This window comes from Malania oleifera, chromosome 8 (assembly GCF_029873635.1).
Source record: "Malania oleifera isolate guangnan ecotype guangnan chromosome 8, ASM2987363v1, whole genome shotgun sequence".
NCBI classification, from domain to species: Eukaryota; Viridiplantae; Streptophyta; class Magnoliopsida; order Santalales; family Ximeniaceae; genus Malania; species Malania oleifera.
In genome coordinates, this window is record NC_080424.1 from 36110396 (window position 1) to 36182484 (window position 72089).

General features: G+C 37.0%; 1 pseudogene; it reads left to right on the forward strand.

Annotated features, from left to right (window-relative positions):
• Positions 1 to 6091: 6091 nt before the first annotated feature.
• On the forward strand, positions 6092 to 34962 carry LOC131162643 (uncharacterized; annotated as a pseudogene).
• The last annotated feature ends 37127 nt before the right edge of the window (positions 34963 to 72089 follow it).

Sequence of the window (72089 nt, forward strand, 5' to 3'; positions counted from 1 at the left end):
CCTTGACATCCATCCAAGAGTAACCTCCTTGCCTATAATGCCGATAGAACCTGTGGCGTCAAACGCGCACACGATCCTACAAACTCATACTCCTACTCCCCAGGAGGTCTAAACACTACCACCTTTCTACGACAGTCAATCACAACATAACTGGAGAATAACCAATCCATCCCCAATATGACATCAAACCCCAACATATCATATACCATAAGATTTGTCGGTAGCAACTTCCCCTAAATTACCATTACAAAGTCTTCTAACATCCTCCTACAAAATGATACACTCCCAGATGGTGTAGCTACAGAAAGTCTTTCTTTCATGATTTGGGTCTCCACCCCACACAATTTCACAAAATTAACAGACATAAAGGAGTGGGCCGCACCTGAATCAAATAAAATCACAACTCTATTTAAAAGTAACATCATAGTACTTGTCACCACATTCCCCGCATGCTCAGCATCCGCTGGAACAAGTGAGTACACCCTTTCTGGAGTTGTGTTTGCCTGATAGGTCACAGAGGATACCTGATTACTTCCCCGATTCTGACTTGAAGAAGGCATACCCCTCTTTGGTGCGTGACAATCCCAAGTCATGTGACCTGATTGGCCACAGTTATAGCAGTTGCCCTCAAATGGCTGGCATTCACCGCTATGCCATCTGTGGCACCTGGTACAACGATCACCTGACTGGATCATCTGAGAACCCTGATGCTTGGTAGTCTCACGATAACCCGAGCCCTTGTTTCTCTTCTTCCATGATCCCTGGCGAGATCTCGAGTGAGAACCAGAAGGTGTTGCCCTTTTCTTCAGCTCCTGATCCACCTCATCGTCTTGGATGCCAGTCTCGATCACAGTGGCCTTGTCCACCAAGAATGAAAACTCATGAATCTGCAACATACCACTAATCTGTGGATGTCCTTCCTCAAACCCTTCTTGAACCTTTGAGTTTTCTTGTACCTGTTTGAGATCAAGCATGGCGCGAAATGGGATAGCTTTATATACTGAGCAGCATACCCCTACACCATCATACTCCCTTGAGTCAGAGCAGAAAACTCATCTTCTTTAGCATCGCGTGTGGAAGCCGGGAAGTATCTTTCAAAGAACACCTCCTTAAAACGGCTCCATGTCATCTCCATAGGACCAGCTCTTTGCTTCTCCAGCAGACTCACTACAGTTCACCATCGCCCTGCCTCTCCAGACTGTTGGAAGGTAGCATAGAGGACTCTCTGCCTATCTATGCAGTGTAAGACCTCCATAATCCTCACAGTCTTCTCAACCCAATCCTCTGCTATCATCGAATAATGTCCTCCTGAGAACGTCGGAGGATAAATGTGTGTGAACGTTTCTATGGTGCACCCTGCAGCAGTAAGAGAGCATTTGCATCTCCTCATACTCCGCCTAACCTCCAGTTAGACCTGCCTCATCAACCCTCAAGGCATAGAAGGAGACTCATCGCTTGTCATCTCCTCGGAGCGACTTTCCAGGTTATTATCCTTGGCCTCCATTCTGAAAAACGATAGGAACTTATGAGTATTCCTACAACACGTACAGTTAACACAATTTTCTACAACTAATCATGTTAACTACCACCCCAAGGGTCCAGGTCTATCCCATCACACTGACACGAATATCATCAATGGTTTGCCATGATTTTACTAAAATCGGCATTCCAGGAAAAACACGGAACACCGCCGATGAGTCCCTGTCTAACAACAAAACAACCCTTGACCTACTCTACCCATTTCCAACATCCTATACTCTAGTATGTACATATAGCTATACATAACCAAGTCTACAAGACCTAACAACCTGGTTAGCTCTAATACCAAGCTGTCACGCCCTGAACCTAGAAATGGGACCTAGGGGTGAACTAGTAACCTAACATGTCTTTGTATCATACAATCATCAATGAAACAACACAATGAATGAGAGTTCGAGCCCGCGGGATTCCCATGCACCCTATACACATTCATATACATTACGGATACTGATTACGCACCGAAACTGCGTAATTGGACGTTTAACCCGAGCTTTACGGTTTATATTTTTAATTAAATGTCCAAAATTGTCCAATATTTTAATAAAGTGTCAAAATCATCATTCTTGAACTTTATTGCACTATTTATGAAGTTTTGGTAATTTTTTGTCGCAGGAAAATTCCAGGGAACCAAAACCAACACCTGTTCGTATTTCGTGCATAACTTTTCCGTCTGAGCTCTGATGGAGACGATTCAAATTTCTGGAGAAAGAGAAAAGGATGAACTACAACTTTCATGTTTTGTGTTTTGTGAGATACTAGCTCCATAAGAGTCAGATCTGCGACGAACAGAGAATAAATAAAATAAGAAAATAAAAAAATATATTTGAATGAATATTTGATGTGACCCGGCCATGCATGGCCGGGTCGGGTCAGTGCTATCCGGGTAGGGCTTCTTTTTTTTTTAAACTCCTCCAGTGCAGCTCTTGGGGGCTCTCTCTTTCCTCTGTTCTTCTTCTTCTTATTCTCCTCTTCTCCTTCCTTCTTTCTTCCTTTCTCTTTTCTCTTGTTTGACTCTGTTTTCCCTTGGATTATTCTCCTCTCGTCTCTGTTTATCTCCCTATTTTTTTTCCTCTATCCTTTTCTCTCTTACTCAACATCTTTTCTATCTTTACCCCTCTACTCTCAGCCTTGCCGCAGTCTCTACAACTCTAGCCACAGTAGCAACAAAGCCACTCCTCAATTGCCTTCGGGTTGCTCCAGAACCACAGACCACCGAGAGCCACTACTGTTGCTGCTGCGAGTACTCGCCTGCTCCATTGGTGGACCACTCCAGCACAGCAGAACCAGCAAGCCTCTACTCGGCCAGTCTCCAGCAGGTCTCTCGGCGAGTCTCCAGCAAGTCTCTCGGCCAACACCAGCCAGCAAAAGCCTCTCGGCCAATTTCCAGCAGGCCTCTCGGCCAATTTACAGTAGCCAACACCAGCAGACCCGAGAGCCTCCCTCTTCCTGCAACTCCATCACCGCACGGCTAGGACTCCACCCGAGGCTCCCTCTATTTTCTCTTCTCTCTCTCTCTCTCTCATCTCCTTCTTCTTCTTGTTTTTATTTATTTATTTATTTTATGTTAATTGTTATTTTGTTTTTACTCATTGGATTTTATTAAAGACTTGGTTTTTTTTATTCTATTTTTTTTATTTATCATTTATTTAGATGCTCTTTTAATTATAGTTCTTTTTAGTATTAAAGTTTATTGAATTTATGTGTTTAATTAATGAAGTCTAAGATAAAAATAAAAAAAAATATAGAAAAATAAAATAAAATACAAAGTTCGTGTTTTTTTTATTTATTGTGTCACGTTATTGTTTAGGTTGATTGATAGTCTAATTTTAATTCGAGTTCTGTGTTCGTGTTAAAGGTCCAATTTTTATTGCGCGCGTGTGTGTATTTGATTGAGTTTCCATTGCATACTCTATTTCCTTGTTTGAAGTTGCCATTTTTAATTAATGCATGTTTCAGTGCTTCCTTAAGTAGGTTAGGGTTCCCATTCTTGCTTTTTAATTTAGTGAATGTTAGACTTAGGGTTTTCAAATTACGTGCCATTTAATTTATCAGAAGTAAAATTGAACAGCCTTGAAAACTCTGAATCTGAACTGAGTTCAGTACCTTTTTAATTTCGATTGGAAAGACGTAAAATCTGAGATTAAAACGCATTCCCTGAGGAGACGATCTAACCCTTGGGCTTAATATTATACGACAGAACTCCTATACTTGGGATAGCTTCCGAGCTACTCGTTTTTGAGTGAGTCAAGTTTTTGGCACCGTTGCTGGGGAATTGCCAGTTTTAATTTCGAATTATGCGTTTTCCCAATTATTTTTTTTTTGTTTTTTTTTTCAAATAAATAGAAAAAATGAAAAAAAAAATTGAAAATTGAAAAATTGAAAAAATTTTGTCTGTTGCCGTGTTAGTGGATTTCTGCTGGCGATTATGATGTTTGATGCCCTGGGTTCGAGATAATTTGAATCGATTATGTAGACTTTCACCTAGCACTAGTAGGGATACACATAGCACCGAGTCTGACTGTTTACCTGTTAGTCCTACGGGTGATTCTGAATTTGAGTTGAATAATCTGTTTGGCCATTATTTTGAAGAAGCTATGGCTGCATATGCACCACGTACACTTGAAGATTTTCTACAGCCTGCACGCACATCTACACCTTCATGCATTGTGTTGCCACAAGATGCACCGAATTTCACTCTTAAGCATGGCATGTTATCTATGATTCCCCAATTTCACGGGATGGACTCTGAGAGTCCGTACCAACACTTGACAGACTTTGAGATGGTTTGCACAACTTTCATTAATAGGGCTGGGACTGATGAATACATTAAATTGCGTTTGTTTCCCTTTTCTCTGAAAGACAGGGCGAAAATCTGGTTTAATTCTTTGCACCCTAATTCTATTACTAGCTAGGCTGAAATGCAGCGTGAGTTCTTACATAAGTTCTTTCCTCTTTAGAGAACTCAGTACCTGCAGGAGCAGATCAGTCAGTTCATGCAAAAAGATGGCGAGACATTCCAGGCATGTTGGGAGAGATTCAAGGACCTGATGAACATATGCCCGCACCATGGTTTCAAATCATGGAGGTTAGTGAACTATTTTTTTACTGTTTTAACCCCTGTGTGCAAACAATTTGTCCAGTCTATGTGCAATGGGATGTTCTTCCGCAAGGAACCAGACGAGGGCTTATCCTTTTTAGACTATCTCGCTGAGAGTGCCTAGCAGTGGAACGCACGACCTGAACGGGTGCCGATAGCTGCCCAACCTATTCGAGCAATCAGTGGCGGGGCAGATATGAGGTTAAAGAGGACACTAGCTTACAGGCCCTTGTAGCTGCGTTATCTAAAAAATTGGAAGTCATGGAATCCGAAAAGTTGAAAGCTGAGATTTGCACGATTTGTGAGACTTTAGACCACAAACCTCAGGATTGTCAATTCTTACCTGTGTTGCAAGAGAGCAGATCTGATCAGGTGTCATCGGCAAATTGGGTTAACAAGACGCAGAATCAGCCACTCTCAAACACTTACAACCCGGGGTGGCGGAATCATCCAAACCTCCAATGGAGAAATGATCAGCCTGGTCCATCATCTTCACGATATCAGCAGGCACCTCAATCATATGCACCGCCTCCGCAACCGACATACAATCCAGTCGTAGCTCCTCAACCGCAGTATTAACCGCAATAGTTTTCTCTGAGCTATGCACCACCAGGATTCCAACCAGCGTTAGTCCCCATTCTAGTAAAGAAAGCTTCTGATGATAGTGTAGTACAGGTGGCAACCATGCTCCAGCAATTCATGCAAATGCAAGTTACGACCAATGGAGAACTGAAAGATGCCGTAAGCAAGATGAGTACACAGCTTATTACCCTAGAAAAAGGAAAATTCCCTGCTCAGCCTCAGCCTAATCCCCAAGTATATAGACAGCCACAATAGTCAGTGCACAATGTTTCAGGGGATATGTTTGAGTCAACAAAAGCAGTTATTACTTTGCGAAGTGGAAAGGAAGTTCCCCGTCCTGAAATGGCCACTGACCAACAAACAACCACACCGACACCTGAGGTGACAAATGAGATAGATAAAGGAAAAGAAAAATCAGATGAGGCCAGCTCAAGTTTAACAAAGTCAGATAATAAAGAGGATGAGCCAGTTAAGGAATACCAACCTGTGGTACCATACCCTCAGCGTTTGACATCTAGACAAAAGAACAAGTATCATACGGAGATTCAAGAGATATTCAAGTAGTTTAAAATCAATATTCCACTCTTAGATGCTATACAGCAGATCCCTGCATATGCAAAATTTCTAAAAGACCTATGCACCGTAAAAAGGAAACTGAACCTAAAGAAAAAGGCTTTCTTAACTGAGCAGGTCAGTGCATTGATTCTTAGTCAAACTCCACAGAAACTTAGAGATCCTGGCTCCCCCACGATACCTATTATGATTGGTGAATCTCGTATCGGGAGAGCTCTACTTGACCTAGGGAGTAATGTGAATCTACTTCCGTCTTCATTATATGACCAGCTGGGTTTAGGTGAATTGAAGAGAACTACTATGATGCTACAGTTGGCAGACAGATTTGTTAAAGCTCCACAAGGTATTGTTGAGGATGTTTTGGTTCAAGTTGACAAATTTTACTATCCTGTGGATTTCGTTGTTTTGGATATGCAGCAGCCTGTTTCCACCATTTATCAGGCTCCTGTCATTTTGGGGCGACCATTCCTTGCTACTTCAAACGCCCTGATTAACTGTCGGAGCGGAGTCTTGAAGCTCACATTTGGGAACATGACACTAGAAATGAATGTTTTTAATGCTCATAGGATGTCAAGTGGGTGTGATGACGCAGATACTCATGCAGTCGATGTGATAGATGACTTAGACACACTTGAAAATGACTCTTTTGTGCAATTTGAAGGGATTGATGAATTATTGTTAGAATTAGAGGAGCAGATCCCAGATAGTGGTCCTCATACGTTTGATGTGAGTTATACAAGTAGTTGGCATAAGCCTACATTTGAGGCCATTGACCTACCAGAAATTATGAAGTCGTCCGCAGAAGAAATTCCAACACTTGAGTTGAAACCATTGCCTGCCGAGTTGAAATATGATTTCTTGGGTAGAGTAGATGGCACATTCCCTGTGGTAATTTCTTCACACCTTACTCTTGAACAGGAAACTAAATTATTGCAGGTACTTCGAGAGCATCGAGGAGCGAATGGATGGACTATCGCTGACATCAAGGGTATCGACCCTTCCATTTGCACTCATAACATCTTCCTCGAAGGAGACGCTAAACCAGTTCGAGATGCATAAAGGAGGCTGAATCTAGCCATGAAAGAGGTGGTAAAAAACGAAATGCTGAAATTGTTAGCTGCTGACATCATCTATCCGATCTCCGACAGCAAATGGGTAAGCCCAACACAGGTAGTTCCAAAAAAATCTGGTTTGACTGTTATTGAAAATGCTAATGGAGAATTAATCCCATTTAGGAAAGTAACGGGTTGGAGAATGTGCATTGATTATCGTAAATTGAATTCAGTTAGCCGAAAAGATCATTTCCCGTTACCTTTCCTAGATCAGATATTAGAGAAAGTAGCTGGTAATTCTTTTTATTGTTTCTTGGATGGATTTTCTAGTTACTATCAAATTTCCATAGCACCTGAGGACGAAGAGAAGACTACCTTCACTTGTCCCTTTGGCACCTTTGCTTTCCGCAGAATGCCATTCGGTCTATGTAATGCCCCTGCTACTTTCCAACGCTGTATGATGAGTATTTTCTCTGATATGTTAGATGATATGTGCGAAATTTTTATGGATGACTTTTCTGTGTTCGGTAAGTCTTTTGATCATTGTTTGACACATTTAATTGTGATTTTGAAACGATGTGAGGAAAAGAATTTACTTCTAAACTGGGAAAAATGTCAATTTATGGTACGTAGTGGTTTAGTACTTGGACATTTGGTTTCTGAGCGTGGTATAGAAGTTGACAGGGCCAAGGTAGAGCTGATTTCTTAGTTACCTATCTCTAAGACAGTCTGGGATATTCGCTCCTTCCTTGGTCATGCCGGTTTCTATAGACGCTTTATTGAGGGTTTCAGTAGTATTGCTAAACCATTATGTACCTTGTTGCAAAATGAAACTGAATTTTTGTGGACTGATGATTGTCAACAGGCCTTTGAAACACTAAAGTTACATTTGACTATTGCGCCTATCATGCAACCTCCTCGGTGGGACTTTCCATTTGAGATCATGACCGATGCTAGCGATTATGCTCTTGGTGCAGTTCTAGGTCAACGAATTGATAACAAGCCGTCGGTTATTTATTATGCCAGTCGAACTTTGAATGATGCTCAGAGAAATTATACTACCACTGAGAAGGAGTTGTTAGCTGTTGTTTTTGCTTTATAAAAATTTCGCTCTTATGTCATAGGCGCACCTGTCATTATTTTTACTGACCACTCTGCTTTAAAATATTTATTAGCAAAGAAGGACGCCAAGCCCAGGTTGATCAGGTGGATTCTACTCCTCCGAGAATTCGATATCACCATACGCGATAAAAAGGGCATGAAAAACGTTGTAGCTAACCATCTTTCTCGGTTGCAGCTACCCAAGGTACTGGTGTCCCCTCCCTTGAATGATGACTTTCCTGATGAACGTCTCTTTGCTGTGTGACGCGCTCCATGGTTTTCCGACATTGTGAATTATCTCGTCACCGACCGAATGCCAGACCATTGGCTCACTCAGGACAAGCGTAAGTTCCTAACTGAGGTAAGACATTATTATTTTGATAATCCATACCTGTTCAAATATTGTTCCGACTAGTTGGTGCGTAGATGTGTTCCAAATGATGAATTTAATTCTGTGATGCATTTTTGCCATGGTGGGACATGTGGAGGCCACTTTGCTGCTAAGAAAACTGTTTCAAAAATATTACAAAGTGGACTCTACTGGCCCACCATGTTTAAAGATGTTGAAAATTTTTGTAAAGCATGTGAGGCCTGTCAAAAATTAGGAAAAATTACTGCCAAGAATGAAATGCCTATGTCCCCCATATTGACTCTTGAGATTTTTGATTGTTGGGGTATTGATTTTATGGGACCTTTCCCCATTTCTTTTGGGCATTCTTACATTTTGGTCGCTGTGGACTATGTTTCTAAATGGGTGGAGGCAATACCTTATCAGACCAATGACCACAAGGTTGTCATACGTTTTCTCAAAGAGTTATTTGCACGCTTTGGCATGCCCAAGGCAATCATTAGGGATGGAGGGTCCCATTTCTATAACAAACCTTTTGAAAAACTCATGCAAAAATATGGTGTAACCCACAAAGTCTCCGCCCCTTACCACCATTAGACCAATGGTCAAGCTGAATTGGCCAATAGAGAGATCAAAACGATCCTTGAGAAAACCGTGCGTCCTAATCGTAAGGACTGGTCAGAAAAACTTGTTGACGCATTGTGGGCCTACCGAACAGCTTTCAAGACAAACTTAGGAATGTCTCCCTACAGGTTAGTATACGGTAAGGCATGTCATTTACCTGTTGAAATTCAGCATCGTACGTTATGGGCTATCAAACAGATTAACCTTTCACTTGATGATGCCATAGGTTTAAGAAAATTGTAGGTATGCGAGCTTGAAGAATCTTGAAGGGACGCTTATGATAATGCTTGTTTGGCTAAGGAGTGAATGAAGTTGCTACATGATAGGAACATCAAAGAAAAACAACTTTTCCCTTCTCAACAAGTGCTACTCTATGACTCCCGACTGCATGTGTTTCCTGGGAAATTGAAATCCCGGTGGGGTGGGCCGTATATTGTTGCAAAAGTTCATTCTCATGGTGTGGTAGAGATTGTAAATCTGAAGAATGGCAACCGTTTCACAGTCAATGGACAGCGCCTAAAGCCTTTCATGACCCCATTCGATGTCGACAAAGAGGTCTTGCTTTTGCAAGACCCTAGGGGAGTCCTCTGACTTTTCAATGCTACTGTTTTCTTTTTATTTTTTTTATCTTTATTTTTTTTTCTTTTATTTGTTTTAGTTTTTTTTTTCCCTTTTCTTTCTTGTTACATTAGTCAGTAGTACTTTTCTATTAGTTGTTTACCGTGCACAATTTTATTCCTCCTGCTCTTTCACATTGAGGACAATGTTCCACTTTAGTTGGGGGGGTGAACATTTGCATGTGACACTGTGCATGTACACGTACCGAGTTTCATAGTATTCAAAACAAAAAAAATAAAAAAAAAATCAAAAAGAAAGAGAGAAATAAAGGAGGAGTACTGAAGGAATTACACTGCACTATGCCATGCTTAACACTGTGTATACCTTTCACATACTCATGTATAACTTACGAATTAAACACTTGAGTCAATCATGCATAGTTTCTCTTTATATGATTTTATGACTCCATGAAGAACTGATTGGTAGTACATTCGTGTTAATTTGACTATATAATTTCCTGTATCTACATGCATCTCACAAGGCTGAATAAACACATTCACATGATTCATTGCACTTAGGGTTCCTTGTGAGCACTGAGAGAACAACCGTGGCGACTATGACACCTTGTGAGATATCCTTGAGCTATTTATCGTCCTTTTGAGCGTTAAAATCAAATCAGAGTTCATGGAACTCAATTCTTTTTTTCTGGATGATTCCTTTGTACACTAGTCTATTTTTTGATTTGCTAGCCTAAAGGTGACACCTAGTGGGGAGATAGAAACCTAGGTCTTGTAGCCTACTCAAGATGTGAAGGCTGAGCCACCCCTAGAGATAGACTTAATTCATGAACTCCTATTCGAGCTCAATTCCCATTGATGGTATGAAGATTACAAAAGAAGTGTTATGATTGTCCTTATTGCTCAAGAAAAGACAGAAAATAAAGAATGAGTAGAAAAAAAGAATAAGCAATACACATGCGCATGAAATGAAATGTCAATGCCGGCCCGAATACATATCACAAAAAGTCAAGGACGACACATATTTTCCACGTATGAAGATGCTTCAACCGGTTAATGCCTCAGATGTATTCACGACAAGTTTGTGAGTAAGTTGATCTAGGGTGGTCTCAGTTGGATATGGCGAGTAGGTGAGAAGATGCTAGGGTGAAGGACCCGACACCTCATAGATAGGTTAGATCCTTTCCAGACTAGTCCACTCCATATACTTAGCGTTGTTTCTTTTAATATGTGGGATGTTTGATCGCGACACTCCCCCTCACATATGATGAGTGAACCCATTTTCTTTGAGTGTTCTCGAGGGTATACCAGTTAGGCCGAGTCAAAGCGACCGTTCTGTAGGTGTCCACTGGCGTCCTAGGTGTACTGAGTCACACACATCACACACACCTCGAGAGTTTACCTGTTTATACTCGAACTTATATGATTGCATTAATTCTGAATGTGCCATTGATTAACTTTATGTGAGTACACTACTCTCAAATCACATATAAACGATGAAACTTGCATGAGTGACGTGCTTTGGAGTCATGTGCATTGAATATGAACAAGCCTGTGTGAAATTCAGTAGTATTCTCGTATGTGAAATAGTATGCTTGTGTTGCATGTGTATTGATTTCATGATTACCGGAGTATGTAGTTGTAGACACTGCCCTGAAATTCATTCACGTCATTTGCTAGAGACTAGCAAAACGTTAGTTTGGGGGTGTGATTACGCACCGAAACTGCGTAATTGGACGTTTAACCCGAGCTTTACGATTTATATTTTTAATTAAATTTCTAAAATTGTCCAATATTTTAATAAAGTGTCAAAATCATCATTCTTGAACTTTATTGCACTATTTATGAAGTTTTGGTAATTTTTTGTCGCAGGAAAATTCCTCAGAACCAAAACCGACACCTGTTCGTATTTCATGCATAACTTTTCCGTCTGAGCTTCGATCGAGACGATTCAATTTTATGAAGAAAGAGAAAAGGATCATCTACAACTTTTGTGTTTTGAGTTTTTTGAGATACTAGCTCCATAAGAGTCAGATCTGCGATGAACAGAGAACAAATAAAATGAGAAAATAAAAAAATATATTTGAATGAATATTTGATGTGACCCGGCCATGCATGGCCGGGTCGGGTCAGTGCTATCCGGGTAGGGCTTCTTTTTTTTTTTTTTTAAACTCCTCTAGCGCAGCTCTTGGGGGCTCTCTCTTTCCTCTGTTCTTCTTCTTCTTATTCTCCTCTTCTCCTTCCTTCTTTCTTCCTTTCTCTTTTCTCTTGTTTGTCTCTGTTTTCACTTGGATTATTCTCCTCTCGTCTCTGTTTATCTCCCTGTTTTTTTTCCTCTCTCCTTTTCTCTCTTACTCAGCATCTTTTCTGTCTTTACCCCTCTACTCTCAGCCTTGCCGCAGTCTCTACAACTCCAGCCACAGTAGCAACAAAGCCACTCCTCAATTGCCTTCGGGTTGCTCCAGAACCACAGACCACCGAGAGCCGCTACTGTTGCTGCTGCGAATACTCCTCTGCTCCATTGGCGGACCACTCTAGCATAGCAGAACCAGCAACCCTCTGCTCGGCCAGTCTCTAGCAGGTCTCTCGGCCAACACCAGCCAGCAACAACCTCTCGGCCAATTTCCAGCAGGCCTCTCGGCCAGTTTACAGCAGCCAACACCAGCAGACTCGAGAGCCTCCCTCTGCCTGCAACTCCATCACAGCACGGCTAGGACTCCATCCGAGGCTCCCTCTGTTTTCTCTTCTCTCTCTCTCTCATCTCCTTCTTCTTCTTGTTTTATTTATTTATTTATTTTATTTTAGTTGTTATTTTCTTTTTACTCATTGGATTTTATTAAAGACTTGGTTTTTTTTATTCTATTTTTTTTCTTTATCATTTATTTAGATGCTCTTTTAATTATAGTTCTTTTTAGTATTAAAGTTTATTGAATTTATGTGTTTAATTAATGAAGTCTAAGATAAAAATAAAAAAAAATGTAGAAAAATAAAATAAAATACAAAGTTCGTGTTTTTTTTATTTATTGTGTCACGTTATTGTTTAGGTTGATTGATAGTCTAATTTTAAATCGAGTTCTATGTTCGTGTTAAAGGTCCAATTTTTATTGCGCGCGTGTGTGTATTTGATTGAGTTTCCATTGCATACTCTATTTCCTTGTTTGAAGTTGCCATTTTTAATTAATGCATGTTTCAATGCTTCCTTAAGTAGGTTAGGGTTCCCATTCTTGCTTTTTAATTTAGTGAATGTTAGACTTAGGGTTTTTAAATTACGTGTCATTTAATTTATCAGAAGTAAAATTGAACAGCCTTGAAAACTCTGAATCTGAACTGAGTTCAGTACCTTTTTAATTTCGATTGAAAAGATGTAAAATCTAAGATTAAAACGCATTCCCTGAGGAGATGATCTAGCCCTTGGGCTTAATATTACACGACAGAACTCTTATACTTGGGATAGCTTCCGAGCTGCTCGTTTTCGAGTGAGTCAGATACACAGTGGAAAAAATGTCTCTCTATACATATTCTGTATCATACCACATTCTATACAAAAGAAATTCAGATTCCATAATACAAAACATAAACCCGAGTTTCCGCCAAAACCACAAAAGACAACCCAATACAGTCCTAGTACTTACCCTAGGTACTTTCCACAGTACACCGATCACTACGCTCCCAACACAAGGACGCTAGTTTCGATTACTCGAAAGACCTAAAAAATATATACGTACAGCAGGGGTGAGACACCTCTTAGTAAGGCAGATACAGGTTATATCGGTATGTGGCATTTGAGTGTTATCATGACACAAAACATACATAGTTAAATGCTAATCCAGTATTTTCACAAAATAGTTCCAGTATAGTGCATACATGCACACACATATGATCAAGTAACCCGGTGTCGTCACACCCTTCAACCCGAAGCAATCTGTTGACCTCATATGTCATGCCCAGTTTTCATAATGACAAATACTCATGTATTTAATGAATATCTAGTTCATGTGTAGGTATATATTAGCAGATACATTGATGGCACGTGAAAACTTAAAGCTTGAAGACCATTTCAAGTTTTTCAATTGTAATATATTTCATTTGAGAAAATTGGTTTGTAATAGTAATTAGGACATTTGGCTTGTAATAAGGTCACACACATCACATGTATGATTTATTTCGTAAGCTCAAACCAAATACGAACTAAAAGTGACCATAGAGAGACCTTAGGGTGTACCCTTCGGTCGACCGACACCAGACTTTTTTGGTGTTGTTAATTGGACATAAATGACCCTAGGACACACACATTGGCACCTATGTTTAATAGGCACTTGAATAGGGTTTTATGTTTCAAAACTAGACCAAAATGCACACGTGGTGCACTTTCGGTCAACCGGCCAAGGCAGTTCATTTTGCCTTGGTCGACTGAAACAGGCCCGGGTCAACAGTTGACCAAGGCCCTGGTCGACCGACCCTATGTAGTTCAAAACTCCCCGGTCGACCGAAACCCTCCCTGGTCAAAAATTTTGACCATCTGGTCGATCGAATCATTTTTGTACTCCAACTACCTAGTTGACCGAGGGTTCTCGGGAAAAATCCCAGCGGTCTGGTCGATCGAACTAGCCAGTTCAAAATGGCCTAGTTGATCGAACCTCGGTAAAATAGGAAAATCACCTTTGGAAAGGGACTTTCGGTCGACTAGCCATTTAGTTCAAAATCCTCCTGGTCGACCGAACCATATAAGATTTGATCGATCGAAACCTTTTTGGTCGATCGGACCCCTCGAGTCGCTCCCATTTTTTTACCACAATTAATATTTTTAAACAGGGTTAAAATGTTTAAAATGTCATTAAACTTTTGTAACAATCCCTGATAGGTCCCTAACGGTTAAAAATCAAGGTATGTCTATATATATCCCTTCATTTGGGAAAATTAAGACAAGATTAGCAAATCAAATTCTCTCAAGCCAAAAATTTCTTATTGCTCATACTCTTTTTCCAAACACTCTAGCTTACATTCAAAAGTCATTAAATCATCTGTAAGTGTTCTTAAGTATTTAGATAGTAAGGTTTGCTCTCTCATTGTTGTGAGATTGATTCATTTTTATTGAGAGCCAAACCAAAAGGATTCTTAGGGGACTTTGCTAATAAGTTCATCCTAAGAAGACTTTATTAGATCTTCTGAGATTGCATATTCGTTGCAACATCTTGAGAAGCTCGTATTTGCCTTTGGTTGCAAAATATTTTCAAAATCATTTACAAATATCTATTGCTCTTTATCTTGAAAACCATTTATGGAGATATTTGTTTTTGAGGTGAAACGTCTTTGTTGCAATATTCATCCACTCACATATTTTTTGCTGAAAACAAAGATAATATATATTTTGCAGTCCAAGCATATACATATTCACATGATTAGGATATTCTGCTGATTGATATTCTTGGGGCTTGCTTGATATTCTGTGTGAACACGTTTGATTGAATATTTTGAAATACACAGATTGTTGTTGACACTCTCACGTACGCATTACACTGATAGAAAATATATTTGAGAGTTGAACCATTTAGACCACATTGAGCTTACATTTTAAATCATCTATGGTGTTTGTGATTGTGCGCATTTGGGGAACAAATCTACTTTATGTGAAAGCACCCTTATATTGTACCTTTTGATTGTATATCTGAGTGATTCCAGGCGTGGCCTGAGGGGGCGGTAATCCAGCCTGGTAAGGATTGTTGTAAAGGTTGAGGTCAGCCCCGTGCTAATTGACCTGGTTTGTATAGGTGTCACTCCACCCATTTAAGTGAGCAAGTTATTGTGATAATCCTTGTGCTGGTTAGCCAAGCCGGGGATGTAGGTAGTTGGCTGAACCTCGATAACATATCTACGTGTCACACTCTCTTTATTGCTTTCTGATGCGCGTGTGAGTAATTAGACTGCTTTACTTAATTTCTGATATATTTATATTACTTGCACTAGATTGACCATAGGTTTGTGAACATACTACTATTAGGAGAAATACCTAGGAGATAAATTTTAAAAATTACCAATTCACCCCCCCCTCTTGGGATCACGGTAAAGCTAACACAATCCCACACTACACGGCGTCCTTGCCACATGGCATAGCCCCAAGCTCCCATTGCATCGTACCGGCACAACTGGTGGATTCACACCCTTCGGTGATTAGTCAGTAAGGATCACGCCCTCGAATATAAAGCCAGACACGTTTGCCAAACATGGTAGGCGATATCTCACACCCTCGGATATAGAGCTGGACACTCTTTCTGTACCTGGCACAATTCGGAACCCAGTTCATATTACATTTCAACAAAACATAACCATGCATGCTTATATAACAAAACAAACGACACCCATTTGGTAATCTAAAATCATGATTTTCCAAATGTATACAGTTTAAACAAGTCAAGGCATGACCATCCTTATAACATAATATATATCACAATATATCTATGGTTTTCTAACAGAACTAGGGATGCAATCCAATGCCCCTTTTTCCCTAAAATTGTAACATGAAAGACTCATAATTTTACCTATTAGATTCCCCCAAATGAGTAACCAGAATACACACAAGACCATGAACTACAGTTCTACCGAGTCTGATTTTAAAAATAACTGACATAAACTGAATCCCCTTACCTTTCCCTAAATGACAAATCCCGAACTCTATGGCCCCTAAACATTGAATCGAGTTCCCAAAACCTATAAACCACAATATAGAATATGCTCACAACTCCGTTCTCTATATAACTACAGAAACATAATTGAAAACTGAGTCTTACCTTGATTTCAAGCCAAAACCCAAAAATGCCCGGAATGAAGATCCGATCTGTAAATCTTGTAGAGAATCCTTCCCCGATCCTCGTGGAAACTTCAGATCAATGATTCCCTCAACGTATGGTGAACAAATCTAAAGATAGATAGATATAGAGAGAGAGAGAGAGAGAGAGAGAGAGAGAGAGAGAGAGAGAGAGAGAGAGAGAGTATTTCGAGTTCCTAGAGAGATAGAGAGAGAATTTTAGTTTTCTTAGTGATTAAGCAATGAAAATAGATATTTATAGCCTCTTGACTTGGCCGCTCTCGTTGAAGAGATGGCGTCTTCGTCAAAGAGGCACTGAAGGTAATTCATAAATGAGATGGTGACCTCATCGACAAGCCTGAGATTTTCGGATTCCCGAAACCTCTCGGCTTCTACTCATCTACGAGCTCCTACATTTCGTTGTCGAGCAACCTGAGGCCTTCGTCTATGAACTCTGACTTCATCGATGAAGCCAAATTAATTACCATTTTACCCCTCTCTTTATAAATTAAATCCATATATCACAGTTTAGGTACTTACACTTTGCTTAACCCTCAATTGAAAATCAAATATGTGATTCAAAAATGAGGGTTCTTATGACAATAGAGCAATGAATAAACACTCATAAAGCTTTGATTTCTCAAAAGAATGGCAATATATGAGTGTATAGGGTTTGTATATGAAAATAGGGCTCAGGAAATTATGGAGGATTTTTGCTTAATCTATTTGCTAATTCTCTACTAATCCAAGTAAATGAACCCTTATATATAGAATATGTTAAAATTTATAACCGTTGGGGATACATGGGGTATTATTAAATTTGTTTTAAAACGGTTTAATAAAATTAACCATGTTCAACTTAAAAAATAACCACAGTAAAAATTAAAACAACCCGAGAGTTTTGGGCGCCAGACGTGTGGTTCGGTCGCCCCAACAAACACATTAGAAAAAGTTGATTTTTGAAGTTCAAGTGCTTGAATCATGGTTCGGTTTGGTGACAAAAGGTGATTTCAATTCTGTCAGAGATTCGGTCACCTAGTCTTGAGTTTGGTTTGCCGAACTTGTATGTTTGGCAGCCGGAGGCAGTTTTGAACATAAAGTTCAGGCTGCCAAGTTGGTGTAAAAAGTAATCGTGCGAGTTTGGTTGACCGAGGACGGTGAGGTCCTTTTTGGTTCGATTGCTCGAAGTCAGGTCAACTATTTGACCTTTCAACAGTTCGGTTGATCGAGATGTTCTGAACCCAACATTTTGGTCTCCCGAAGCCTCACTGATTTATCCCACTAAGTCCTGTTTTACTTCAATTAATTCCCCTGATAATATATGTGATATAGGTGACAATCTTACGTGTAAGTGCAAGGACCTAGGGTCTTTTCTAAGGTTTTAGGCATTTTAAGTTAGCCTAAAAAACTTGTCTTCGGTCGACTGAAGGGTTATTCCTAAGGTCACTCTATGGTCTTGAGATTATAAGTTCCTATATGCATGATTCACATCAATTATTACAGACCATTCCTACTTTACTATTACAGACCCGAATTAAACATAATATAAATAACAATAAATGAATCTTCTGGGTCTTTATTCTTCAAGTATTCATATGTTATCAAAAGATCTTGCTAATATGAACCTACACACAAACTTGACAGACTTTAAATACTAGAGTATTTGTCATAATCAAAATAGGGTACTACCTATAAGTTCAACAATCTCCCCTTTTTTTTGTGATGACAAATACAAATGCAAAAGTGGTAAAGCCAGAGAAAGCTCCCCTTAAGAATATGCATAATTTCAAACTTTCAATGCAAATCAAGCATATCTAGAAAGGAAGACATTTCAAATACAAAATGCATTCAAGTTTGTCATTTAAGCTCAAGTATCAAGAGTACCCAATTTTTGCAAGTGTACTTTTCCCCCTTTTGGCATTAGGAAAAAGGGTTAGGCTAAGTAAAACATTTTGAGCATTTTGAAAAAAATGTTAGCTTAAGAGAACATCCCCTATTTAAAAGAGTTTTGGGCATATAAAAATATAACTATTTTTGAAAAGAATGACAATTTAGCACACACACTCAGTATAGCTGGTCATTCAAATTTAAAACGACATAACAAACATGATTAGACCAGAATTATACACAAACCATAGAAATTTAAATCATATCATACGACCCGTAAAAGATTTTATTTTAAAACATGCAGCATATGATAACAGGTAGAAGGTTTGAGCATTAAACAGTCTAACTAGTTCGTATGAATTTTCATGTGTAGTTATTGAACCAGTTATGCTATTTAAAAAGGCACTGAGGAGTGCTTGCTGAAAAAAAAAACTTTAATTTAAAACAAGCAAGCAACGTTTTTCTGGTTTGTCAATTAAGCACATACTAAAATATAACAAGAAAATCATAACTATAATGATCCTAAAAATTTAACAATCACATGCAAGATCATATGATAAATTAAATGACTGTGACAAATCAACATCTTTCAAATTATGAATTTCAATAAAACATTTCATTCAATCACATGTCACACTTGATTCAACAACAGATCTAGGCTAAACAATTTTTGAGCATAATATGATAGACGTTTTAATTTTAGATATCCCCCCTATCAATTTGAATTCTAGCTTAGATGTAACAAGCCGCTTATACTAGATAGAGAAATATTTCATTATGCCTAGTAGTATAAGCCATCATTTTGAAACTTTTAAACCAACCATACTAATTATTAATCAACTATATTTATCCTTATCAGTATAGTTGTCCCTATAGACTATAGATGCATCAGAGAATATATATTAAGGCATGCTATGTAGTTCATGACCCAAGAACATTCCATATCAAATCATAGAACTTCAAGTGCAGGATATAATGTTCAGGGATTTTAGAAGAGCCTCAATATTTCAGTAGATGAAAGTGATGCATATGGGTCATTTATGCGCTTCCCATAGGGATGGATTTGAGCCTTTCTAAACGTTTGATGATTATGCTAGGATGATGTTTAATAAATTCAGTTTTCATTCATCCTTTCAAAAATATTTGAACATTAATTTTATCATAATCATTTATGTATAAGGTTTTACTTTTGGAAAAATTCCTATTAAAATTTCGAAAGCATGCCGTCTGTAAATCGGACATTTTTCCATAAAACCTATACCTAATAGCTGGTTGTTCTCAATAGAATATTCATATAAATCATGCAACAACCTAAAATCCACTACCAGCATGCAATTCACATCAACTGCATCTGCCATGCAGGAGACATTCTAGACTAAACATGCATTCCAGTAGTATAATCAACTCAAGATATTCAATATAGCTCAATAGTAGTTCATGTTAGGAAAATACATAAACTATCCATCAAAGAAATTTTAACCATTTATTGAATCATGGATAGTGCTGCAATGTTATACACATATAGGCATAAAGACATAAACGATATAAGAATATGAGAGCATTTTAATTTATATAGAGATGAAGGATGAATGCTCCCCCTCAATTATGTACTCTACTCATTTTATGCCATCATATGCTTTAAATTTCTTGGCCAAGTGACTTAAGGGTATTCAATGATATAAACTTGGCATTTTGATTATAGGCTTATTGGTCCAAAAAGTCACAATGAATATCTTTTCTATGTGCAAAGCTTATTTTTCCTCTTTTCTTATGAATCTCAATACGTGAGAGGCATGAGTTAGAATGACTTAAATTTAATTGATCATGCATAGGTTTCTTTCAAATTTCATTTCATAATCTAATTTGAAACCTAGTGCAAATAATTTTAGCCATTCAACATCATTCTAATAAGGTGAAGCTCTAAATGATTTGATTTAATGTTTGAGAGCTCGTGAAGCGAAAAAGAATAAATACTCTTAACGATTAAACTATCATTAAGTTCAGAAGAGTATTTAGAATGAATTGACATGATTCAAGATATTTGCGTGGAATTGAATATGTCCAAATGCTTAGGCAAAGAGCATGTATGAGTATTTGAATTTTCTTGAACAATGCTCTTTGGAGAGTGGAAATCATCCTACAAATATAATCACAATTTAAAGCAAGGATACAAGTAGATAGGTGAAACCTTATCGAATATGATCGTGGTTTGGTAAGGATTTCTATGGAGGAGATAGTGAACCAAGATTAGAGGATTTTAATATTTTAAGCTCATACGAAATTTTTTGATTTAGTCAGTAAAACTTGAATCCTTTAGTGGCTGCCTCTAATTTGGTTGAGAAGGGATGTCTTTTGAATAAGCACTTAGTGAATAGGCATTTATTATCATTGGTGCTTATACTTGGTGTGATAACTATTATATTTTTTATTTTGGACTTTATGTTCAAAGTGAGTTTTGGAAAAAATAATATATATCATAAGACGGATCCCTAACGCTCACCTTTGTGAACTAGACAAAGTATGCTTAACTTAGATGTTTATATTAAAGCATGAGTTAAGTAGTAGGAAATATATACTAGGCACAATTGCCCTATCCATTTGGAAGCGGATATGTATACTAAGCTTCTATATTTTGAACCAAAGCCACCTCCCAAGCCTATTGACATTACTAACCCCTAAATCTAATCCTATGGTCTAAGGGAAAATTAACTAGTTTGTAAATTTAATTTAAATCCATTTTTCCTTAGGTTCTATGGGGTTTGCTTTACTGATAATCCATTTCATTTCTTTTTGTAAGCCTCTGGCACTTCTGGATGAGCAAGTATTATATGCATGTTAAGAATTTTGCTTACATCTCCTATTTCATTTGATAAGGTAGTTGAATGACTATGAGCATTATTAATCAAGCCTGAACCCTTTTTAAAGTGATTTTTCTTTTTGATTCCTAAGGGTTTATTATGGTTCTTCTTTTCACTCCTTCCAAGAAGACAAGTTTCAATATCTTCTCAATCTTTTTATTTTCTAAGAGAACATGATATTCTTTCAATTTTTCGAACTATGTTGTTAGCTTCTTATTTTCGTTCTTAAAAAGATTTTTTTGCTTAGATAACTTAACTAGAAATTTATTCATTTTCAATAAAGTCTTTTCTAGTTTTTCATAGGACATCATGCTTTCATTATTCAATTCAACACATGATTTATCATAAGAATTAACACAATAATTTTTATATAAATCATTGCAAGCTTCATCAATAGATTTATCACAAAATACAACAGATGATTCATCCCATAATATATTACAATATTTAGCATAAGAATCATCACATGCATCATTAACAGAATTATCATGATATTCAACACATGATTCAGCATTTGACATATCACAGGATTTGGCACAAGAATCATCAATTGAGCTAGAGTGAGAATCATATACCTTTTTTTCTGTTAATGCAATTACCCCATGATTTACCACTTCTAGTTCCTTCGAGCTTGACATTTCCAAAGTGGTGGTCTCCTTTTCTTGGGTCTCTCCATACTTCTTTTCGAGTTCAACCCAAATCTCTCTCACATTTTTACATGCCAAAATTTCATGAAAAATATGAGAATCTAAAGCACAATATAATAAATCCATGGCATATGAATTTGCATGCATTAAAATATTATCATTTTCAACTGGCATACAAATTTCTTTATCAATCACCTGCCAGACTCTCTAGTCTATAGATTTTATAAAAATGCTCATTCAAATTTTCAAGTGGGTGTAGTTTAGACCACAAAACAATGGAGGAATGGAAGGTGATTGTCCCTCTCCGAATGGGGATACACCAATGTAAGTCATCTCGATCTTTAGCAAAAACGTTTAAGTCAATGCCACGAGACTCTGATACCCATTGTTGACTTTGGTGTATTCCAATAGGGGGGGGCGATGAATTGGAAATTTAAAAATTTGTTTCCTAGGTTAAACTATCCAACATTAGAATATACACAACCTAGGGGCTGTCTATGCAATTCCAAATGCATAAATAAATATAATGTGCAAAAATTAAATCATGTGAAACATTCACAGACAGTTGAGAATAACATACATGTGCAGTAAATATAAAGTGCTGAAATGTAAAGTGCACACACGATATGTTATCGAGGTTTAGCCAATATTGCCTACATCCCCACCTCAAGCTCACAAGTAAGAGGGTTTCCACTACGGCTCACTTAACGGGTGGAGCAGCACCGTTTATAGCCAAGTCAATTAATGGAGCTGACCTCAACCTACAACTACACCTTACCAGGATGGTGCACCTAACTTTCATAACTGGGTCAAAGTCAGTATGAGACTTTTCACAGGGCTAGTCTCCCTCTTCAGGCCCACGCCTAGAATACAATCAATTACAATACAAGATGTGTACAAAATATATGCTTCTCAATCAAGCAAATTTGTACAAGTATTAATCAACGCACACCAATAATGTAAGAACTATAAGCTCAGAGCAAATATGTGTGTAATAACACTCAGAATAATGATTTTATCAATTCAAACACAAGAGTGTATCAACAAGCTAATCTTTGAAACTATGTAAAGATAAAATCTCAATCACAGTTTAGGGTTTCAAATATTTGTACCAATAGAAATTTAGAATATCTCAAAAATAATTTTCTCAATATCAAAGCACAAGGAGATATTCAAATATGAGCTTGTAAAAATATTTTTACACACACAGAAATACAAGCCCAATGAGTCTTGCAATAATAATGCAAAGACTCACTTAGCTATAAGATTTTTCCCAACCAAAGATTTATTAGATGAAATCAAGGGGAAAAATCTTTGCTTAACCCTCAATCGAAAATCAAATATGCGATTCAAAAATGAGGGTTCTTATCACAATAAAGCAATGAATAAACACTCACGAAGCTTTGATTTCTCACAAGAATGGTATTATATAAGTGTATGGAGTTTGTATACGGAAATAGGGCGTAGGAAATTTTAGAGGATTTTGGCTTAATCTATGTGCTAATTCTCTACTAATCCAAGTAAATGAACCCCTATATATAGAATGGATTAAAATTATAATCATTGGGGATACACAGGGTATTATTAAATTTGTTTTAAAATGGTTTAATAAAATTAACCCTGTTTAACTTAAAATAACCACGATAAAAATTAAAACAACCTGAGAGTTTCAGGCGCTTGACTTGTGCTTTGGTCGTCCGAACATACACATTAGAAAAAATTGATTTTTGAAGTTCGGGTGCCTGAATCATGGTTCGGTTTGTTAATCAAAGGTGATTTCTATTCTGTCTGAGGTTCGATTGCCTGGTCTTGAGTTTGGTTTTCCGAACTCATATGTTCAGTAGCCCAAGGTAGTTTTGAACGTAAAGTTCGGGCTGCCGAGTTGGTGGAAAAACTAACCATGCGAGTTTGGTTGACCGACGACAGTGAGGTCCATTTTGGTTCGGTCGCCCAAAGTCAGGTCAACTATTTGACCTTTCAACAGTTTAGTCGACTGAGGTGTTTTGAACACAACATTTTAGTAACCCGAAGCTTCACTGATTTATCCTACTAAGTTCTGTTTTACTTCAATTAATTCCCCTGATAATATATGCGATATTGGGGACAATCTTACGTGTAAGTGCAAGGACCTAAGGTGATTCCTAAGGTCACTCTATGGTCTTAAGCTTATAAGTTCCTATATGCATGATTCATATCAATTATTACAAACCATTCCTACTTTACTATTACAGACCTGAATTAAACATAATATAAATTACAATAAATGAATCTTCTGGGTCTTTATTTTTCAAGTCTTTATATGCCATCAAAAGATCTTGCTAATATGAACCTGCACAAGAACTTGACAGACATTAAATACCACAGCATTTGTCATAATCAAAACAGGGTATGACCTATAAGGTCAACAATTACAGACTCACCAAGTATAAACTCTAGTAATTGTTAGTATTGGGTCACCTCTCCATCTGGGAGATTCACTACGGGACAATAGGTTTAGTGTTATGTGATGATATACACTTAGCTATGAATCATAGTATTCTCACCATTCGAGTCACTGCTATTGTTTATAGGACCAAAGCAAAGTCAGTAGTTTAATTTTTATTGGCATAGTCACTTGCCTAGATAGCAAAATTAATAGGTCCTCATCTATCTACACAAATGTTGAGTAATAGACGACCTCCCATCGAGGCATATTACTCACGTTGTGCTAAGTTGCTGATAGATTCTTTAAAAGAAAAATATTGGTAGAGGGAACTATATTCTTTTAATTAAATTAAAAGTTTATTATTGCTCATCATATTTTATTATAACATGTGGTTCTCAGGATTAAAATGGCTTTCAATCCTCTGGCTATTATTCTCAAAGAAAACAAACTAGTTGGACCTAATTATATTAACTGGAAAAGGAACTTGGATATTGTGCTGATTGCAGAGGAGTACAAGTATATGCTCACAGAGTTATGTCCACAGAAACCTGGTGAAGGGGCAACCGATGAGGAAATCCAAGCTTACCAAAAGTGGATTAAGGCTGATGAGATGGCATGGTGTTATGTTTTGGCATCTTTGTTGAATGTTCTGCAACATTATCAGTAGTCTATACCTTATGCCTATGATATAATGCAAAACCTCAAAAAAATGTTTGGGGATCAAAATCGTGCTGCTAGGCAGACTGCTATGAATGAACTCATGAATACTACTATGGCAGAAGGGAGCCTAGTAAGGGATCATGTTTTAAAGATGATTTGTCTTCTGATTGAGCTAGAGATCCTTGGAGATCAAATCGATGGGGAAACCCAGGTCGATATCGTTCTCCAGTCACTGTCTGACTCGTTTAATCAGTTTTGCCTAAATTACATCATGAATAAGCTCTCTTACTCATTCGCAGAACTACTTAAAGAGCTTCAAGCAGCCGAGGGCCTCATCAGGAAGCCAAATTTTGCTCTTGTGCCTAAGAAAGGTTCTTATTCTAGGCCAAAAGGCTGAAAGAAGCAGAAAAAGGTTCAGAAACCACAAAAGAGCTCCTCCAGTAGTACATGGGCTGTAGGATGGAGTGAAAAAGCCTAAAGGCAAGTGTTTTCACTGCAAGCAGCCAGGGCACTAGAAAACACAATGTCCATATTATCTTGCCAAACAAAATAACAAAGGTATATCTCATTCACTAGTAGTTGAAACATGTTTAGTGGTGATATCTACCAATACCTGGTGTGTAGATATAGGAGCCACTAATCATGTTTGCAATTCTTTGCAGGGGTTCTAGAAAACTTAGCTATGTGATGGGGAGATTTACGCATTCTGGGAGATGGCACGAGAGTGCCAGTAGTTGCAGTAGGAGATATTCACATTTCCTTTGGTAGAGATATGATTTTAATATTGAAAGACTCTCCTTTTGTACCTTCCATTAGAAGGAATTTGATTTCAGTTTCTAAGTTGGCAGCTAATGGATATTCCATTTATTTTAATGACTCAGTTATTATTAAGTTAAATAAACGTTTTATCTGTTTTGGTACATTGGTGGATGGTGTTTAAATTATTAATCATGCTTCTCCTACAATGTAACTAAATGAATTAAATAACACTGATAAACAACCATGTTAGAGAAAGAAACCTTCTAAATTGAACCAAACTTATCTTTGGCACTTATGCCTAGGTCATATTAATCTGAGACAGTATTCAAGGCTAGTTTAGAATAGGCCATTAGGGTCATTAGAAATGGAGGCACTACCAGTTTGTGAATCCTGCTTAGAAGGTAAGATGAGTAAGCGGCCCTTTTCGACCAAAGGCTATAAAGCAAAAGAGGCATTAGAATTGGTTCACTCTTATTTGTGTGTCCCCATGAATATTCAAGCTAAAGGTGGATTTGAGTATTTCATTACATTCATTCATGATTACTTAAGGTATGGGTATATTTATTTAATGCGCTGTAAGTCTGAATGCTTTAAGGAATTTAAAGTATTTAAGGCAGAAGTGGAGAAGCATCAGGGTAAATATATCAAGACACTACGATCTAATTGTGGTGGCAAGTACCTCTTAGGAGAATTTTTGGATTACTTATCAGAGGAGGGAATTGAATTCCAGTTGTTTGCACCTAGTATGCCACAACAAAATGGTGCAGCAGAAAGAAGGAATAGAACTCTTATGGACATGGTCAGATCTATGATGAGTTATTCAGATTTGCCTAATTTTTATTGGTGGCATGCACTAGAAATAGTAGCCTATATTTTGAACTTGGTCCAATCTAAGTCAGCACCTACTACACCCACAGAATTATAGACTAGGTGCAAACCTAGTCTGCGGCATGTTCTGATATAGGGTAGTCCAGCACACATGCTAAAAAGGAAAACAGATAAGTTGGAATCAAGGATAGATGTCTATTTATTTGTTGGCTACCCTAGAGGCACAAAAGGTGGTTTATTTTATTATCCTATGGATCGGAAGGTCATTGTTAGCACCAAGGCCCGATTATTAGAAGAGGACTATGTAATAAACCACAAACCCAGAAGTAGGATTATTCTAGAAGAGTTGAGAGGAGATATACCAACTATATGGATAGTGCAAAGAGAACCACCACAAGACACAATTATTGACATCTCATTACCTTGTCATAGTGAGAGGAATGTTGTAACTGGAGTGGAGTCTAACCCATCACGTGCAGCTACCATCACTACGTCGGTTATACAATAAGGGCAGAATGATGGTGCACAAGGATCAAGATCAACACATCTCATCATAGTGGGAGGGTTATATGCCAGTGTCTCATCATAGTGGGAGGGTTATACACCAACCTGATTAGTATATGTTCTTGGGAGAGTCTTATGACAGGATCTTTGATGAACTGGATACCGATTCCGATAACTACTATGAAGCACATCAAGAAAAAAGAGGCAAAACTTTGGCTGAAGGCTATGAAATCAGAGATGGATTCCATATACTCTAACCAAGTCTAGGATCTTCTAGAGCCACCCAAATGGATAAAACCAATCGGATGCAAGTGGATCTATAAGAAGAAGAGAGAAGCAGACATGAGGGTGGAAACCTTCAAGGTAAGGTTTGTTGCGAAAGGGTTTACTCAGAAAGAGGGAATCAACTGTGAGGAAACTTTCTCACCAGTAACCATGCTAAAGTCTATTTGGATTCTCTTACCCATTGCAGCTCACTTCAATTATGAAATTTAGTAAATGGATGTCAAGACAGCTTTCCTTAATGAAAGTCTTGATGAGTGCATCTATATGGTGCTACCAGATGGTTTTGTAGCAGTAGGCCAACAACATATGTTGTGCAAGCTTAAGAAGTCCATTTATGGACTTAAGTAGACGTCTAGGTCTTGGAACATCCGTTTTGATCAAGCCATTAAATCTTATAGTTTTGATCAATGCCCTGATGATTCATGTGTATACAAAAAGCATGATGAAAACATGGTGGTATTTTTCGGGATATATGTGGATGATATCTTACTTATCGGAAACAATGTGGGGCTATTATCTTCCGTTAAGGTATGGTTATCTGGATAGTTTGACATGAATTGAAGGACTTGGGAGAAGCCAATCACATCCTTGGGATCAAGCTTTTGCGAGATCGCAAGTAAAGGATATTGGGCTTATCACAAGCTACTTATATTAATATGATTCTTGCCCATTTTAGCATGCAGGATTCCAAGAAAGGGTTACTCCCTTTCAGACATGGAATCTCTCTATCCAAGGATCAATGTCCTAAAACACCGATTGAGGTAGAGAACATGAAGGCAGTTCCTTATGCATCAGCAGTAAGAAGCCTCATGTATGCTATGCTTTGCACTAGACCTGACATCTATTTTGTTGTAGGCATGGTCAGCAGATATCAATCTAACCCAGGGCGGGAACATTGGACTGCGGTAAAACATATAATCAAGTACCTAAACAGGACTAGGGATTATATGTTGGTGTATTAGACAGATAGTCTAGTACCCATTGGGTACACAGACTCAGATTTTCAGTTAAATAAGGATTCTAGAAAATCAACCTCGAGAAATGTGTTTACCCTAGGAGGTGGAGCCATTAGTTGGAGGAGTATTAAGCAATCATGTGTTGCTGATTCCATTATGGACACTAAATATGTGGCAGCCTTTGAGGCACCTAAGGAGGCCATTTAGCTCAAGAACTTTCTATTGGATCTAGGAGTGGTGCCTTTGGTACAATCGCCTATTACACTTTACTGTGATAATAGCAGGGTGGTTTCTATCTCAAAGGAACCCAGGACCCACAAGAGGGAAAAACACATCAAGTGTAAGTATCACTAGATACGAGATATCGTGCAAAAAGGTGATGTGATGTTGACCAAGATTGCATTGGCAAGCAACCTGGAAGACCCGTTTACAAAGAGCTTACCCGCTAGTACTTTTGATGGTCATTTAGAGGGAATGGGAGTGAGATGTATGGCAGCATGGCTTTGAGTATAATTGGGACATTATTAGAGATTTTTACTAAAAGACATGCTTTATATAATCAGTTTTATTGTTTATTAATAACTTCAGTTATTCCATTTTAATGAGAATCTTTATGAGCAATGTTTCCCTGACATTATCTATTTAATGATTATGCATGTGTGTCTTTTATTCTATATAGTATGTGATCTGGTGTGTAGAGTACTACTTACACACAGAAGATTAGATCATTAGCTCTTATAGAATATAAATTTATTGTTCAGAGTCTTAAATAAAATTGGACACACCATTGGTAGGATTGTAGCATAAGGTTTTAATAGGTTTTTCTTGACTATAGGAAATGGTATAGTTCCAACTCCTTATGCTAGTACACTTTGTCTGTATTGAACAGGACTGTCTTGGGGTAATTGTTTTTATGCTGACTATATAAAACAATTAATACCTCATGATTATTATGAGTGCTTATGCTCTTAATCCTGATATGATTATTGGACATGTGCATGCAGTGTTTATTAATTTGATTCATAAAAGAGTGAGATTCTTTATGGGTTAATAAACTTAGATAGTTGGGTAATGACATTATGTGTATGGTGAACATTAATTATTGATGGAATCCATGTCCCGGTATCGGGATTGATGATACTTTCTTGAGGAAGCTTATAAGTTTTGATTGTGTCAAACCCTACAAGTGGATTTTGAATCCGACACATCAAATAAGTTAAGTGGAAGGTCTCAGGGAATTAATATGTCAATGTTGACTTTGGTGCATGATTACGTGCTTAAACTGCGTAATTAGGTGTTGAATTCATGCATTGAGGTTCGCATTTTAATTAATACCTAATTATTCTTAATATTTTAACATCGTTTCTTATTTATAACATTTGGATTTTATTGCGTAAATTATGAATTTTTGGTATTTTTTTATTGTAGGAAAATTATTGGAAGCTTAAACTGACGCTACTCCGTAAATTGTACGTAATTTTGTTATTTGAGCTTTGATCGAGATGGTTCAAAAATTTATGGAAAGTTAATGAAATTATCTACGACTTTTGTGTTTCGAGCATTGCAAGATACAAACTCTACACTGGTAAAAAATTGGGCATAATCTCTGGATAGCAAAAAGAAGAAACAAGGAACAAAGAAAGAAAGAAAAAGAAAAAAAAATTAAAAAAAAATAGGCAGTGATTTGATCTAGCCATGCAGTCGGGTCTTGTTGGGCATACGCGGGTAGATCTCACCTCCTGCTCCCTCTTATAAATTTCTCTTTTTTTCTTCTCCTTGGAACCAGCCTCGGCACCCCCTCTCTTTTGCCCTCTCTCTCAAACTCTCTCAGCTCTATCTCTTCTCTCCTTCTCTCTATCTCTTCTCCCTCTTCTTCCTTCTTCTTCCCCTTTCCTGTTCTCTCCCTTCTCTTCCTTTCCTCTCTCGGCCCTTCTCTCCCTTCCTCTTACCTTCCTTCTCCCAGCAACCTGAGCCGCCATTGCCGCTGCACTGCTACTCTACTGCAACCCGAGCTCTTCCATCCTTAGCTGCTGCTGCGGCTGTCTTACTTCACTCAGCAACCCGAGCCGCCATTGCCACCGCACTACTACTCTGCTATTTTGCTTCTACTTGCGAGCAACCAAAGCCAAACCTGCGGTTGTTGTTGTTGGTGTGCTGCCAAAACAAGAACACCCGAAGCCCCACTCTCCCACCATGGCTGCCGTCCATCTGCATTGCTGAAGCTGGTAAAGACCTGAAGCTACTGCTGCTCTACTCTGGCTAGCTTCCTCAGTCCCTGCTACTGCCAAGACCTCCAATCCAAAGCACATGGCTAGCTGCAGCAAGCTTCAACACAGCTATATTTCTCTCTCTCTCTCTCTCTCTCTCTCTCTCTCTCCTTTTTTTCCTTCTTTATCTTTAGTTCAATCTTGTTAACTTTTTTTATTGAGGTTTAATTGAAATTTTAAATTTTGAATATTGTTTAGGGGGTTTATTATTATTCACGTTTATTTATTTATTTTCTCTCAAGTAAATTTAGCACTAGATTTAATTAGTGATTCGGGCTATTTAGTTAATTAAGTAAAGCCTGGTTTGGTTCTAAAAAAATAATAATAAAATACAAAAAGAAAAAAAAATAATTTTTTTAGAAGTTAAATTAGTAGTTTTCCTTAAAATTTAAATTGTGTTGGTCCATTTCGATTTAGTTTAAGGTTGATCTTACTTTTGTTACATTTAATTTTTTTTTATTTTTATCATGATTCAGGTTCTTGATTTTGTTAAAAGCTCATTTTTTCCTGTTCGCATTTGTGTTTGAGTGAATTTTATTATTGCGTGTTTTAATTACGTGTTATAGTTATCATCTTTAGTTTTCATTCCGAAGTTCAATGCGTGTTTCAATTCCTGTCTGATTAGGCGTAGGATTTCTGTTTCTTATTATTAAATTTAGTGCATGTCAGGATTTAGAGTTTAAATTGCATGTTCGTTTAATTCGTCAAAAGAAATCTCAAACAACCAGGAAACTAAATATGAACTAAGTTTAGTGTCTTTTTATTTTCGATTGGAAATACGTAAAATTTGGAGTTTAACCACATTTCCTGAGGAGACGATCTGACCTTTGAGCTGATTATTACACGACAAAACTCCTATACTTGGGATAGCTTCCGAGCTGCTCATTTTTTGAGTGAGTCAAGTTTTTGGTGCAGTTGCTAGGGAATGGTAGTTTTAATTTCAAATTTTGTGTTTTCCCACACCGTCTTGCATTGTATTACCACAAGATGCACCGAACATCAATATTAAGCATGGTATGTTATCTGTGATACCCCAATTTCACAGGATGGATTCTGAGAGTCCATACCAACACTTGAAAGATTTTGAGTTGGTCTACACCACTTTCATTAATAGGGCTGGAAAAAAATCTGGTTTAATTTTTTGCGACCTAACTCTATTACTAGCTGGGTTGAAATGCAGCGTGACGTGAGTTCTTACATAAGTTCTTTCCTTTTCAGAGAACTCAGTACCTATAGGAGCAGATCAGTCAATTCATGCAGAAAGGTGACAAGACATTCCAGGCTTGCTGGGAGAGATTCAAGGACCTAATGAACATATATCCACACCACATATTTGAATCTTCGAGGTTAGTGAATTATTTTTATACTGCTCCAACCCCTACGTGTAAACAATTTGTCCAGACTATGTGCAAATGAGAGTTCTTCCACAATGAGCCAGATGAGACTCCATCATTCTTTGATTATTTAGCTGAGAGTTCCCAACAATGGAACACACGTCATGAACGGGCACCAATAGTAGCACAACCTCTCAGAGCGATCGATGGTGGCGGTAGATACGAGGTCAAAGAGGAAACTAGCTTATAGGCTCTTATTACTGCATTGTCTAAGAAACTCGAGGTTATGGAATCAGAAAAAGTGAAAGTTGAGGATTGCTCTATCTGTAAGACCTCAGACCATAGACTTTAGGACTATTATTTACTATCACTATGGCAAGAGAGTAGATCTGATCAGGTGCTATTAGCAAATTGGGTCAACAAAACTTAGAATCAGCCATTCTCAAATACTTATAATCCAGGATGGAGGAATCATCTGAAAATCTCATGGAGGAATGATTAACTCGGTCCAACAAGCTCTCGGTATCAGCAGGTTCCTCAACCTTATGCACCTCCTCCGTAATCGACATATCACCCAGTTACAGCTCCTCAACCGCAATATCAGCCGCAACAAATTTCTCAGAGCTACGCATGACCAGGATTCAAACCAACTCTAGCTCCTATTCCAGCAAAGAAACCTCCCGATGATAGCATGATGCAGATGGCAAACATGTTCCAGCAATTTATGCAGCTTCATGCCACGACCACCAGAGAATTGAGAGATGCCGTGAATAAGATAAGTACACAGCTAAATACCCTAGAAAAAGGGAAATTTCCTGCACAGCCTCAGCCTAATCCTTAGGTATATAGATAGCAACAGCAACCGGTGCACAATGTTTCATGGCATGCTTTTGAGTCATCTAAGGCAATTATTACCTTGAGAAGTGAAAAAGAAGTTCTTGTCCTGAAAGGCCCACTAGTCAACGAACAGTTGCTCCAGCACCTGAAGTGACAGCTGAGACAAATGAGGGAAAAGAAAAATCAGATGAAGCCAGCTCAAGTTTAACAAAGTCAAATGATAAGGAGGATGAGCTGGTTAAGGAGTATCAACCTATTGTACCTTATCCTCAGCAGTTGGCATCTGGTTAAAAGAATAAGTATCACACTGAGATCCACGAAATATTCAAATAGGTGAAGATCAAAATTCCACTTATAGAGGCCATACAGCAAATCCTTGCATACGAAAAATTTCAAAAAGACTTATGCACAGTAAAAAGGAAATTGAATGTAAAGAAAAAGGCTTTCTTGACTGAGCAAGTTAGCGCGTTGATATTGAGTCAGACTCCGCAGATGCTTAGAGACCCTGGTTCTCCCATCATTTCGATCATGATTGGTGAATCTCGTATCAAGAGAGCACTACTTGATTTTAGGAGTAGTGTGAACTTGCTCCTGTCTTCGATATATGAATAGTTGGGTTTAGGTGAGTTGAAGAAAACTACGATATGCTATAATTGGCAGAAAAATCTATCAAAGCTCCGCGAGGTGTTGTTGAGGATGTATTGGTTTAGGTTGACAAATTTTACTACCTCTTGGACTTCGTCATTTTGGGCATGCAACAGCCTGTTTCCACCATATATCAAGCCCCTGTCATTCTTGGGTGATCATTCCTAGCTACTTCTAATGCCTTGATTAATTGTTGAAGCGGAATACTTAAGCTCACGTTTGGGAACATGACATTGGAAATGAACTTATTCAATTCTCACAAGATGTCAAGTGGGTGCGATGATGCAGAAACACATGCAGTTGATGTAATAGATAACTTGGATATTTTAGAGCTACTGTCAGTACTTGATGTTGATGGAACGTTTGAAAATGACTCTTTTGAACAGCTTGAGGAATTTGATGAAAAATTGCCAGGATCGGAGGGGCAGATTCTAGAGATAGACGGTACCCCTCATGTGTTGGATGCAAGTTACACAAGTAGTTGGCGTAAGCCAACATTTGAGGCCATTAATCTGCCAGAAATTATGAAATCATCAGAAGAAGAAATCCCAATACTCGAACTGAAACCATTGCCTGAAGAGCTAAAATATATTTTCCTAGGTCCCACAGATGGCACATTCCCTGTGGTAATTTCTTTTCACCTTACTTATAAACAATAAATTGAGCTATTGCAGGTATTGAGGAAGCATCATCGAGCGATAGGATGGACCATTGCAGACATCAAGGGTATTGACCCCTCGATTTGCACTTACAACATCTTCCTTGAAGGAGATGATAAACCAGTTCGAGATGCACAATGGAGGCTAAATCCAACCATGAAGGAGGTGGTAAAGAATGAAGTGCTGAAATTATTGGCTGCTGACATCATTTATTCGATCTCCAACAACAGCTGGTTAAGCCCGACATATGTAGTTCCAAAAAAACTTGTTTTGACTGTCATTGAAAATGCTAATGGATAGTTGATCCCATCTAGGAAAGTAATAGGTTGGAGAATGTGCATTGATTATCGTAAATTGAATTCGGTTAGTCGACAAGATCACTTCCCGTTACCTTTCCTAGATCAGATACTCGAGAAAGTAGCTGGTAATTGCTTTTACTATTTCTTGGATGGATTTTCTGGTTATTATCAAATTGCTGTAGCACCTGAGGATCAAAAGAAGACTACCTTCACTAGTCCCTTTAGTACTTTCGCCTTTCATAGAATGTCATTCAGTCTATGCAATGCACCTGCTACTTTCCAGCGCTACGTGATAAGTATTTTCTCTGATATGTTAGATGATATGTGCAAAATTTTTATGGATGATTTTTCTGTGTTTGGTAAGTCATTTGATATTTGTTTGAAAAATTTGACTGCTATTTTGAAAAGATGTGAGGAAAAGAATTTTTTTTTTGAATTGGGAAAAATGTTAATTTATGGAAAGTAGTGGTTTAGTACTTGGTCATTTGGTTTCTGAGTGTGGTATAGAGGTTGAGAGGGCCAAGGTAGAGCTGATTTACCAGTCACCCATCCCTAAGATAGTTAGGGATATCCGTTCTTTCCTTGGTCATGTCGGCTTCTATAGGCATTTTATTTAGGCTGGACTGATGAATGTCAACAGGCTTTTGAAACGCTAAAGAAACATTTGACTATTGCGCATGCAACCTCCTTGGTGGGACTTGCCATTTGAAATCATGACTGATGCTAGTGACTACACCTTTGGTGCTGTTTTGGGTCAAATAATTGATAACAAGTTGTCTGTCATTTATTATGCGAGTCAAACTTTGAATGGTGCTTAGAAAAATTATACCACCACTGAGAAGGAAGTGTTAGTTGTTGTATTTGCCTTAGAAAAATTTTGTTCTTATGTCATTAGATTGCTTGTTGTTATTTTTACTGATCACTCTGCTTTGAAATATTTGTTAGCAAAGAAGGATGCCAAACCCAGGTTGATCAGATGGATTCTACTTCTCCAGGAATTTGACATCACTATTTGAGGTAATAAGGGTGTGGAAAATGTTGTAGCTGGCCATCTCTCTCATTTGCAGCTACCTGAGGTATATGTATCTCCCTCTCACTTAAATGATGATTTTCCTGATGAGCGTCTTTTTGTAGTATCTATGGTTTGCCAATATTGTGAACTATCTTATCATCGACTGCAAGCCAGAACATTGGTTAACTCAAGATAAGCGTAAGTTCCTTGCCGAGGTAAGACATTATTATTTTGATAATCCATACTTGTTTAAATACTGCTCTAATAAGTTGTTGCGTAGATGTGTTTCTAATGATGATTCACTTCTGTGATGCATTTTTGTCATAGTGGGCCATGTGGTGGCCACTTTGCTGCAAAGAAAATCATTTCAAAAATTTTGCAAAGTGGACTCTATTGGCCTACTATGTTCAAAGATGTTGAGAATTTTTGTAAAACCTGTGAGACTTGTCAGAAGTTAGGAAAAATCACTACAAAGAATGAAATGCCTATGTCTCCCCTTTTGACTCTTGAAATTTTTGACTGTTAGGGAATTTACTTTATGGGACCATTCCCAAACTCTTTTGGGCATTCATACATTTTAGTTTCTATAGACTATGTTTCAAAATGGGTGGAAGCTATACCTTGTAGAACAAATGACCACATGGTTGTCATTCGTTTTCTCACAGAGTTATTTGCACATTTTGGCATGCCCAAGGCGATAATTAGTGATGGAGGGTTGCATTTTTGGAACAAACCTTTTGAAAAACTCATGCAAAAGTATGGTGTGACCCATATAGTCTCTGATCCCTACCATCCTTAAACTAATGGTCAAGCTGAGTTGGCCAACAGAGAGATCAAAATTATACTTAAGAAAATCGTGCGTCCTAATCAAAAGGACTGGTCAGAAAAACTTGTTGATGCACTCTGGGCCTACCAAATGGCTTTCAAGACAAACTTAGGGATGTCTCCCTACAGGTTAGTTTACGGTAAGGCATGTCATTTACTTGTTGAAATTCAACATCGTGCTTTATAGGTTATAAAACAGATTAACTTTTCACTTGATGATATCAAGGGTTTAAGGAAATTGTAGGTATGTGAGCTTGAAGAGTCTAGGAGGGAAGCTTACGACAATGCTCGCTTAGCCAAGGAGCAGATGAAGTTGCTACATGACAAGAAAATCAAAGATAAACAACTTTTCCCCTCTTAGCAAGTGCTTCTCTATGATTCCAGATTACATGTGTTTCCTGGGAAGCTGAAGTCCCGATGGGGTGGCCTGTACGTCATTGAAAAATTCCATTCTCATGGCGCGGTAGAGATTGTAGATCCAAAGAGTGGCGACCGCTTCACATTCAATGGACAGCATCTAAAGCCCTTCATGACTCCATTCGATCCTAATAAAGAGGTCTTACAGAGGGAGTCCTCTGACCTTTCTATTTTACTATTTTTCTTTTTAATTTTTTTACTTTTCGTCTTATTTGTTTTCCTGTGAGCGGTCAAGTCATTTGCCTTACCGATCCACATTTTCATGAGGGGCTGAGTCACCTAAGAGTCCCCTTGTGCCCACTATTGTGCCACCTATAGAGTCGGTGTCTCCTTCATCGTCCTCGGTTGCAGCCGCTGTGCCTTCGAAGGTGGAGAGTGTCATCCCAGACCCCCCCTATGATAGTGCCTCTAATGATCACACTTATTCTTCCAATTGATGTCGCAGAGCATCCACTGGCACCCTTTGCTATAGCAAGGTAGAAAGCACCATATGCCCCTTCCATCAGGCGCATAGTATAGTGCATGACGAGCAACCTAGTGGTAGAGTCATCCGATGTTCCTGCCGATAGTGAGTTTAAAAATGACGTGGCCATTACTAGAACGCCTTCTGATGATTTTGGGGATTTTGAGATCGGCGACCCTGACGATGGAGCTGGTGGATCTACCAAGGATGAGTTTGGACTATGCCACGACCCTCTATTTTTTCATTTATTGAATCTATGCTGTTTTGTATTACACTGTGATATTTTTTGTATTTCCAGCTTGTTTATCATCACCATTACTATTATTTTGGTTGTACTTTCGCTTTCTATGTATCTCTTATCAGGATGTGCTGCCTAAAGGATATGCGAATAAATAGTGACTTTCTTTTTGTCTTTGTGCCCTGTGTACCAATATTTCTTTCTTATATTCTGGTTTTATAATGGGTGCGTTCATGTGCTGGTACACTTATTTTCTCTTGTCATTGTGTAGTGCTTCCCTCCCTTGTCTTCCAGGTGTTTTCTTTCTTTACTTCAGTGGGGACATTGAAATCTTGAGTTGGGGGTTGTCGGGTTAGGAAAGCACTACACGTTGCATATAGGGTACATAAATGACATATTTTTGAAATTTCAGTGAACACTATGTGCAGCAACTCATGTTAACACAGCCTGTGCCTTTACATAGTTTTGTATAGCATTTTTGTTACAACTTCATGATGTATCTATTAAATGGCTTTATTATGATCACTAACGATGAAGTGAGTTGTTCATGCATACTCTCATAAGGTGTACTTAGTATTCCTTTATGGAAACTCGATGGGAATTAATTGTAAGTTCATTAGTTTTAATGTCATTATATAAGTTTTGGTATTTACATGGTATATTACAAGGCTTAGTCACACTTACACATGATTCGTTGCACTTAGATTTCCTTTTAAGCACTGATAGAACAAATGTGGTGACTACAACACCTTTGTGAGGACTTTGCTAAGCCTTTCATTTTTTTTAGAGTTATTTACATAAACTTTGGGTTCACGAAACTCAACCATTCTTCTCAGGATACCCTTTTAATGCTAGTCTCTGTATTTGCATTTGCTAGCCTAGAGGTGATGTCCAGTGGGGAGATATAAACTTAGGTCTTGTAGCCTACTCAAGATGTGAATATTAAGCCAACCCTAGAGATGAAAATAATTCATGAACTCTTTTTCCGAGTTTAGTTCTTTATCGTTAGCACAAAGACAATATAAAGTTGTATTATTTGTCCTTGCTAGCCATAAAAAACCAAAAAAAAAAAAAAACTGATGAGCAGAAAAGAAAGAAAAAGAGGAAATGATGAAAAAAAATATAGATGTCTACTTCAAAAAACAAAATAATGAATATAAAGTTGATGAAAAATGATTAGCCAAGTTAGGGACACAACACTCTAGCAAGTATTAAGTTTCTTCGGGTGTTCCGATGCATATGAATGGATTTATGTGTGATTTAGGAATTATCGATCTAGGATAATCTTGGTAGGATGTGGCGAGTAGGTAAGAAGGAGTTAGGGTGAAGGACCCAACACCTTGATATTAGGCTAGATTCCATTCTCTTGAGACTAGTTCACTCCATTTTCTTTATCATTTCTTTGATGTATGCGAGATGTTTGACCATGCATGTTTTTCCTTACATACGTGAGTGACCCCATTTTCATAAGTGTTTTTAAGAGTATACTAGTGAGGCTGAGTCAAGACAACCATTATGTAGTTGTATGAGGATTATTCGAGTGAAATCAATCATTCACTTCACACGTGCCTTGCGATGATGCTTGTTTATACTCATATTTATACGATGATATTAACTTTGGATATGAATTGATTCTCTGAGGGTTACGATATCTGAATGGCTATATCTTATTGAGGCATGTATGGGTGACTGCCTTTGAAGTTGTCTTTATAATGGAAGTATTGGTAGAGGGGCATGCTATATGTCTATATGTGAAGTGGTATGGTCGTGTTGTTTAAGCTTTTGATTGTTATTCACTAGGATAGGTGTTTGTGCAGATAGCCATGAAAACCCTCACGAAACTATAACATGTCCACTAGGGCCACCTAGGGGTTCAAAGCCTTATTATAAATGCAATAATGTTTCCCGCAAAAGAGGAGGTAGTTAGTTAGGATTTTATTTATCTTTTGTAGGTTTTCGTTAGTTTTCTTTTCTCGAGGACTAGTAAAGTGTAAGTTGGGGGTTGTGATGTGTTCCAAAATATGCTTATTTAGTCCCCCATTTACCTATGTGATGTCATTATTTACTCTGTAATTACCACTTCTTACCTTGTTCATAGTTATACTATTTTAGGAAATCAAAGCTTAAATCGAAGAGTTAAACAATGCAAGGAGTTAATGCAGCAGTTTGGAAGCACAAGGCTAGACCAAGTACTCGACTAGGCCTCCATGGCATTGATCAACTATAGCAAAATGTCCATGATAGACTATGTGGTGCAACCAAAGAGTCATAAGGGGAGACTAGGTTGAGCTAGAAGACTCTAGAGTGCTAATTTACAACAAGTTCATAGAGACCCTCGACCAGGGCGTGACCAAGAGACCTTAGACGTGCGACCTGGTCAACGATGCCATCAACTGAACACATAATTAATTGAAGATTTTCCAGAATGTGTTGACCAAGGTGTGACCAAGAGACCTTGGCAATGCGACCCAGTTGACATTGATTGACTTTAGAAATCTACTTCTCGATTTTGTCTGCGATTGTTTCTTGATTTGAATTTGAGCGCGTGTAAACTATTAGCCTTGGTGTAATGCCAAGAGGGGGATGAATTGGGTATTTAAAATTTTGTCCTAGGTTTAGCTAATCCAACAACATTATTTCACAACCTAGGGTCTTTCTATATACACATAAACACAAATGCGTAGATAATATGAGGAAATTAAATCATGCGCAACATTCATAAAATAATATACATGTGCAGAAAATAAATTATAAAAAATTAAAGTGCACACATAATATGTTATCGGGGTTCGACCAACTATGCATACATCCCCACCTCTAGCTCGCAAGCCCAAGGATTCCACTAATGCTCACTTAACGGGTGGAGTGGAACCGTTTACAACCAGGTCAATTAATGGGGTTGACCTCAACCTACAATCGCACCTTACCAGGATGGTGCACCTAACTTTCCTAACTAACTCAAAGCCAATCCGAGACTATTCAGCAGGGCTAGTCTCCCTCTTCAGGCCCACGCCTGGAATACAACAGATATAAAAATTTGGCATACAAATAAATGCTTCTTAACTAAGCAAACAATGTACCAATTCAGCACAAGCACTAATCAATGCACCTCAAATAGATATGAACTATAAGCTCAGTGCAAATATGTGTGTAATAGCACTCAAGTTAATGTAAATAAACAGTTAAGATCAGGAGTGTATTTCCAAGCAAACTTTGAAACAAACAATCCATGTAAATCAATCACCACAAGTTTCAAAGTGTTCTAACAATAATATTCAAAAATATTTTAAATAAGATTTTCTCAAAATTAATAGCTCAAGAGATATTTGAAAATTTATAAGCTTGTGTAAAAGTATTTTTGCAAATCAAATATCACAAGCTTGATGAGTCTTGCAGTCAAGATGCAAAGACTCACTAGCTGTAAGGGTATTCCCACTTAAAGATTTATTATTTAAATCGGGGGAAGAACCCTAGCTAAGAACTCTCAATGAAAATAACAATCAATGTAAGCAAGGAGAGTTTTAGCAATATAAATCACTCAATAACACTCTTGGGAATTTGATCTATCAAGGGAATAGCAAAATAAAGAGTGTATAGGGTTTGAATAAACAAATAGGGCTTAGGAAATTTAAGAGGATTTTTGGTTAATCCTATTCTCTAATCAATACTTAATCAGGGCAAATGAGGACATATATATAGAGATGCCCAAAATTTTGACCATTGGGATATAGTGGGAATTATTATAATTGTTTTAACCCAATTTAACTTACATAACCCTGTGTTACTACGGTTAAAAATATAGCAACCCGAGAGATTCGGTCGACCATACTCGAGTTTTGGTCGACCCATCTCACTAAGTTCGGTAGACCGGGGGATTTTTGAACTACAGGTTCGGTCGACCGTGCAAAGGCGATTTTGAACCCTCCGACGTTCGGTCGACCAGACATAACCTCCATTGATCAAACTTGGGTGTTCGATCAACCAGGTCAATTTTCTACTAAAGGTTCGGTCAACTAGATAGTTGGGATCTCCCCACATATCAGTTCTCTAGACCAAAGCGTTATAGCTCATTTTGTGATCGGTCAACCAAAGGGTCACACTGTTGACTCGGTGGAGGTTCAGTAGAACGAAGATCCCTGTATATTAAGGTTTGATGAACCGAACATGCTCTTTTTGGGAATTTCGGTCCTATTCTCTTTATAAGGTTGTCTCTATTCATATGATGATTAATTTTAAGTCAATAGGGAACATTTTCATGCATAATAGTGTCCTATGGCCAGTTTAAGGTCTTTGAGAGCCAACCGAAAAAATTCGGCATCGGTTGACCTTCGCTCAGCCGAAGGCTGCCCTACGATCATTTGGTTTTCCTATGGTCATTTGAGCTTATAATCCTACCATGCATGCCATGCATTAATTATTACATACCAAGTGAAAGAACCCGAACCGTGATATAAGGGTTTAAATAATTAAGAGAGGGGTAAAATTGGAATTTGAACAAGAATCCCAAAAATAAAGAAACCTTGTTTATGGCTCATAGAATAAATAATGTTTATTGTATAAATATTGAGAAAATAGCAAATCAAAACCTAACTTGTTTAATAGCTATGAATGAAGAAAGTTAGTTATGGCATACGAAATTAGGACATGCCAGTATAAACCTACTATCTAAATTATCTAAGAAAAATCTTGTAAAAGGATTACCAAACATTAAGTATGAAAAAGACAAGATGTGTGATGCTTGTCAAAAGGGAAAACAAGTAAAAACAAGTTTCAAAAAGAAAAAAAATTCATATCCACCAAAAGACCCCTAGAACTCCTACACTTAGACTTATTTAGTCCAACTAGAACCTTAAGCTTAGGTGCAAAACAATATGCTTTTGTAATAGTAGATGATTTTTTAAGATTTACTTGGATAATCCGAATGTTGTACGTATTTTTTATGCAAACATGGAGCGATGCAAAAATGGAATCAAAAAAAATTTTCTTAGGAAAGACATTCATTTAACTCCAATATCTTTGGGAAAGATTCTTTGAATTAAGCCAGGGGATTTTGAGGTTCATATTATTGAGAAGCAATGGATTATGGCTCAAGGTTTTACCCCACAAGAGTTTTTGCCTTTGGTTATGACTGACACTCCTGTTAACTTTGGCTATCCTCCACTTTATAAGCAGCTTAGTTGGAAAGCCCTAATTCTGCATAAGCTCATTACAAACAACAATTTACCACGATCCAGTTCTCATGACCATATTTCGTTTCTGGGTTGTTTTGTAATGTGGTGCATTCTCAAAGGAAAGAAGATGGATCTTCCAAGTTTGATCATTTAGTGGATTATCATGAAAGTCGATGCTCCTCGTATTGTTCTACCCTATGCTGGAATGTTGAATATGGTTTTTGCTCATTTTAATGTCTTAACACCATCATTCAACTTCACTAGCAAGACTTACTATGATATCTTTTCTGATACCGTTCTCAAACGGATGGGGTATAAGAATTCTCCACAAGGGTGGTTTCATAAAGGACATAGGAATGTCTCATCTGCTCCACTGCCTCCTTCATCTTCCTTTTCAACACCTTCAGTTGAGCTTGCTCCAGACACTCCTTCATGGTTTGTTCCATTTTTTAACCATTATATGACATTCAGTGATAGTATGAAATCTGGCCTTGGTACTCTACAAGAGAAGGTTACCTCCATAGAAACTCATTGTTCACATATTGATAAGCGAGATGAAAATATTGAGCAATAGTTGGCCAGTTCTTCTAAAGGAAAATCTCCTGAGTATTAGTTCTGCTACATCTAGTGAGGATGAATCTAGTGACCAAGAGGAAGGAGAATGTGAAAGTGAACAAGAAGAAGGAAATAAGGAATCTGGAGAACAAGAGAAAGGAGATAATGAGAGTGACGACCAAGAGGAAGATGAGAATGAATCCATGGAAGCTTCTGACTGATATGTTTTCATCTATAAACTATTTGTCACTTTTATGTGCTGTTCTGTATTTTAAGCTTTATCGGATAGGCTGCACCTAATATTCTAAAACTAGTACTTTGACTTACAACATTTCTCTGTTTTTGTATCTCTTTCTCCTTTTTGATTGATGTCTAAAGGGGGAGAATGGTTAAGAGAAGTTGTAAGTGCAAAAATATGATACATTATGGTTTGTGAAATTTTAATGGATGATTGTTGTACTTGTATGTATGGGTTTATTCATTTAATATCTTATGAAATTATATGCATGTATATATATCATGCTTATTGATAGGGGGAGCCATGAGTATTAAAATCTTATTATTTTTGCTCTCGATTTGTCATCATCAAAAAGGTGGAGATTGTTGGCCTAAAGGCTTACAATTCTTATTTTGATGATAACAAATAAATGATACACTTAATATGTTTTGAGTAAAAGTTTTTCTGGAAAGTAACAAAGCTCAAGTGCATAAGGAAGTTTATGGATTATAAAGAATCCTTGACGAACACAAAGGAAAGCTTATGGATTATAAAAGAGCTCGAAGGACAAAGCTATACTGAGAAAAGCACAAAGGAAAGATTGAAATCACAAAGTTGATGGAAGAACAAGATTGAAGACTAAAAGAATTATATTTTTTATAATATTCTAAATGTAAGTACTTCAAAGTTAATCTCAAATTAAAAGTGGTTTGAAGCTCATAAAAATTCAAAAATATGTTTTTATATATATACTCTAAAGAATATTTCTTAAATCAGTAAAAAGAAACGGTTTGAGAAAAGAAAAACTTTTTGAAATAATGAAGGGCTAGGCTACTGCCACATTAAGAAAATTGTTTTTCAAAAAGTCAGTAGCTAGACAGGTGACTGTCTAACCTGCTAGGTGCCTACGTGAACAAGCCAGGTGATTGCCTTGGTTCTGGCAGGCGACTGCCAACATTCTGTGTTGAGAGAGTGCTCTGTGACAGGCGACTTCCAAGTCGTGGCAAGCGACTGCCACTCGAACGTTAGCATTAATTCTCTCAATGGGAAGATTTTTTAAACCACGTTTTTGAACATATTTATTTCAAAATATTTGGAAATGGTTTTTAGAAATCTTTGAGAGTAATGGATGGCTTCTAAAACATCTATAAATAGTCAAAAACTTCAAAGGTTTAAAATGATTATCATTGAGGGAATATTGAAAGGTTTTTGAAATTAAGCAATCTTCAAAGTTTTCAGATCTAGCAATCTTCAAAGTTTTTAGATTAAGCAACTTTTCAAAGGTTTTTAGATCAAGCGATCTTGAAGTATTCAAATTTCTCAAAGGATCTAAAACTCCCTTGTTCTTAAAATTCTGATCTACTATTGATTTATACTTTGAAGCAAAAGTTTTTAAAAATCAGAATCTTTCATTTTCTTTGAAAAATTATTTGGTAATTCATACTACGTATCGAGCTTCAAATTTCTTATATTTGAATTACCTTGGAGTATAAGTGAGCTGATCATTGTACTAATTTACTCTTTTGTGAGAGTTTTTTTCTGTACACAAAATTTCCTTATCATCATTCTTAGACGATTCAGACTTATTGAGTCGTTGAACCAAACAAGGGATTGTTGTTTGGAGAAGCGGGCTCTAGCCTAACAGAAGGAGTGGTTGTAAGTAGGTTTTGTTCCACCAGGTAAATGGAACTAATATAGTGGAATCCTTTGGTGTTTTGCCAAAGGCGAGGACGTTGGCAGTGTTGAAACCAAACCTCGTAAAAATCTTGTGTTTTTTTTTCTCTGCTTCACTTACTATTGTTGTATGATTTAAAAGTGCAAGTTGCAGGTTCTTAAGTGAGAAAGAAACAAAAGTACTTGATATTTAGAAGGTACATTTTAATTATTTGTTTTGCGGAAACCCAAAAAGGGAGTACGTTGATTAATCTATGGAAATCTTGATCAAGTAAAGTGCATACTAAGAGTCTACAAGGAAATCAACAAAAACTCTAATATTCCTGGTTGAGTGATTGAATTATCTTGATTTCATTATTTGACTTGTGAATTTAAATTTCAATATTTTTAAGTGTGGCTATTGTTTATGTATCTTGTTTCTGGGTAATTAAAAACAAGAGCTTAAAAATCATTAAAATATAAAAAAAATCCAATTCACCCCCCCTCCCTCTTGGGAAGACTATTCCACATTTCAATTGGTATCAGAGCCAGGTTATAGAAATTCCTAATAAGAAACTATAAAAAGATCTAATGGCAAACAATGGAGTAGCACCCTTCGGTGAAGGGCAATCTGTCCACCAATCTTCTATGGACACAATTATACTTTTTGGGAAAAGAGAATGGAAATATACCTCCAACACATGGATTGGAAAGTTTGGGAAGTTGTTATGGATGGAAATCTTATCCCCACTAAGTTAGTTGATGGAAAACATATTCCAAAAGAGAAGAAAGACATGACCGACTTAGATTATAAAATGTTTTAAATAAATGCAAGTGCTATAAATGCGTTATATTGTGCATTAGATTCTAATGAGTTTAATTGAGTCATGGCCTGCAAAACAGCTAAGGAGATTTGGGATAAACTAGAAGTAACTTATGAAGGAACCATTGATGTTAGAGACAATAGGATAGACATGCTAACAAGTGAATATGAAGCATTCAAAATGAATTTTGATGAAACAATATCAAGCATGTACACAAGATTTACCCACATAATAAACTCCTTAAGTGTCTTAGGAAAAACCTATACTACATATGAAATGATCAGAAAGATTCTAAGAGGTCTACCCTCTATTTGGGAACCAAAGGCCACAGCTATCACGGAAGGTAGAAACCTTAAGACTACTTCTTTGGATGAACTTATAGGTTCACTTCTTACATATAAAATGGCATTGAAAGAAAGGAATCCTGAACCAAAGCATAAAAGACCCATAGCTCTAAAAGCATCTAGCCATAGCACTAGTGAAGAGGAAAGCGAAACAAGTGACTTAGATCAAGATGAATTGGCATTCATTACTAAGAGACTAAGAAAATTCTATAGAAGAAATAAAAGGTTTCCTAGAATATTCTATACAAAGAAAACTGAAAAAGGAGATACAAGTAGGAAAGAAAATAAAGGTAAGAATGAACCAATCTGTTATAATTGCAAAAAGCCAGGGCATATTAAACCGGAGTGTCCATTATTCAAGAAAGACAAGAGGAAAAAGAAGGAAGCAATGAAAACTACATGGTATGACTCAAGCTCCAGTGAAACTGAAACTGAATCAAGTGAACAAGAGATGGCAGATATATGCTTCATGGCAAATGATGAAGAGGTAAATTCTTATTACTCTTCAACAGAATCTCAAAATATGTCTTGTGATGAGTCATGTGATAGTTTGCCTTCTTATAAGGAATTACAAACTGAATTATTTTCACAACATAAAAGATTTATAAAAGTGTCTAAAAGAAATATAACTTTGAAAGACCAAAATCAAGAACTAGTAAAGCAGCTTGAATCATTCAAAGTTATTAAAGAAGAAAGAAACACTTATATTAAGAAGTTGGAAGAAGAAATAAACATAGCAAAACAAGAGTTAGATAAAACTCATAAAAATGATTTGAATAAGAAAGATTTAGAAATAAATGAACTCAAAAAGGTAATAGAGGATAAAGAAAAGATTGTCTATAATTTTACTAAAGGTAAAGAAAACTTTGAAAAGATGATTGGACAACAAAGGCTTCATGGAAACAAAGAAGAAATAGGCTACAATGGTAAAACAAATGAAAGAAATAAAAAGCTATACATGGGATATTTTTTTAATGAAGGTAAGTTTTATGCTAGTACTTCATCAAATAACAAATATGAACACACTACTTGCTATATGTGTAAGACTAAAGGTCATATAATGTTCAATTGCCCATTAAAGAAAAAATATGTTAAATTTCAAGGAGAATGGAGAACAAATAGTGTAATCAGCAACAAAAAGTCCAAAGAATTTGGGTTTTAAAAACTAACACATAGTGTCCCTCATTATAGGTTTGTCTTAGGACAACAACGACAACGGACAAATGGTACTTGGACAGCGGATGCTCAAGGCATATGACCGGTGACAAGACCAAGTTCACTACCTTAAAACAAAAGGATGGGGGATACGTCACTTTCGGCGACAATGCCAAAGGTAAAATTGTTGGTATCGGAAAAATTGGTAAATAATCTTCACTCACTATAGATAGTGTGCTATTAGTGGAAATACTAAAACATAATCTTTTAAGTATTAGTCAATTAAGTGATAAAGGGTTCGAAGTAATGTTCATGAAAGAAAAATGTGTTATCCAGAATCCCAAAAAAAAAAAAGAAACCTTGTTTATGGCTCATAGAATAAATAATGTTTATTGTATAAATCTTGAGAAAATAGCAAATCAAAACATAACTTGTTTAACAACTATGAATGAAGTAAGTTGGTTATGGCATACGAAATTAGGACATGCCAGTATGGACCTACTATCTAAACTATCTAAGAAAAATCTTGTAAAAGGATTACCAAACATTAAGTATGTAATAAAAGACAAGATGTGTGATGCTTGTCAAAAGGGAAAACAAGTAAAAACAAGAGCTTAAAAATCATTAAAATATAAAAGGAATCCAATTCACCCCCCCCCTCTTGGGAAGACTATTCCACATTTCAAAATGCCACACACCGATATAACCTGTATTCTTCCTTACTGAGAGGTGTCTCCCCCTGCTGTACATACATATTTTTCAGGTCCTTCGAGTAACCAGAACCAAAGTCCTTGTGTTGAGAGCGTAGTGGCTGGTGTACTGCGGGTAGCGCTTGGGTAAATACTATGACTTGTATTTTGTGGGTTGCTGTTTTGAGATATGTTAGGCACCCGTTGGTACATTATTTGATGGACCCTTGGTTTTGTCCTTGTATAGACTCTAGTATGGTCCTGTAAGCATATAGAATGACCATATTTTCGCTGCGTATATTCTGATGTGATTGGATGTTTATAGGGTGTCTGAGAACCCCATGGGGTCAAACCCTCATCCTCTGTACTGTATCTTTGGATGTTTTGTTGGGTACAAGGACAGGTTAGGTTACTTATTCACACTTAGGACCCATCTGCAGGTTCAGGGCGTGACAACTTGGTATCAGAGCTGACCAGGTTGTTAGGTCTTGTATACTTGGTCAGGCTTAGATGTGAGTACATACCAGAGTATAGGATGTTGGATATGGGTAGAATTGGTTGAGGGTTGTTCCACTGCTAGACCGAGACATGTCGATGGTATTTCGCATTTTTCCTGGAATGACGATTTCAGTAACAGCAAGGCAGACCATTGATAACTTTCATATCAGTGTGATAGGACAGACTTGGACCTAGCAGGGAGTAGTTAACACGATTAGTTATAGATCATTGTGTTAACTATACGTGTTGTAGGGATACTGACAGATTCCTATTGTGTTAAAGAATGGAGCCCAAGGATAATGACCTGGGAAGTGGCTCCGAAGAGACTATGAGTGATGAGTCTCCTTCTGTGCCTCGAGGTTTGACAAGGTAGGTTTTACAGGAGGTCGGGCAGAGTGTGAGGAGATGCAAACGCTCTCCTACTGCTGCGGGGTGCACCATTGAGGGGTTCATGCATAGGCATCCTCCGATGTTCTCTGGGGGACCTGTCCCAATGATAGAAGAGGACTAGGTATAGAAGACTAAGAGGATCTTGGATGTCCTGCACTGCATGGATAAGCAGCGAGTCCTTTATACTACCTTTCAGTTATCTGGGGAGGCGGGTCGATGGTGGACTACAGTGAATCTGCTGGAGAAGTAGAGGGGTGGTCCTGAGGAGATGACGTGGAGCCATTTCAAGGAAATGTTCTTTGATAGATACTTTCCAATTTCAGTACGTGATGCGAAGGTGGATGAGTTTTCTGTTCTAACTCATGGGAGTATGACAGTGTAGGCATATGCGGCTTGATAAATAGATCTATCCTGATTCGCGCCATGTTTGATCTTGACCGAGTATGAGAAGACTTGAAGATTCGAGAAGGGGCTGAAGAAGGACATTTGCAGATTGGTAGGTATGCTTCAGATCCGCAAGTTCTTGGTGTTGGTGGATAAAGCCACGGTGATTGAGATCGGTATTCGAGAGGATGAGGTGGATTAGGAGCTGAAGAAGAGGCCAGCGCCTTCTGGTTCTTAATTAGGATCACATCAGGGATCGTGGAAGAAGAGGAACAAGGGCTTGGGTTACCATCAGGACACTGAGCACCAGGGTTCTCATGGGAGCCAGACTAGTGGTCATTGTACCAAATGCCACAGATGGCACGAGGGTGAGTACCGGTCATTTAGGGGTAACTATTACAATTGTGGCCAGCCGGGTCACATGTTTCGTGATTTTCGTGCACCAAAGCGAGACGTGCCTGCATCCAGTGTGAACCGAGGGAGCCATCAGATACCTCAGGGAACCATTCAGGTGAATACAGCTCCGGCTAGAGTATACTCTTTTACTCCAGCGAATGCTGAAGATGCAGGGAACGTAGTGACAGGTACCATATTATTGTTTTCAAATAAGGCTTTCTGTTTTGTTTGATTCAGGTGCCACCCATTCTTTTATATCTATAAGTTTTGTTGGACGGTGTGGGGTTAAGACCCAATACATGAACGAGGTGTTATCGGTTACTAAGCCATATGGGTGTGTATCATTCTGTAGGAAGATGTTGGAAGACTACCAAATGGTAATCCAGGAGAAGCTGCTACCATCGCATCTTGTGGTATACAACATGTTAGGGTTCGATGTTATTCTGGGGATGGATTAGTTGTTCTTCAGTTACGCTGTGATCGACTGTCATCGAAAGATAGTAGTTTTCAGACCTCCTGGGAAGTAGAAGTATGAATTTGCTGGATCGTGTGTGTGTTCGACGCCACAAATTCCATCGGCACTACAAGCGAGGAGGCTACTCTTGTACGGATGTCAGGGGTACCTAGCTTGTGTGAAGGAACCGCCGTAGGATGAGTTGAGACTTAAGAACATTCGGGTAGTCAGCGAGTTCTCGGATGTGTTTACAGATGATTTACTCGGTTTACCTCCGGATCGAGAGGTGGAGTTTGCTATAGAGTTGCTGCTTGGTAAGGCACCGATCTCTAAAGCTTCGTACCAGATGGCTCCAGTGGAACTTCGAGAGTTAAAGGAGCAGTTGCAGGAATTACTGGATAGGGGTTTCATTCGACCTAGTGTTTCGCCCTAGGGAGCTCCAGTACTGTTTGTGAAGAAGAAGGACGGGTTGATATGTATATGCATTGATTACGTGAGATTAACAAGGTGATTGTGAAGAATCGCTTTACCAACTACAGGCAACACAGGCCTTTTCGAAGATCGACCTATGGTCAGGATATTATCAGGTGAGGGTTCGATCTGAGGATGTTGCGAAGACTACTTTTCGAACCAGATATGGCCACTATGAGTTCTTGGTTATGTCATTTAGGTTGACTAATGCTCCAGCAGTTTTCATGGATCTAATGAATAGGGTTTTCCATGAGTACCTGGACCAGGTCATAGTGGTATTTATTGATGACATTCTGGTGTACTCGAGGAGTTTGGAAGAGTATGAGAGTCATCTGAGGTTGGTACTATAGATTCTACGAGGAAGGAAGTTGTATGCCAAGCTGAAGAAGTGTGAGTTCTGGTTGAATCAGGTTGTGTTCTTAGGCCTTGTGGTGTCTAAGGGAGGTATCTCAGTGTATCCTAGCAAGATTGAAGCTGTGGTTGACTGGGTGTGGCCGAAGAATGTGCAGGAGGTTCGGAGTTTTCTGGGACTGGCGGGTTACTATCGTCAGTTCGTAGAGGGTTTCTCTAAACTTTCTGGGCCTCTAACTCAATTGACTAGGAAGGGAGTGAAGTTTGACTGGACTAGTGATTGCAAGCAATGCTTTCTTGAGTTGAAGCACCGTTTGGTTACTGGTCTAGTATTGACCATTCCTTCGGGGGATGGGGGTTTTTTGATTTATAGCGATGTGTCCCTGAAAGGCTTGGGATGTTTGCTTATGCAATAGGGTGAGGTAGTAGCTTATGCTTCTCAACAACTTAAAGAGTATGAGAAGAATTACCCTACGCATGATCTTAAATTGGCCATTGTAGTTTATGCATTGAAAATCTGGCGACACTACCTGTACGATGTTCGGTGTGAGATTTTCACTGACCACAAAAGCTTCAGGTACTTTTTCACACAGAAGGAGCTGAATATGAAGCAGAGGCGGTTGCTAGAGTTGATCAAGGACTACAATTGCACGATCAGTTATCACCCAGGGAAGTCTAATGTGGTAGCAGATGTGTTGAGTTGGAAGTCAGAGCATGCAGCAGTATCTGCAGTTGTAGCTAAGCATCATATCTAGCTGGATCTGGAAAGCTTTGGCGTTAAGTTGGTGTCTGGTGATCATGAGGCTTTCATTGCTAGCTTGGTGATCTAGCCGACCTTGCTTGAGCGTATTAAAGCAGCGCAGACTAATGATGCAGAGTTAGCTGAGATTGTGGAGAAAGTGCAGCAGGGTTTGGCTGCAGGTTTTAACATCTCTGACAGAGGTGTGTTGAGATTTGGGACCAGACTGTGTGTTCCAAACAACGATGAGATTAGAAGGATGATTCTATAGGAAGCGCATCATTCTTTGTATACGGTACATCCAGGTAGTACGAAAATGTATCAGGATTTGGGCGAGTTCTTCTGGTGGAGTGGGATGAAGAGGGAGATTGCCCTGTTCGTGGAGCAGTGTCTAGCGTGTCAGCAGGTGAAAGTTGAACACCAGAGGTCGGCTGGGCCATTGTAGCCTTTGCCTATTCTGGTGTGGAAATGCAAGCATATTTCCATGGACTTCGTTACCGAATTACCGCTAGCGCTTCACGGGAAAAATGCTATTTGGGTAATCGTGGACAGGTTGAAGAAATCTGCTTACTTTGTACCGATGAAGGTTAGCTACCCTTTGAGTAGGCTAGCGGACCTGTATGTGCATGAGATAGTGAGAATGCATGGAGTACTGATGTCCATTGTTTTAAATCAAGATCCGAGGTTTGCTTCTCTATTCTAAAAGAGTTTGCAGGAAGCACTGAGGACGAAGCTTGCTTTTAGTACGACATTCCACCCCTAGACTGATGGATAGTTGGAGAGGACGATACAGACCATGGAAGATATGTTGCGAGCTTGTGTGTTAGACTTTGGTGGTATTTGGATACAGTTTATGCCACTAGTGGAGTTCGCTTATAATAACAGCTTCCAGGCTAGTATCGGGATGGCACCGTTCGAGGCTTTGTATGGTCGGAGGTGTCGATCTCCTTTGTGTTGGGATGAGGTTAGTGAACATCGGGTGTTAGGACCTGAACTCAAGCAGCAGACATCTGAGAAGGTAGGTTTGATTCGGGAGAGGATTAAATCAGCTTAGAGTCAATAGAAGAGTTACACAGATGTTTGCCGTTGTGAGTTAGAGTTTGAGGTGGGGGTAAGGTATTTTTGAGAGTCGCTTCGATGAAAGGGGTGATGAGATGTGGGAGGAAGGGCAAGTTGAGCCCGAGGTACATCGTACCATTCGAGATTCTTGAGCGAGTGGGTCTGGTAGCCTACAGGATTGCACTACCCCCAGCACTCTCGAGGGTCCACGATGTGTTTCACGTATCCATGTTAAGGAAGTATGTGTTGGATCCTTCACATGTTATCAGTTATGATGAGTTGAAAATTAGGGATACTTTAGCATATGAGGAGATACCTGTTCAGGTTCTAGACCAGTTCATAAGCTTCGTACTAAAGAGATACCGTTAGTGAAAGTATTGTGGCGAAACCACAAGATTGAGGAAGCTTCTTGGGAATTGGAAACGGAAATACATCAGAAGTATCCACAGTTGTTTTGAGTACTTGTACGTTATCCTACTTTGGGTTGGGATAGGTGGTTAGTCGTCGAGAGTGTGTATTTTGTGAACTCCTAAAATGGGTGTATATGTAACCACGGTATTCCTCTGCCATAAGTGAGGGTGTGTAAGTATGTGTATGATGGGACTGTGCTGCAGTAGTCGCCAGTTTTTCTTTGAGTTGTGTGTATGTATTCAGTTGTATGTATGAATTCATGAATGAGAGATGGAAAATTTCAAGGATGAAAATTTTGTATTAAGGGGAGACTGTAAGAACCCAAACGGTGATATATGAGTTTAAATAATTAAAAAAGGGGTAAAATTGGAATTTGAACAAGCTTCATCGACGAAGCTAGAGTTCTCCGACGAAGGCCTTGTATTTCTCATCGACGAAGTTCAGAGGCTCGTTCGACAAGGAGAAGCTGAGAGATTTTGGGAAACCGAGAATCTCAGGTTCGTCGACGAGGTCACCGATTCATCGACGAGTTATCTATATGACCTCGTTGACGAGGACACCATTTCATCGATGAGGACGGCCTAGTCAAAGGGCTATAAATATCCTTTCTCTTTGCTTCCAAGCTAAGAAAACTAAATTCTCTCTCTCTCTCTCTCTCTCTCTCTCTCTCTCTCTCTCTCTATAACTCATCCTACACTTCCTCTCTCTAGATTTCTTCGTCGATCGTCACGAGAATCATTAATCTGAAGTTACCACGAGGATCATGGAAGGATTCTCTACAAAACCTATGGATTGGAATCTCGTTTCATAGATTTTTGGGTAACAGCTTAAAATCGAGGTAAGGCTCAGTTTTCTTTTCTGATTCGATAGTTTGGTAGAGGACGGAGTTGTGAGTATATTCTGTACTGTGATTTGTAGGTTTTGGAACTTGGTTCGCTGTTTAGGAGCCTTAGAGTTCGAGAATTTCCATTCAAGGAAAAGGTAAAGGGAATTTTGTTTATATCTGTTAGTTTTTAAATCGGACTCGGTGGAACTATGGTTCACGGTCCTATGTGTGTTTTGACTACTTATTTGGGGGAATCTAATGGGGAAAACAATGGGTTTTTCATGATTACGGTTTTGGGAAAAGGGGGGCAACGGGTTGCATCCCTAGTTTTGTTGAAAATCGAACGTATATGTTGATTTTTATTGTGTTATAGGGATGGTCGTGCTTTGACTTGTTTTAAACTGTATGTGTTTGGAAAACGATGATTTTAGATTACCAAATAGGTGTGGTTTGTTTGGTTATATGAAAATGCATGTTTATGTTGGGTTTGGTTGAAATGCTAGTAGGAACGAGGTTCTGAATTTGTTCCAAGTACTGAGAGTGTTCGGCTTTATATCCGAGGGCGTATGAAATCGCTGGCCATAGATTGGCAGAATGTCTGGCTCTATATTCGAGGGCATGAGCCTATCCCGACTGATCACCGAAGGGTGTAGATCCACCAGTTTAGCGCTGGTACAATGCCATGGGAGTCAGGGACTTGCCATGTGCCAGTGGCGCCATGTTTCGCAGGTTGGCTACGGGCCAACTCCGTATGTCACGGACTGGATTTGGGCCGATGGGTGTGACAACACCGGGTTTTACTGATCATATATGTGTACGTGTATGCACTATTTTGAAATTAGTACTAGAACTGCATTTAACCCCATGTATGTTGCATCATGATAACACTCAAATGCCACACACTGGTATAACCTGTATTCTTCCTTACTAAAAGGTGTCTCACACCTACTGTACGTACATATTTTTTAGGTCCTTCGAGTAATCGAAACTAGCGTCCTTGTGTTGAGAGCGTAGTGACCAGTGTACTGCGGGTAGCGCTTGGGTAAGTGTTAGGAATTGTATTTTGTGGGTTGCCGTTTTGAGATATGTTGGGCACCCGTTGGTACGTTATTTGATGGACCCTTGGTTCTATCCTTGTATAGACTCTGGTATGGTACTGTATGTATATAGAATGACCATATTTTCGCTGCGTATACTCTGATGTGATTGGATGTGTATAGGGTGCCTGAGAACCCCACGGGGTCGGACCCTCATCCTCTATACTGTATCTTTGGATGTTTTGTTGTATACAGGGACAGGTTAGGTTACTTATTAATACTTGGGACCCATATCCAGATTCGGGGTGTGACACTATGGTTTATAATTACAGACCCTTAATGATAAATATAAAAATATAATACAACTTGAAACATAAATCGATTTTCATGGGCGGCTCCTTTGCAACTCCATGGAATACGCCAAGGTATGCTTGCTCAGGTGCTCTTAAGGCTTCCACATTGTATGATCATCTATGCTAGCTAAAACATAAACTTGCTCAAGTACTTAAAGTTCACAAATGAGATACTGTGGTTTGTCATAATCAAAATGGGGATATGACCAAAAAAGTCAACATAAACCTTAAAAGGTATAAAGAAAAACTTTTAGGAGATGATAGGGAGTCCCCTTAGGGTTCCTTTTGGATTGTTTTAGGCTGTCAAGTTGTATTTGATTTGTTTAATTTTGTATTGCAGTAGTTTAATCGTAGTTTCATTTCTGCTTTGTTTTGATGCTGAATTCCAATAAAAGTTATGTTTACAGTTTCGTTTTTCATCTTGTCTTTTTTCTTGATTTTGTGCATGATGAGTAACTAATTTATCTAATTCTCTCGTTGTGATGAAACCCTAAGTTAGATTTGCAAAGCTAGGATTTAGTTGATTGTTCATAATAGGGCTTGGTTGCATGATGTTATTTAGAAAGGAATCCGTGTTCACTAGATAACGTATACCCAGTTCTCCCGATCATGCTCTAGACGATTCATGCGAACCCTGATACGCTACTCGAGCAGATTACTTGTCTTTGTTTACGGTTTATAAAAATGCGTTCGTATTAGGATGAACTGTTGAAACCCCATTACGGATAATTGATTGAACCTAGTTATTGCGAATTAATGACTTAAGGTGGATTCATAACCGGGGAATTACTTTTCCATAAGGAATTCAATTTAATTAATTTTCTTTCGTAGTTTAAAAAGAAAACCCCAAATTCAAATTTTTTTTTTTTGTTCCAACATAATAAATTACATGAATTTGGTAAACCATTGCATTGAGTTCGTGAGGATCGACTCTCGACTTATTCATTGTTCTATCAAACTTGGGAGTAGTTAGGTTTATAAAGTTTATCTTTGGTAGTTAAGGACTCAAGCCTTGGCAAAGCTATCAATAGCCTATATAGAGATCTTATCTCATGGAGGGGGGCGGGGGGTGTACTACTTTATTATTCATAAATTAAAAAGGAATTAAATAACCCATACAAGGTGTCTATGATCATCTCTTAATATTCGTTGCTTACCAATTCCCTGACCTTCTAGGACCTATACACAATGGCAGCTTCTTTGAAGAACTCTAAGGTATCTAATAGAAATCTACAAACTCTATTATTGGCTTAATTGCTCCCACATGGCATGATGGACCTTTGTTATATAGGCAACCTTAGTTTTGGCCTCCCATAAAAAAGCCTAGTGTGATGCTAACTACTTATTCTATTGGAATTGGTGTGATCCCAATAAGGGGTGAATTTGGTTTTAAAACATTTTGACTAATTTAAACATTTACACCAATTCACCCCAGTTCATATCCCATTCAATATACACGTGTGTATGTAAAATAATTTTAACAATAAAAGCAAACATACACGTGTGCAGTATATCTTATTTAAATCAAATGTGTGTATGCAAATAATTATAACATTGAATAAACATTTATACACATTAAATAAATATTTTTTATCAAGGTTCAGGCAAACCAGTCTACATCCCCGCCTTGGGTATACCCCCCAAGGATTCCATTATCCCTGCTCACTTAAATGGACAGAGCAGAAGTCGTTACAACCTCTCCTTATAGGGCAAGGTAAATACCAACTCAATTACAAGGCTGAGCTCAACTTGTCTCACTTACGGGGCTGAGACTCCCCAGTTCAGTTTCTCAAGATGAACCCAATCAGTCTCACTTATAGGGCTGAGAGCCCCTAGTTCAATTCCAAGCTGAACCCAACCCATACAATAACCATCATTTTTGTACATATGAAATGCTTATGAAAAGCAAAAATGTACACATTTAAGCTCAAAATGCACTCTCTAATGATATGAGTTAAGATCAGTAAAGAAAGGGTGCTTTCAAACTAAGTCTAAACCCTAATAAGAAATTTTCTCCAAAAATATATTTCAACGTAGGAGAACCTAGGGTTTGCTTTTCAAATGGTTTTCGCACAAATAAAATATATATGAAAAATGTGTAACAACCTGCTAATTAATTAAGAGTTTTTTTAATACTAAATACTATAAAATTTACACTACTTTGATACCTTCTTATTTAAAACTAACCATCTGCCTAAGCAGTAGGAAGCTAAAATCATATAACCATATCCATATATAAATACAATACCAGAGTGTCGGAAAACTTCCAAAGTGTACATATAGAACTATTCCCAAAATACCCTTGACTGAAACTAGGCTATACAAAAAATGACCTCCCAAAATACTCACTCTACTGACAGGGTAGCACTGTAGCCCCCCTACCTTCGAGCCTGATCTGCTCGCCTAACTAGATCACCTGAAAAAAAATGTAAAACCACTAGGATGAGACAAAGCTCAGTAAGATGAAATATGCTATCACTAGTGTGTGCAAGTGAGTTATATGCTTGTAAAATCTGACTTAGAAAATACCATAAATACGAAAACTGAGAAAAAATCATGTTCCTATTACAATGTAAATCATACCTATGTTGCTTAATATAAACTGAATTTTCTTATATATATACTATGTTGTTTAATATGAACTGATTTTTATTATATATATATATATATATATATATATATATATATATATATATATATATGTATGTATGTATATATGATCAGATTTATAGAGAATAGACATACCTACAGATATTAGAAGTATTATGAATAGAATATTCAGAAAATTCAGTTTATATTAAGCAACATAGGAAATTCATGATTTATATATATAATAACTGAGAAAATTCCCTGGATGGATAACTGAAAGTCATGATTTAACCCCTTATGACATGGTTGTGTGGCCCATAGGCGGGACCTAACCTGGCTAGCCGACTAGGATAAGTCAACTGAACTCCATCAGTTAGATCGGCCCCCTCAACCCATATCTGATGGGAAGCCTATCCACAACAGAGGCACGATCAACTTCTGAATACCACATACTATCTGAGTGATGTAGTTGCACTCTAAATCTGAATATAGCTACTGTACCGAGCTCTACTGACTGAATCTAATCCATCAGGGTCTGATGCTATATAGATAGTTTATATCTCTAAAATACTGTTTTTACCATAATTTTAAAATAACCATAACCTCGTAAAACATAACTGAAAATCTGAATAACTAACTGAATATCTATTTTCTGTATAACTGAATAACTGTCTAAATATCTGAGTATCGAGGCGTCATGGTACTGAAATCATGATATTCTGAAATTTCTAAAAATACATATGTTTCTAAATATACTATACAATTTCTATAAACATATAAATTTCATGTTATTTATGCTAATATGTTGTAAACATGATATTTATAAATTGTATAAATATTGTACTGTTTTGTTATCAACCCATGCCACAAAAATAAATATTAACGTTATCAGGCTCTGAAAACTGTATATATGGTCTGAATAATAATTTGATAAAAACATATAATTTGTACTGAATTCATAATAAGGTTTCCTAACATAGCATATTTCCCTTACCTGATTCTTGCTAAAATCCCCTACTGTGACTGGTCCTGCACCCATAGGGTTCCCCACTCAACACTCTAAAAACAATATATCTCAAAATAAAATATCATTATTTCTTCAACTACTACATTTCCTACAACTGCTAGAAGGCCAAGTGTTGAAGTAAAGGCCTTACCATGAATTTGGGATGAAATTCAACTTAGTCCCACCAACGATCCGCCTTGACATACTTAGATAGAACTCTCCCAGGAGCATTGTGGTGGCTTCAGATCATTGATCCAACAACTAATGAGGCTGGAATTGAAGAGAGAAGAGAGAGGAACCGTAGAGGAGAGAGAAAAAGAGAATATTGCTGATAATTCTGCTAAAAATTCGAGATTAGGACTATTTATACTATGGGCTTCATCGACAAGCCACGTCACCTTGTCGGCGAGGCCAAGAAGTGGGTTTGTCGATGAATGCCTTCTCCTCATTGAAAAAATTCAGAACTTAGAAAAACAACCTCTCGGTGTCGTCTCGTTGATGAAATGTGCCCTCGTTGACGAGATCATCATGTACCCTCATCGACGAAAATTCCTTGTGTTTGTTGACGAGGTCCTGAATAATTTCCTTGGGGTTATTACAAAATGAGTATTATTATTCTCCTATAAATATATATTTTTTCAAATAAAGAATATTTGGAGAATCTAGGAATTTAAGCTTAAGAAAATATTTGTGCAATAAATGACTTCTCCCAAAAACATTTATCATGAAAACAATCAGGAGAAACTTAAGTAATACCCTTAAAAAATGTTTTTTAAAGATTATAGGATGAGTGAGAGTATTATGCTTTGAATAAAAAAGAATGCCCAAAAAATAAAATACTCTCTTCCAAAAGATTTATAAATAAAGTGAAGAAAGAAAAAGAGTATAAAAAATTTTCCCCAAGGAAGGATTTTTGCAATGAAAAATACTTTGGGAGAACTTTGATTAAGAAATAATTTGAGATGTTTTTAAAGTTAATCAAAGTTGCTAATCTAGAGTAATGAGGGGGTGTTTATAGATTTTTCAAAAAATATGACCATTGGGGACACCCTCGGTATTTTGGAAATTTTTAATTAAAAAATTAATGACGTTTTCGCACTTAAAAAATTTTCAACCCAAGAGGTTCGGTCGACCATATCACTGAGTTTGGTTGACCGTGGATAAATTGAACTGCAAGTTCAGTCGACTATATTAGGGCGATTCTGAACCCCTTTCGTGGGTTCAGTAAACCAAGACAAGGTTGGTTGACCGTACCTCTAGGTTCGGTCAACCATAACCAAAATGAACTGTGAGTTTAGTTGACCAAGTAGTTGGGGTGTCAGACACGTGTTGGTTCGGTCGATCGAGGAAGATGTGTTCAAAAATAAAACGATCGACTGAGCGAAGTCAAAATGTTGACTTCCAAATAGTTCGTTCAATCATGGCATTTACACTGCCAAGGGTTCAGTCGGTCGAGACAGTCAAACTTTGACTTAGGGCTAGTTCGGTCAACCAAACTAATTTGTACTAAAGGGTTCGGTCTACCGAGGCTTTTGAATTAAGCCTAAAAACCCGACGTCGATTGACCAAGTTACCTAAAGCTGATCCAAAACCTTTGTTTGATTTTAATTTTTATAAAAAAGGTTTTTGGTTAAACTCTAAGTGCCCTAAGGTTAGTCTTCGGTCATCTGAGCATTCAAATCATATCATGCAGATGCATGCATTATTACAAACCAAATAATAAAAAATAAATGCATATACAATTAAAATAAATGTCTTTTTTTCCTCGTTGCTCTTCTGTCTTCATGAAATGCACCAATAGTATGTGCTCTTTAAGTGCTTCTGGCTTCCATTTCCCTTTGTCTTATGTGCGTGCTAACATAAAAACATGTACAAGCACTCAATGCACATATAAGACACTAGTGCTTTGTCAGCATCAAAATAGGGATCAGACTCAAAAATTCAACATATTCTATTGTTTTGTCTTTAGGACCAGCATATTGATGTATATATCCTATTTTTGGAGCCGATAAATGCTTCTAGAACGCTTCCTTCAAGATTCGACACACATCCTCTAGGGCCCTTGCTGACTCCTCTACTTTTAGCCTCCTTATACCTTCTGGGCTAGTTTTTATTTTCTTCCTTAAACTCCCTTTTCCTTTTCTTCAACCCCTTGTGGCTTTTTTGCATGGTACTAACCTTCTACTAAAGCTCTAATAAGACTTGTGTTTCTTCGTCCACCTTCTTCCTATAAAAACTCATCCTACTTATAGTATCTCATATGGCTCTTTCAAACTTCACCTTTCGCTCTCCCATTCTTGGTAAATAAACATTTTGCCATATCTAAAACTCTTTATGGATAATATTCTAGATCATCAAGCCTTAATTAAGGTTCCCTTGGTCTATAACTCAAGGGACCTTATAATCCTTGCCCATGTTTCGGTGCCATGTAGGAAACCCTATGGTTGTCAATTGTGAGTCATTTCCTTTTCTTTTTTTTTAAAGATTTCTAATGGTACCATGTAACTTTAGCTTGTCCAAAGTCCCTCAAGTTGGACCAACCTATATAGGTGTTGGCTTTTTGAGTCCGATCTCTGTTTTGATGCTAACAAACACAAGTGTCTCTTATATGTGTATTTTAGTGCATGAACAGGTTTTATTCAAGTCACACATAAGATCAAGAGAACATGGAAGTTAAGGCAGGTCTTAAGGCACAAATCTGGCACATTTGATGATGTCAAAGAGCAAAAGAGAAGAAGAAGACATGTTTTGAATTGTAATTGCATTTGATTTTATTATTTGGTCTGTAATAATGCATGCATATGCATGATATGGATTATATACTCAGATTGACCATAGATTGACCTTAGGAATCACCTTTAGTCGATCGACGTTAGATTTTTGGGTTAACTCTCAATGACCTTGCATCGACCCTAGGTGCCTACACATCACTTACAAAAATCCCCTCTATCTTACAAATCATAACTATGTAAATGGAGGTAAACTATACTCAAAATCGGGACGTAAAAAATAATAATTGAAAGTCACTCAGTCAATCGAACCAAGCTAGTTATATCCACCTCAGTCGATTGAACCATTCAGAGGTCAACAGTTTGACTAAGGTTCAGTCAACCGAACATTTTTGAATGTATCTTCCACAGTCAACCGAACTGGCACGAGTTCGACACCCAATTATTCGACTGACTGAACTTCAAATTCATTCATGATTGAGTCGACCAAACCATATGAATAGCAGACTAAATTTCAAATATAGTCGACCAAACCTCGAACGTTTTCAAAATTGCCTTAATTCAGTTGACTATATCTATAGTTCAAAAGTGTCTCAGTTAACCGTACTTATCAATATAGTCGACCGAACGTAGAATTCAGTCAACCGAACCTCACGGGTTGGAATTTTTTAAAAGCACTAAAACGTCATTAACTTTTAATTAAACTTTTTCAAAATACCGAACGTGTCCCCAACGGTCATTTTTTTCAAAAAATCTATAAATACCCCCTCATAACTCTAGATTAGAAACTTTGATTAACTCTAAAATTCTCTCTAAACATTTGTTAATCAAAGTTCCCCCAAACTAATTTTTATTGCAAAAATCTCTTCTTTGGGGCAAAATCTCTTTCAATTCATTCATGATTGAATTAACCGAACCATATGAATAGCAAACTAAATTTCAAATATTGTCGACCGAACCTCAAACCTTTTCAAAATCACCTTAATTCAGTCGACTATATCTGTAGTTCAAAAGTGCCTCAATCGACCGTACTTATCAATATAGTCGACTGAACGTAGAATTCAATCGATTGAACCTCTCGGGCTAGAATTTTTTAAAAGCGCTAAAACGTCAACTTTTAATTAAATTATTCCAAAATACCGAGCGTGTCCCCAACGGTCATTTTTTTTGAAAATCTATAAATACCCCCTCATAACTCTAGATTAGAAACTTTAATTAACTCTAAAATTTTCTCTAAACCTTTGTTAATCAAAGTTCCCCCAAATTAATTTTTATTGCTAAAATCTCTTCTTTGTGGAAAAATCTTTTGAGTAAAACTCTCCAATTCTCTTCCACTCTTTCATTTCAAAATTACTATTGAAAAGAGTATATTTATTTTTGGGCATTTATTTTTACATGCTTACTCTCACTTATTATTTATTTTTGAAAATCTTTTTAAGAGTATAGCTTTGGTCTCTCCAGATTATTTCCTTGATAAATATTTTTGGGAGAAAGCTGTTTATTGCACAAATATTTTCTTGAGCTTAAATTCCTAGATTCTTCAAATATTCTTTATTTACAAAAATATTTATAGAAAAATAATAATATTTATTTTTCATATATATTTTGTTTGTGCAAAATTATTTGGTTGCACCCTTACTTTACTGAGCATAATGCATATCATTAGATAATGCATGCATTTGAGCTTTTAATGTGTACATTCATGCTTGTATTTAGAAGTATTTTAATATGTACAAAAATGATTTTTATTGTACCATTAGGGTTCATCCCATTAATTGAACTAGGGAGTCTCAGCCCCATAAGTGAGACCGGTTGGGTTCAACCCAGAATTTGAATTAGGGAGTCTCAACCCCATAAATGAGACAAGTTGGGATCCTTGTAATTGAACTGAGGTTTTTCTCGCTCCGTAAGGAGAGGATGTAAACGGCTTCTGCTCCGCCCATTTAAGTGAGCAGGTTTAGTATAATCCTTGGGGGGTATGCCTAAGGCGGGGACGGAGAGCTAGTTTGGCCGAACCTCAATAACAAATATCGTGTGTGTCTCTCTCTCTTTGTCCTTATCTCATTTACTTTCCACGCTTTAATTTCAATATGTGTATGACTGTTCATGTTTTGTTATAACCATCTTACATGCACACATAATTAATTTAAATGAGATATGCAGCACACGTGTATGTATGCACACATTGCTCACTTACCTTACATACATGTTTAATTTTGAATGGGATATTAGATGTGGTGAATCGTTTAAATTAGCCGAAAAGTTTTAAAGACCAATTCACCCCCCCCCCCCCTCCCTCTTGGGATCACACCAATTCCAATAATTGGTATCAGAGTCTGGTTGTAATAAGCTTAATCTCTATTTGCATAAAGATTGTAATGACTCATTTTCAGTGTATCCCTATTTTGAGGGTTAACCCTTTTCCAATCCTCTACTATTTTATTGTATAGATTTTACTATTGAAATTTGAAAATGTTTTTGTAAAATTAGATTATCGGAGGATTTGGAAAGAGTTTTTCAAAAGAAAATCATGTCCCATAGAAAAAGGATTTTAGAATGCATGTTTCCCAAACCTGAAAATGATTTGAATTTGCATGACATGTGTTTTAATGCATATCAATTGATTGCCATGCATATTTTTATTGTGCTTTAGTCACTAATGCTTTTACAAGTTCATATTGTTTCTTAGTGCTAAGGATTTTGGGAACCATTAGTGGTATTGAAAAATTAAGAGAGAAATAGACGCCACCCCAAGCTTAAACGTTTAAGGAGTAAATTGGAAAGGTATATATCTTCCTCCCTCTACTTTATTTGATGCTTGATTCACATGTTGTATGTTTTATGTCTTTCTTTACTATGTAAATCTTATGATATTTGTATGTCATCTTATGAGAAGCTATATAGGAACATTTTTAATTCTCATAATATTTTTATTAGAATGTATTATATAAGGGGTTATGATGTTTTTAATTGCGTGAATAGTGCTTTGTGCTTAAAAGTTTAAACTTTAATATACACTATTATCATACTATGAACCATTAGTAAATCAAGCCAATACGTGAGTCTTAATGATAGTATCCAATCGAGCTTAATATACATAGACAATTTTGTGATTGGTGAAAATATGCTTATATTGGCTATCCCCTGGAAATGGACAAAGTTATATTTATTTGCTAAAAGATTTTTAATGCTATGTATATGCTTAAAGTTTAAAATTCTTGAATAACAACATTTTTTTTGTCCATCACATAGATTGAGGTTTAGAGAAGTTATCATAGTATTATATATATATATATATATCATATAACCCTAAACTTATGATGGAGCTTAAGAGATTAATCATTTTCAAATGCATCTGTAGCATATCCCTTGTTAGATTTTATAGATTAGAGGTAAGCATAAAATGATGAAAATTAAGATCATAAGATAAAATGCTTAGGTTGTTTAATTGAGGGGGGAGTTCTTTAAAATTCATCCAATGATCATTTTTAATCTGTGCTTATATTTTTTGGATTACTTGCATAAGTTAAATGCTATTATCCATCATTACTAAATGATTATATTATGAATGGATAATTTTTTTTTTAAACTACTTTGAGCTGAATGCCACTATCCATTGCTTGTAAAATGAATTTATTATTTAATGGATAGTCTATATTGATTGATCTATTGAATGCATGCCTATATTGAATGCCTCTTACATGGCGGATGCAGTGATGTGAATTACATGCTAGTAGTGGATATAGGTTCTCGCGTGCTCAAACTAAATGATTTCTGCATGATGCAGATTATTTTTGAATTGTTTGTATGAATCTATTAGGTATTTGGTATATGAAAAAATGGAAAAATGTTCAATTTACAGACGGCATGCTACCAAAATTTCGATAGAACTTTTCCCAAAAATGAAGCGATATACTAGAATGAATGATGATAAAATGCATGCTTGGTGAACTTAATGATTATTTTTTTAATGCATGCAAAATAATTAGATAGTTAACTAGTGCATGTTGAATGTTAAATAGTATGTGCTAAACTGAATAACGTGCACAACCTTCATGTTTATTTCCTAGGTTGCTAGATCATTAAATAAATTAGTACATGTTAAATCCTATAGGTTTGCACTGAACTGAAAACGAACACATTTTATGGACCTAGGAGAAACTAGTTCATGGACACCATTTGGGCTAATTCTTTGGGTTATGCACTTTCATTTCAGACCCAAATGGTAAAGCATCATCCTTGTAATCAATCGTCACATGCTTTGATGATAGTCTATAAACTAGGAAAATTGCATGACTTAGGGGGTGTGTTCATCACACGCACTCTCATTGTTTACTTTGAGTTGTTTTGTTCTTATATTGAACCCCTATTGCATTACCTCTGAGTATAGCCTTAATTGATTATCATGCATTAAATTAAAATGCAATATGTCATTAACATAAGTTGAATGACCAATATTTGCTGCGTACTGAAATCCCCTGAAAAGGATGAATATTTGATGAGTGTCCTCTAATGACTATCATCCTTGAGCTAAATGTAAGTATGTATGCATGCAAATATATAGGGGAGCTTAAGCCCCACAATTTTAGGAAAAATCTGAAAGAGCTTAATGCTTATAATCTTTTGCATGCTGAGTGTTGCTATGAAGGATGAATATGTGTTAAATATGCTTAATTGAAATTCATCCTTGACCATAAATGAACTTTTGTGCGTTTAAAACTATGCAGGGGGAGTTTAAGCCCCATCCTTGCAAAAAGGATTAAAGTCACCTGACCCGTGGACTCACATTATTATTGTTTTTACATTTTAAGCCCGAAGATCATGTCTTGTCTCCATTGAATCATCATCTTTGATATGGATTGTTCCTGGTACACATGAACACATCTCACATGACTTGATATTAAATCTCTGGTGCATGTATTCAAGGAATAATTTTACTGGTAAAATATAAATTGTTTAACATATATACAGTAAAATTTATTTAAAAATAAAAATAGTACTAATACTATTTAAACTCTCAATGATTTTTTCTATCAGTATATGTAGTTGACAATATCTAAGCACGAATTCAAATTGATAGCGGGAGAATCTGAAAATGATTTCCTATCTTCTTATGCTCACCAACATTTTAGGCTAAGATTTGTTTTTGAATTCATTGTGGCATGTGCTTAAATGTGATAATATTATTAAAATTTTAAATTTGAGATATGTTGATTGCCACAATCATTTGTTTTTCCATATAGTCTTGAATTAATTTGTCTAAATCATTTTAGGATCTATATGGTTGTTTTCCTAGTTATTTGTTGAAGTATTTTTGTGCTTAAATGCAAAACTAGAAATACATTACTTGCTCGAACTTTCATGTTAAAGTTCTTTTTCAGCAAGCATATTATCGAAAATCATAAGGGGACATATATTTTTTTACATATATATATATATATATATATATATATATATATTATACATATTTTAAAGGCAAGATATGAACTTATATAAAACATTTTTTTGTCTTGCTTGTGTGCTAAAACGCCTTCATGACTTGTGCTATTCTATGTTAAAATATTGGGTCATGAAATTTTATTTTTAAAAGGGTGTTACATAACTGGTTCATTGACTTTACATGAAATGCATATGAATTAGTTAAACCGTTTTTATGTTCAAACATATTTTTTAATATATGCCTCATGTTTTTAAATTCTAATTTTTTGCAGGTCTTATGAAATGCTAAAATTGCAATGGTTTGTATATATTTCTGGCCTAACTTTGTTCTTCATGTCATTCTTATTTTGATTGACCAGTGAATGTTTTATGAAAAATAAATGCCAAACAAAAAGGGAGAGTATTTTCTTAACAGATTGAAAATTTCTTCAAAAATAAGAGTTCTCTTTGCTAAGTTTGTTTTAAATACTCAAAATGTTTTCTAATTAACTTAGCCCTTTTGCTGATGACAAAAAGGGGAGAATTTTATGAGAAAAATGTTTATAATCAAAAGGGGGAAGTTTTTTTTTAGGGGCAAATCGCATAGGGGCAAAATTCTGAACCTGTGCTTGAATGCTAAAATTAAATGCATGATCATTTGTAATGTCTTCTTTCATGAATATGCTTGACCTTTACTAATTATATTTTCTACACATATTTTTGGGGGTAGCCTTTGATGCACCCATTTTGCTCTTATGTGTTTGTCATCATCAAAAAGAGGGAGATTGTTGGCTTTTTGAGTCTGATCCAAATTTTGATGTTGACAAACACAAGTGCCTCTTATGTGTGTGTTTTACTGTGTGAACAGCCTACGTCCCTGCCTTTAGCTCGAAAGCATGAGGATTCAACTAATGCTCACTTAACGGGTGGAGCGGTACCGGTTACAACCAGGTCAATTCACGGGACTGACCTCAACCAACACACCTTACCAGGATGGTGCACCTAAGTTTCCTAATTGGGTCTAAGCCAGCCCAAGACTATGCAACAGGGGTAGTCTCCCTCTTCATGCCCACGCCTGGAATACAATCAATATAAAATTTTTGAACAAATAAACGCTTCTTATAGAAGCAGATATGTACCACTACACACAATATAATCAATGCACCTTAATGTTGTAAGAACTATAAGCTCGGTGCTCTACATGTGCAATCAACACTCAATATTATGGATAATCTCAAATATGCACAAGAGTGTATAAACAAGGTTTTCTTTGAAACACAATATAAAATATCTCAATGCAAGCTTAGGTTTTCAAAGATGCTAATTAGAGTATTCCAACAACCTCAAAAATATTTTCTCAAATGTATCTAGCACAAGAGTTATTTGAAATCTAGCTTTGTAAAATGATTTTTGCACACAAAAATATAGGCTTAGGTTACTTGTAATGACAATGCAAGAACCACAACCTTCTAAGTCTTCCCACACAAGATTTATCAAGTTAAATCAGTGGAAGAACTTGATGCTTTACTCTCAACAAAAATTAAATAATCAATATAGCAAATGAGAGTATAAGCAAATTAGAGTGATGCACGAGCACACTAAATATACTCACAACACTTGAATGATCAAGGAAAATGAAGTTTTGAAGTGTATGGGAGTATTATAGGCTAAATAAGGATTTTTGAATTTGAGAGAGTTTGGCCCTAATCAATTTTTCTAATTCCTTGCTAATTATGACAAATGAACATATATTTATAGGCAAGGAGGATTTTTTAACCATTGGGGACTCAATGAGGATAATTAAATTTGTTTTAAAAGTCATTAAGAAAATTAACCCAGTTTACCCCATTGAAAATCAGTAAAAAATATTTTAACCAAAGAGGTTCGGGTGCCTGGCCTAAGGTTCGGGTGCCCGAACAAGCTCATTCAGAAAATCGATTTTTAATGGTTCGGGTGCCCAAAGTAAGGGTTGTACGGTTGAACGAAAGACTGAATGTTTTCGTTCGCAGTTCGGGTGCCCGAAGCTAAGTTTAGAAGCCCGAACTTGCCAATTCGGTCGCCCGGGGCATATTTCAACGTGGGATTCGAGTGCCCAAGTTGGTGAAAAGCACCCTGACAGAGGTTCGGTCGCTCGAGGAAGATACGTTCATTCTTGATTCAGTAGCCCGAACCCAAGTCAAACTACTGACTTTTCACTTGTTCGGGCGCCTGAGGAGTTATGAACTCCTGAGGTTCGGTCGCCCGACCTCTCACATATTTTCCTATTATGTTCAATTTAATTTCAATTTGATCCCCTGATTGAGCAAGTGATTATAGGGACTTACTTAAGTGATTGTGCAAGACCTAGGGTCTTTTCTAAGGCCGTTTTGAGATAGTCTCAAAAGTCCGGCATCAGTCAACCGAAGGGTGATCCCTAAGGTCTCTAAAATCTTGAGCTTTAAAGTTCCTACATGCATGCAATGCAGATTATTACAAACCTTTCCTACTTAAATATTATAGACCAAATAATAGTGAAATGAATTACAACACGAAAATAGTCTTCAAGTCTTCACAAGCCATCAAATGATCTTGTCATTATGAACCTGCACACAAACTTGATAGACATTAAATACCAGAGTATTTGTCATTATCAAAATCGAGACATAACCAATAGGGTCAACAATCTCCCCCTTTTTGATTATTACAAATACTTGCCTACTTGTCCACCTTTTGGAAATAGAAAAAAGGGCCTAGATAAATATTGAAGTATATATATAGGCAAATAATAGGAAAATATCATTCATATACAAGATATGGTTTGAGAAAATTTTAAGAAAATTCGGCAGCATGCCGTTCGAAAATAGAGCATTTGCAAAAAAAAAAAATACTTGTATAGAAATGACCTGATTGAGTTCTAACATTAACACTTTATCCACAACTACTTAACAAGTAGTTCAGTATGGTCAAAAATTATTACTTTCAATATCCAAGAAGATGATATAATCATACAATGCACAAAGAATGACAAAGTATGAAATATAGCAATTAGGCACACAAACTATATAACTAGTCATTTAAAGATTTAAATGACATGACAACTAAATTAAATCATAAATATGCACAAACCATGGCAATTGAAACATATCATAAGACCCGTGGAAGATATGAGTTTAAAACACACAGTATATGATAGCAAATAGTTGGTTTGAACACAAACATAGTCTAACTAGTTCGCATGCATTTTCAGATGAAGTTACCGAACCAGTTATGCAATTTAAAAACAAATAATATATAATAATAATAATAATAATAATAATAATAATAAGGCAAGTGATAAAGAGTTTAGTTTTGGAATTTGATATTGCCAAAAGTTTATGTAAATAAATAAATATATATATATGTATATGATAATATATATCCCCCTTAGAATGTTTGCAAAATGGTGTTGGGGGGTTGCTTGCTGAAAAAGAAGCTTTAATTTAAAACAAGCAAGCATAAATTTTCTGGTTTGTCAATGAAGCACGTACTACAATATAACCAGAAAACCACAACCATAATGATCCTAAAAAAAAATTTAACAATCACGTTCAAGATCATATGGCAAATCAAATAACTAGGGCAAATCAACATGTTTTAGATTATGATTTTCAATAAAACATTTTATTCAATCACATGCCACACATGATTTCAAAAAATAGATTTAAGCAAAACATATTGGAGAACATAACAAAATGGGATTTAACTTTGGATGCTTCCCTTATCAATTTGAACTCATGCTTAGATACAATAAGCTACTTATACTAGATAGAGAATTATTTTATTATGCCTAGTAGTATAAGTCATTCAATTTGAAACTTTAAAATCAACTATGCTGAATATTAATCAACTCTATTTACCCCTATCAGTATAGTTGTCCCTATAGACCATAGATGCATAAAAAAAAAAATGTATATTAAGGCATACAATAGAGTTAATGACCCACGAACATTCCATATCAAAACACAAAGTTTTAAGAGCGAGATATAATGTTCAAGGATTTCAGAAGAGCCTCAATATTTCAATGGATGAAAGTGATGCATATGGATTCTTTAAGTTCTTTCTATAGGGATGGAGCTGGCCTCCCCTAATTATTCGATGATTATGTGAGGATGAAGTTTAATATTCAACTAGTTTTCACTCATCCTTTCAAAAATATTTTAAAGTTAATTTTATCATAATCATCTTTAACACAAGATTTTGGTTTTAGAAAAATTCCTGTCGAAATTTCAGCAGCATGTCGTCTGTAAATCAGACATTTCCCATATTTTCATGCACCAAAACCTAATAGATTCAAGCTATCAATTCAAAATAATTCAGTTTGAGCATGCGAGAACCCATTTTTACTACTAGCATGCAATACACAACATACTGCATCAACCATGCAGTTGGTGTTCCATACAAGTATGCAATCCAGTAGCATGATCAACTCAAGATATTCAATATAGCTCAATAGTAGTTTGTGCTAGGAAAATACATAAACTATCCATCAAATAAATTTTAACCATTTATTGAATCATAGATAGTGCTACAATGCTATATACATATAGGCATAAAGGCATAAACAATATAAGGATATGAGAGCATTTTATATATATAACCATGAAGAATAAAAGCTCCCCCTCAATTATGTACTCTACTCATTTTATGTCATCATATGCTTTAAGTTTCTTGGCCAAGTGACTTAAGGGTATTCAATGATATAAACACGGCATTTTGATTATGGGCTTAGTGGACCAAAAAGTCAAGATGAATATCTTTTCTGTGAGCTAAGTCTATCTTGCCTCTTTTCTTATAAATCTCAATACGTGTGAGAGGCACAAGTTCAAATGGCATTATACTTTAAGAATTGTGCATAGGTTTCTTGAAATTTTGCATTTTCATATATGTTTAAACCTAAACCAATCATGTTAGCCATTTAACTTAATTCATGAAGATGAAGCTCTAAAGGTTTTGATTTAAATTTTGAGAGCTTGTGATGATGATTTAAATACTCTTAGTAGTTAAATTTCTATTAAGTTTAGAAGAGTATTTAGAAGAAGTTGGACATTGTTCAAAATGTATTCGTGCTAGCTATAATGTCCTAATAGTTAGACTAAGAGCAACTAGGAGCATATTATTATTTATGGAACATTGCTCTTTGGAGGATGGAAAGTATCCTTTAGATATGATCACAATTTAGAGGAAGGATATGAACCAAGGAATGGACAAAATCTTTACCTGATGTGATCATGGTATGGTAAAGATTTCCTATGG